The 71743-nt window shown below is 47.5% G+C and overlaps 2 protein-coding genes and 1 long non-coding RNA gene across 5 annotated transcripts; 2 read left to right on the plus strand and 1 right to left on the minus strand.

Annotated features, from left to right (window-relative positions):
* Window positions 1-36381: 36381 nt before the first annotated feature.
* On the plus strand, window positions 36382-43919 carry LOC103639799 (U-box domain-containing protein 35). 3 transcript variants are annotated; one of them, XM_020544028.3, is made up of 9 exons: window positions 36382-37389; window positions 37904-38025; window positions 38149-38270; window positions 39112-39308; window positions 41287-41606; window positions 41716-41817; window positions 41905-42321; window positions 42500-43276; window positions 43364-43919. In XM_020544028.3, the coding sequence occupies exons 2-9, from the start codon at window positions 37987-37989 to the stop codon at window positions 43544-43546; spliced, it is 2157 nt and encodes a 718-aa protein (XP_020399617.1). In that variant the 5' UTR covers window positions 36382-37389; window positions 37904-37986; the 3' UTR covers window positions 43547-43919. The 3 variants fall into 3 exon arrangements, with proteins under 3 accessions (XP_020399617.1, XP_020399615.1, XP_020399616.1); XM_020544026.1 differs by having other exon boundaries at window positions 36382-37043; XM_020544027.2 differs by having other exon boundaries at window positions 36382-37043; window positions 41287-41585; window positions 43364-43907.
* A 1421-nt stretch (window positions 43920-45340) lies between these two features.
* LOC103638100 (homeobox-leucine zipper protein HOX2) lies at window positions 45341-47114 on the minus strand. The gene is made up of 2 exons (XM_008661089.3): window positions 46429-47114; window positions 45341-46310 (listed from the first exon to the last, which is right to left on the minus strand). Exons 1-2 carry the CDS (start codon window positions 46837-46839, stop codon window positions 45840-45842), a joined length of 882 nt encoding a protein of 293 aa, XP_008659311.1. The 5' UTR covers window positions 46840-47114; the 3' UTR covers window positions 45341-45839.
* Window positions 47115-55271: 8157 nt separating this feature from the next.
* On the plus strand, window positions 55272-56026 carry LOC103638102 (uncharacterized). Its single transcript, XR_558564.3, has 2 exons — window positions 55272-55651; window positions 55735-56026. It is a non-coding gene; the product is annotated as an uncharacterized lncRNA (long non-coding RNA).
* Window positions 56027-71743: the final 15717 nt, after the last annotated feature.

The following is a 71743-nucleotide window of genomic DNA, read 5'->3' on the forward strand; positions in this document are numbered from 1 at the left end:
TGCCCGTGAGAGGCTGGATTAACAGAGCTATTGCCATCTTGCGCGAGAACCCTGTTAACGTCACTGTTCACCCCCGTTGGATCCCCTTGCAACAGAGAGCAAGTTCCAACATTTGGCGCCCACCGTTCGTGCGACGAAAAAACCACCCGCGATGGCACCCAAGAAAGTTAACTCGAAGGCTGACGAGGCTGCGAAGGCAGCACTGCTGGCCGCAAAAAAAGGCAAGGCCCTCGCCCTCACCCACTCCACTCACCACGAGGCTACTGAAGACGACGTTCTCCGCACCTGCGAAGACGATGCTCTCCGCACCTGCGGCCCTGAAGGACAATCGCAACCCCCCCAAGGCTTCGCCCCACCGAAGGGCGTGGACCTCACCGAGGACGGCGAGGTCCTCGGCGTCTCGGCGGAAGAACAGCTACAGCTGCGCGCCCTACGCCTCAAGAACCACAATCTCCAGAGGTAGAAAGAGATACTGGAGGCCAAGCGCCAGCACGTGTCCGCACTAGCCAAGGTGCGGCAAATGATACGCGACGAAGAGCAGAAGGCCCAGGACCTCGAGCGGGAGATCGCGCTGATGCAGCGTGAAGGCCACCTCGGCCTGCAGCACGGGCCACCCCTGCAACAGCGCGCACAACTGGAGGACACGCGCGAAGGCCACCTCGGCCTGCAGCATGGGCCACCCCTGCAACAGCACGCACAACCAGAAGACCCGCGTTTCCCCCAGCGCGACCACACCTTCCCGCACGCCGCGCCATTCCAAGGGGTCAACTACCTCGACGAGCGAAGTCCCCTGGCGCCACATCTGCAAGTGATGCCTTGGCCCGCCAACTTCCGGGCAGGGACCTATCCCAAGTACAACGGCAGCACTGACCCGGCACAATACATAATGAGTTATCAGGTCGCCGTTGCATCTTCCGGAGGGGACGACGCCACAATGGCCAAGTCTTTCATCATCGCCCTCGAAGGCCCAGCTCTCACCTGGTTCACCAGGTTGCCTCCGCTGTCCATTGATTCCTGGAGAAGCCTCCGGGACAAGTTCCTGCTCAACTTCCAAGGGTACCGCCCAGACACCGACGCCTTGGCCGAACTCTCGCTCTGCAAGCAGCTGGAAAAGGAGACTCTGCGGGAGTATTACCGCAAATTTCTAACACTCAAGTCACAGCTGCCCTCAGTCGATGACCAGATTGCCATCCACTACGCCATCAGTGGCCTTCGCGCCGGCGTCCTCTATAGCCACTGCATCAGAGATCCGCCCAAGAACCTCCAGGAATTATATCAGCTGTTTGAAAAATACGCCAAATCTGAAGAGCTCCACCAGCGCAAGGTTGAGTCTCAAAGGAAGCCCAAAGATGCTCCACAGTCCAGCCGCACGTGGACGAGGACTCCGCAGCAAGACTCCGGTCGAGACGGCCGCAATCAACAGCAAGTGCACAACATCGCCAACCAGCACCCCGCTACTGACGCCCCTCGCCGCCAGGAATATCCCCCCTAGGGCCGCGGAAATGGAACTCGCGGTAGGGGTCGGGGGCGTGCGCAGCCTGTGACACCCCAGTGTCACCTAGGGTTTCTCTTGAAAAGCCAAACCAAGAACCATTATTTTATGTGAATCAAAGTAAGCATGAGCATCAAAATAACTTAAGTAAGAAAGAGTTCACCAAGTATATATACTTAAATGTGTCATGATCAAAACAATTGAGTCTTTGAAAAGATAAGAATGTGCAACCTTAATTAAGAACTCTAAGTGAACCCCATGAACAAAATTCAAGAAAATAAGCAAAAGGGAATGAAAAGTTTAAAATTTTGAGTTGAGCCAATTATATAAGTTAAAGTATATTTGATAAGCAACAAGATAGATTGAGGAAGCTTAGCCAAAATAATCCAAATAAAACCCCAAATCAAGCTTCTTTTGTTGGGACTCATTGGGAATTCTGAATTTCAGAATTCTGAAATTCAGACCTTGAGCCAAAGATCAGGGATGTTCACCTTGATCCCTAACTCGAATCCTAATGGCCCCATTGACAAAAATGTGTCTAACTAACCCCTCTGTCGTGTGCCAGAAGATGGCATTGGGACGCGAGCCCTAGACACGACAAAACCCTGGATTTGCCTCGGGTTTGGGCAGGGAGACAGACCAGATTTCCTGGCTCCATATCTCTGCAACCAGTAGGCAAAATCCTATGGCACCCACACAAGAATGGTAGCTTGTAGGGAGGAGAAGAGGTTTCGTGCACTGACCAAGGCGAGAGCAGGCTCGGATGAGCGACCACACGCGCCAGAGCTTGGGCAGAACGCACGGGCACACGTGTTCGACCCTGGTCGGCACGCCAGAGCTCGCCCAACCCGCGCGCGCGCTCACCCCGGCGTCCGGTCAAGTCCGCCGCGCGCCTACGCCCTCGGTCGTGCCCGCCCGCGCCTATAAAGCCTCCCCGGGCGCACCTCTCTTCGCCCCGCACTCACCCTCACCGGCCAGCCACCGTTCCTTAGCTCCGGCGAGCGTATTTCCGCCCGCCATTGCCGCCAGAGCTACGGCCGCCGTGGCCAGCCCACTCCAGCCACCCTCCAGCCCAACCAGTGCTTCGGCTAGCTCCGCCAGTAGCCCGTGAAGCTTGCCAAGCCCTCGGACCCGACCGGACTTCACCGGAGGCCCGAGATCAACCTCACCGGACTTCGGTCTTCCGCCGCCGCGCGTGGACCGAGCTATCCAGTGAGTCTCCGCCCAATTCCTTTCGCTCATGTCTTCTCTGGTATCCCGTGGACCTCCCTGACCTATTTAATTGAACTACCTCGCCGTGACCAGGCCGGTCTCCTCGCCGCCGACGAGCATCCCCGCCTGCGCGCGTGGACCGACCAACTCCGGCCATCTCCGACGGCGTTCCGCACACCGTTGTGATCCCCGCGACCTCCCCTTCACCCTCGACCACTTCACCGGAACAGTCTCGCCGCCGGTAAGCCCCTCCGCCCTTTTCTTCGCCGCGGCTACTGTTTGAGGTAGAAGAAGGACCTCGGGTTAGGTTTTGTAGAACCCGAGGGGTTTTCTGTAATGTCAGCGACTCATGTGAATAGTAACCTAAGGGCTGATTCGCGAGGAAAACTTAGAAAAAACCGCCAGGGACCCCAGTGCAAAGTGGATTTCCATTTAATCAATTCTGTTATTCTTTTAAAATAACCAGAGAACTTAGAAAATCCATAACTTGATGAAATCTTAATGAAAAGCTGTCAAACCAATTTTGCTAGCTCTGGAATATTATGACCCTTCATTTAAAAATAGTGAACCATATGCTTTCTGTTCTAAATTTTAGAGTTTAAAATTAAAAACAGAAACCCCCTAAACCTTGTTTAATTAAGGAAAATTTGTTTTTCTTTTGTGCTGAGCTTAAGAAAATTTGTAGATGCTTATACCTTAATTAGACACTGTTTAAAAATAGTAGGAGCCCCAGCATTAGAGATTATGATGTAGTTATTCATTTAAAGCCATTTTGTCCAAAACTTAGAGAAAATCGGAAAAGCATTAGAAAATGTTGAACAGTGATTAGTAATATTTTTCCTAGTTTACTTATGCAACAAAGAACCTAGGAAAAATGCAGAGACCATTAATTAGGACCAGTTTCTAATTAAGATGCTTTAATTAGCCTTATGTAGACTGAAAATCAATTATTAGAATTGCAAAACTATAACCAAAGTGGTTAACAAAAATCCAGTGAACTTATAACCACCAGAGCCCCACTACAAAAATACAGAGCACCCCAGCCTAACTTTTTAAGTAAGGAAAATAAATACAAAGTGGTAATAAGGCATTTTCCCAATAAATCATAAACAACCTCAAATAATGTGACTTTGGGCAACCAAAAATTTGCTAAGTCCATGATGAGATAAACCACCAGAGAAAAATACAAACCCATGAAAAAGAAGTGAACCCATGCCTTTTGCTAGTAATTTGTGAGAAAGGCCATTTAGCTCAAATAATGCAAACCACCCCTCCCCTTAAGCAAAAAGAAGCCAAACTTCAGAATGATTGCTCTTGCACAAAATACTAGCTAAGAAAAATAAGAACTCTGTTGTTTGATGTTTTTCAAGTATAGTGGTAGTAGAAAGCACCCCTTTGGCTAGAAACCTTAAGAAAATCTTAGGGAAAGAATTAAAGGGTAGTAATGACTAGAAAATTGTATCAAGTCATGTTATGACACCTAAAAGCCAGCAAAAATAAGTTTTAAAGAATTACCCACTGTTAAATAATAGTTGTAGTTCAAAGTACCCCTTCTGCCCTAAAATTTGGTAATTTTGTCCAGAGAAAACCATTCACTTTCTGAACCCCAAATTTTGAGACAGAGAATCATACACCAGTAACAAGCCACTGTAATTTTTGCAGAATTTTTGGAATTTTATAAAGGCAACTTGTAGTTCAAACCTACTCCAAAACATTAAAAAGAATAAAAGAAAAGAGAAGAAGGAATAAACCTCATCCCATTAAAACTAACCCAATTTACCAAGTATACCACTAAAGGGTTTTACATAAGCAAGGTTAACTTGTTTAAATTCAAAAAGACCATACACCTGTAAAGTTATAATTTCTAAAAGCACATATCATATTATGCATATATCTTACGCATTGCATTCATTAGATTGTAATCTTGTCGACGGAGAGTACGTGCTCATCCCCGAGCAAGGACCTGTCCAAGAGGAGGACCAGGAGCAGGCTTCAGAGGCTGCTATTGAGGATCTCCCCGCAGCCCCAGCAATTGAAGGCAAGCCCCGGTTTTATGCATAACCATGTTATTATATGCTACTTTACTACACTTAATGCTTGTAGGATTGCAATGTGCACTTAAGTGTAGGAGTTGGTTGAAACCTCTAGTTGCATGAACTTAGGATTCCTTTTTGAGATGAATACTAGTATGCCAGGTCGAGTAGCTGCTTGCTAATCAGGATCTCGGTAGAAGTCGAGTGATTTTTCTAGCACTCGCGCGAGGTCAGGAATTGATTGTATTCATCTTGATAATGGGATATATATTGGTCTATGGACTTGGATCCAGGGAGGATGCCTTGTCCATGAGACGGGAAAAATGAATTAAGGATTAATGTGTGGATACCTGAGTCAAGCTTTTGAATGTACTAAGCACATGCCGGGAAAAATGGTAACCGGTAAACCTAGTACCTGAGTGAAGCCGGGCGCGGACTTTATCCCTCATGCGACCTGAGACAGGGTCTCCCATGCTAGCTATGGTGGGTACAAGTGCGGTCACTGCACGGCGGCATCCGGGGTCAGTGGAGCATTGTATGCCAAGGCGGTGAGGCCTGGACGCGAACGGGGAATCGATGGGGACGGTTGTCATGTGTGGGGTCGGAGTACCCTGACATGCCGTGTGTTTAGGTTTACCTTGCAAGGTTAAAACTCGATTCGAATCGTCTGCTTCTCGCAGCTAATGAGACTGCTTGATTCCTTGTACTGCATCGAGTAAGAAGTGAAATGTGGATTACATGAGATAACTTGTTGATTGAGCTAATTGCTTGTTACCATGTATGCTTAGAAGAAGCAAATCTAGCTAAGTTAATGATGGTAGAATTTGAAAAGCTAAAAGTTGATTTTAGAAACAGCTAGTGCTTTTGGCAAACCAAACCCCTCAGCCAAACAGCTGCATAGTCTAGAGGTAGAGGAGTAGACTCCTCACACCGGTTAAGTCTAGCTGAGTATTAGTATACTCAGCCTTGCTTGTGGCACCATTTTTGCAGGTACCATGCAGGATATAGTTGATGGTGTGACTTGGCCTACCACCCTGCCACTGGGTTGGACGGTCGAGTGGGATGTTGCTCCGGCAGGAGAGGAGCATGAGGAGTAGTGGGCTAGGCCTTGCCCATTTCCTCATTACCGACGTCATCGATTATCCGCTGCACTTTATTTTGTGAACTTTATGGCTACTCCAGAACTCCGATTTATGTAATAACTCAGTACTTAATTTGAGGTTTCCTGTTTTATTGTATTTTCTTCTGTGACTCACCTTCGAGTGAGATTGTGGAATTTGATCCTGGTTAAGTGGCTCTATCAGACTAGATCTGAGGGACCGACGGGTTATTCCGATTTAAGTGTGTTACGGCCCCTGAGGCGTGACATAGGCACTTAAGCTGGAATAATTCGGGTGGTTCTGCCACAGCTGGTATCGGAGCAAATTCCACCACAGAGAAGGGCAATAAACCATGAATACCAATTTTCAAAACCTAAAACCTGCCTAGAAACTACTACGGATCGTCAGGACTAGACCGCTAGACCTAGGACGAAAGGCCTTAGGCATAGAGGGAGAAATAGGTGGCTAATTAATTAGGCCCTGTGGGCCAATACTTATATTTTAGGATGCCCTAAAAAGGCACCCTATTTTCCTTTTGAGAGGCAACGTTTCTTCCAGCATGCATGCATTATAAAACACAAAGAGGAATTAAAATTTGAGCTAACCCCCTTTTTCTTCGAAATCATCCGGGCTCTCTTTTTCTTTTTCCTTCCACCATAATCTTTATCTTTGATTCCCTTCCGCAGATGAATTCACCCACCCCCGCCAGTGGAGGAGACTCTCGTTTCAGTTCTGACTTCCTTTCTCGCGATGGCTTTCCTTCCATCTTGTGGGAAGTGCTTAACTCCGCCGGTTACCCTACGCCCCCTTTGTACACAGTGCAGTTGTATGAGGAGCATCGGGTACCTCGTTGTCGGGTCTGGCTAACTTTGGAGGCTCATCCCCTTCAGCCGGGTTGGCGTTCTCTTGACTCTGAGACGATTGGACTCAGGACGGACGACACCGTTGAGGCAGCAGCCATGAAGACTCTGACGACTTTTTGTGGCTACCATCCCCTGGAGATGGTGATGCACCCCTTGGGACTCTTCCCTGCTGAGAAGAAGGATGATCCCATGTGGTGTAACCGCGTGAGCCATGTGAAGGATGTGTGGGCAATGTATCCTGACTTGGTTGGGAGGGTCACTGTTCAGTGCATGAGTGCGTTGTACCGCCTTCAGGCCCTTCAGAGCGATGCTATGACACTTCTTGCTAACACCGCTCAGGCTGCCAAGCTCACTCTCGACAGTCGGGAAGATTTTGTGGTCGACCTATCCACAGAGTTGGTGGAGAAGGATCTGCAGGTGGAGAGGCTGAACCAGCGTATCACCACCCTGGAGCAGCAAGTGGAGATCCGAGATAACACTATTGATGTCTTGGAGAACCAGCTTCACGACGTGCAGAGGGAACTTGAGGAAGCCAATGACCACTTGGACATGCACCACCTGGAGATGGAGGCCAATGAAGCCGGAAGCGAGGGAGAAGAGGCTCCCGAGGAGCTAGGACCAGCCCCTGGTGCCAATGGGACTACCTCCGCGATGCCTCCTTCACCCGTATCCAGTGTCGCTTCCACCGCTCAGGGTTAAGCAGTCGCTTTGACATTTTTAGGCGGATAGAAACCTATACGAGCTTAGTAGTATCACATTTTGGACTAGGCTTGTGGGTACTTCCCCTGATTAATGTAACCCAGTGAACTTTTGATGTCTGTGGGACCCTTGTCACCATGTTATCTTCATTTCGAACCTAATATTATGATTATGGCATTTTCCTTCCATATGAGATGATATCTTGTCGTTCGGAAATATGAATTGGGATAACAATGGCGACAATCTCTGTTTTCAGATGGCAGCGAGGCAGCGTCGCGGGCAAAATGAGCAAGCTCCCCCGCCACCTCCTCTAGCTCCCACAGTGCAGGAGCTGATGGCCCAGCAGAACGAAATTCTGCGACAGCTCTTGCAGCACCAGCCCCACCCTCAGCATCATGGTGGAGGCCAGCATCAGCGACCTCCGGCTATGGCAACGTACCAGGAGTTTCTAAGCACGCAGCCTCCCTTGTTCACCAAGGCAGAGGATCCGTTGGACGCCGACGTGTGGCTTCGCGTCGTCGAGTCCAAGTTTCCCCTCCTCACAGGAGACTGCCCTGATGAGGCCAAGGCTCGCTTCGCCGCACAGCAGCTTCGCGGGCCTGCTCGGACTTGGTGGGACCACTTCCGTGCTATGCTCCCCGCTGATCGTGAGGTATCTTGGGAGGAATTCAAGACTGCCTTCAGAGGACACCACATTCCAGCTGGCATTCTTGATCGGAAGTTGAATGAATTCCTGGCCCTCAATCAAGGAACCCGCACGGTACTGCAGTATGCGCAAGCCTTCAACGACTTATGCCAGTATGCAGGGTATCATGCTGATTCTGATGAAAAGAAGAGGGATCGCTTCCGCAGGGGTCTCAATACCAAGCTGCGGGAACGACTCAACACTGTCCGGGCTGATAGCTTCAATGAATTGGTCAACATGGCCATCTCTCAGGAGGATTGCATTGTTGCTCACCGGGCAGAGAAGAAGAGGAAGGCACCAATGGCAGCACCATCCGCTCAGGCTCAGAGGTTCCGGATTGTTTCTCACAATCAGAGCAGGGGTTTTCAGCAGCAGGCAGGCAGATGGGTGATCAGGCCACCTCAGCAGCAGCAGCAGCCGGCACCCAACCGCTATCCAACTCCCGCCCCAAGAAACAATCAGCCTCCGCAGCAGCAGCAGTTCCGCCAGGGCAATGGGAACAAGTGTTTCACTTGTGGCAATGTGGGCCACTATGCCAAGAATTGTCCCAGGAACCAGCAGAGGCAGATGCCAGCACCAAATCAAGACAAGGGAAGAAAGCAGAAGGTGCAAGTCAGGCAAGGGAAGCTCAACTTCACTGCTCTAGAGGAAGTGCCAGAAGGAGCTCCTATCATGACCGGTACCTTTTCAGTTTATAATCAACCTGCTTTAATTCTGTTTGATTCTGGTGCATCTCATAGTTTCATTAGCAAAAAGTTCAGTGCTAATTGCAAACTGCCATTCTCTCACTCAAAAGGGTCATTCATGATAGTCACACCTGGGGGTAAAATTGCAACTAATCAATTAAACCAAAGTGTGCCTATTCAACTGGGAAGCCACATTGTCAAAACCACTCTTCTTGTGTTGGGATTGGAAAATGTGGACATTATTCTAGGAGCAAATTGGATGACCTTGCACCAAGTTGTGCTTGATATAGCCAGTCGTACCGTGGAAGTTAATTCTCCTTTTTGCGGAAATTTCACTTTGATTCTGCCTAGTCAGGGTTCTTCTCAGTCATGTGCTTTCTCTATGACGGAGTTACCCCTGAAGAAGATCCCAGTGGTCTGTGAGTATGCAGATGTCTTTCCTGATGAATTGCCAGAAATGCCACCGGACCGGGATGTTGAATTCGCCATCGAGTTGCAACCGGGAACGGCCCCAATTTCCAAGAGGCCCTACCGAATGCCACCCGCTGAGTTGGCAGAGTTGAAGAAGCAGTTGCAAGAGTTGCTGGATAAGGGTTTCATTCGCCCAAGCACTTCGCCTTGGGGATGTCCAGCACTGTTTGTGAAGAAGAAGGATGAAAGCTTGAGGCTGTGTATAGATTACCGCCCTCTTAATGCGGTAACTATCAAGAACAAGTATCCTTTGCCTCGTATTGATGTTCTCTTTGACCAGTTGGTCGGGGCCAAGGTGTTTTCCAAGATAGACCTTCGCTCTGGCTACCATCAGATCAAAATACGAGCAAGTGATATTCCGAAGACGGCATTCTCAACCAGATATGGGTCATATGAATTCTTGGTGATGTCATTCGGGCTGACAAATGCACCCGCATATTTCATGTATCTGATGAATTCTGTTTTCATGCCGGAATTGGACAAGTTCGTGGTGGTTTTCATCGATGATATTCTGGTGTACTCAAGGAACGAAGAAGAACATGCCGGGCATTTGCATGTAGTACTTCAACGTCTGCGAGAGCACCACCTTTATGCCAAGTTATCCAAGTGTGATTTTTGGCTAAAGGAAATCAAATTCTTGGGTCACACTATCTCTCAGGTTGGAATAGCTGTTGATCCTGATAAAGTGCAAGAGGTGATGAACTGGAGGCCACCAACGACTGTTCGCCAGATTCGGAGTTTTCTGGGATTGGCTGGTTATTACCGAAGATTTATTCCGGACTTCTCTCGAATTGCGAAGCCTATTACTGAGTTGCTGAAGAAAGAAGTCAAGTTTGTGTCGAGTCAGAAGTGCGAAGATGCCTTCCATGCGTTAAGGCAGCATCTGACCACAGCACCAGTATTGGCGCAACCCGACAGCAGCAAGCCTTTTGATGTGTATTGCGATGCCTCTGGCACCGGGCTAGGTTGTGTCTTGATGCAAGACAACCGAGTCATTGCTTATGCCTCAAGATCACTCAGGCCTCATGAGCAAAATTATCCCACTCATGACCTTGAGTTAGCAGCAGTGGTTCATGCATTGAAGATGTGGAGGCACTATCTAATGGGAACCCACTGCAACATCTTCACTGATCATAAGAGCCTTAAGTACATTTTTACTCAGGCTAATCTCAACATGAGGCAGAGAAGATGGCTAGAGCTGATCAAGGATTATGACCTGGAGGTACATTATCACCCAGGAAAAGCTAATGTGGTAGCAGATGCCTTGAGTCGGAAGTTGCAATGCAACTGTATTCTGATGGATTCTCATGTTAACACCTTGTGTGATGAGTTGAGCAAGATGCAGATTGAAGTGATTCCTTCTGGTTCTTTGTCTCAAATGGCTGTTGAGCCAGCTTTGCAAGACCAGATTATCATGGCCCAGCTCAGTGACAAGGGAGTGCAGATTATCAAGAAGAATCTCCATCAGAAGGTCGAGAAGTATAATTGTTTCCGCCAGGATGAGAAGGGTGTGTTATGGTTCAAAAGCAGATTGGTAATTCCTAAGGACCGGGATCTCAAGAAGAAAATTTTGGATGAGGCTCATCTCTCCAAATTCTCTATGCATCCGGGAAGCACCAAGATGTACCATGATTTGAAGCTTTTGTACTGGTGGACCAGAATGAAGAGGGAGATAGCCCAATATGTATCAGAGTGTGACACCTGTCAGAGGGTTAAGGCAAGCCACTTGAAGTCCGCTGGAGCTTTGCGACCACTGTCCGTACCTTCGTGGAAGTGGGACGACATCAGCATGGATTTCATTGTGGGTCTACCCAACACCTCTCGTCATCATGATTCAATTTGGGTTATTGTGGACCGATTGACGAAAGTGGCACATTTTCTTCCTGTGCACACCACTGATAAGGCTCAGAAGTATGCAGAATTGTATATCGACCGGATCGTGTGTTTGCATGGATTACCTCGGACCATTGTTTCTGACCGAGGAGCCCAATTTGTTGCCAGATTTTGGGAACAATTGCAAGAGTCTTTGGGAACCAAGCTAATCAGGAGTTCAGCTTACCACCCACAGACTGATGGTCAGACGGAAAGGGTAAACCAGATTCTGGAGGATATGCTGAGAGCTTGTGCGATCGATTGTGGCAAGAACTGGGATAAGCACCTCTCCTTGGCAGAGTTTGCTTATAACAATAGTTATCAATCCAGCCTAAAGATGGCACCTTTTGAAGCTCTCTATGGAAGAAGGTGCAGGACACCACTCAATTGGTCTCAGCCTGGTGAAAGAGAAGTTTTTGGACCTGATTTGGTGACTGAAGCCGAAAGGAAGGTCAAGCTAATCAGGAAGAATCTAGAAGCTGCTCAGGCCAGGCAGAAGAGCTATCATGATAGAAGAAGGAAACCTCTCCAGTTCGAGGTGGGAAGTTTTGTATACCTCAAGGTATCACCCACCAAGGGAGTGCAGAGGTTTGGGATCAAAGGCAAGCTAGCCCCTCGTTACATTGGACCTTATGAGATCATTGAAGCATGTGGACCCGTGGCATACAAGCTGAGGTTACCTTCAAAGATGTCTGCCATTCACAGTGTATTCCATGTATCTCAGCTGAAGAAGTGTGTTCGATTGCCGACTGAGATCATAGCAGAGCCAGAATTGGAGATAGAGCCAGATCTCTCGTACCAGGAGTACCCCTCCAAGATTCTGGATTGCAAGGAAAGATCAACTCGGGCTAAATCGATTAAGAAGTTCAAGGTCCAGTGGAGTAATCACTCAGAGGAGGAAGCTACTTGGGAAACCGAGGAATTCTTAAGATCCAACTTCCCCGATTGCCTACCTAAGGAAGCTGGTATGTAATCACCCCCAACCCCTCCTCCTGCCTTTCGAATCTAATTTCCAAAAATATGATCTTAATTCAGAATGAAGTAACTATAAAGTAAAACTTAAAAGGACTCCCTTCTGAAGTTGCAAAGAGAATGACATTCGAAGAGCAGTTTTGCCCTAATAATAACAATCCCCACCCTTTTCCTATCAGTCTCACCCTTCGCTTCACCTCGGAAGGACTCTGGCCCGAATCTCGGGACGAGATTCCTTTAAGGGGGGAAGGCTGTGACACCCCAGTGTCACCTAGGGTTTCTCTTGAAAAGCCAAACCAAGAACCATTATTTTATGTGAATCAAAGTAAGCATGAGCATCAAAATAACTTAAGTAAGAAAGAGTTCACCAAGTATATATACTTAAATGTGTCATGATCAAAACAATTGAGTCTTTGAAAAGATAAGAATGTGCAACCTTAATTAAGAACTCTAAGTGAACCCCATGAAAAAAATTCAAGAAAATAAGCAAAAGGGAATGAAAATTTTAAAATTTTGAGTTGAGCCAATTATATAAGTTAAAGTATATTTGATAAGCAACAAGATAGATTGAGGAAGCTTAGCCAAAATAATCCAAATAAAACCCCAAATCAAGCTTCTTTTGTTGGGACTCATTGGGAATTCTGAATTTCAGAATTCTGAAATTCAGACCTTGAGCCAAAGATCAGGGATGTTCACCTTGATCCCTAACTCGAATCCTAATGGCCCCATTGACAAAATTGTGTCTAACTAACCCCTCTGTCGTGTGCCAGAAGATGGCATTGGGACGCGAGCCCTAGACACGACAAAACCCTGGATTTGCCTCGGGTTTGGGCAGGGAGACAGACCAGATTTCCTGGCTCCATATCTCTGCAACCAGTAGGCAAAATCCTATGGCACCCACACAAGAATGGTAGCTTGTAGGGAGGAGAAGAGGTTTCGTGCACTGACCAAGGCGAGAGCAGGCTCGGATGAGCGACCACACGCGCCAGAGCTTGGGCAGAACGCACGGGCACACGTGTTCGACCCTGGTCGGCACGCCAGAGCTCGCCCAACCCGCGCGCGCGCTCACCCCGGCGTCCGGCCAAGTCCGCCGCGCGCCCACGCCCTCGGCCGTGCCCGCCCGCGCCTATAAAGCCTCCCCGGGCGCACCTCTCTTCGCCCCGCACTCACCCTCACCGGCCAGCCACCGTTCCTTAGCTCCGGCGAGCGTATTTCCGCCCGCCATTGCCGCCAGAGCTACGGCCGCCGTGGCCAGCCCACTCCAGCCACCCTCCAGCCCAACCAGTGCTTCGGCTAGCTCCGCCAGTAGCCCGTGAAGCTTGCCAAGCCCTCGGACCCGACCGGACTTCACCGGAGGCCCGAGATCAACCTCACCGGACTTCGGTCTTCCGCCGCCGCGCGTGGACCGAGCTATCCAGTGAGTCTCCGCCCAATTCCTTTTGCTCATGTCTTCTCTGGTATCCCGTGGACCTCCCTGACCTATTTAATTGAACTACCTCGCCGTGACCAGGCCGGTCTCCTCGCCGCCGACGAGCATCCCCGCCTGCGCGCGTGGACCGACCAACTCCGGCCATCTCCGACGGCGTTCCGCACACCGTTGTGATCCCCGCGACCTCCCCTTCACCCTCGACCACTTCACCGGAACAGTCTCGCCGCCGGTAAGCCCCTCCGCCCTTTTCTTCACCGCGGCTACTGTTTGAGGTAGAAGAAGGACCTCGGGTTAGGTTTTGTAGAACCCGAGGGGTTTTCTGTAATGTCAGCGACTCATGTGAATAGTAACCTAAGGGCTGATTCGCGAGGAAAACTTAGAAAAAACCGCCAGGGACCCCAGTGCAAAGTGGATTTCCATTTAATCAATTATGTTATTCTTTTAAAATAACCAGAGAACTTAGAAAATCCATAACTTGATGAAATCTTAATGAAAAGCTGTCAAACCAATTTTGCTAGCTCTGGAATATTATGACCCTTCATTTAAAAATAGTGAACCATATGTTTTCTGTTCTAAATTTTAGAGTTTAAAATTAAAAACAGAAACCCCCTAAACCTTGTTTAATTAAGGAAAATTTGTTTTTCTTTTGTGCTGAGCTTAAGAAAATTTGTAGATGCTTATACCTTAATTAGACACTGTTTAAAAATAGTAGGAGCCCCAGCATTAGAGATTATGATGTAGTTATTCATTTAAAGCCATTTTGTCCAAAACTTAGAGAAAATCGGAAAAGCATTAGAAAATGTTGAACAGTGATTAGTAATATTTTTCCTAGTTTACTTATGCAACAAAGAACCTAGGAAAAATGCAGAGACCATTAATTAGGACCAGTTTCTAATTAAGATGCTTTAATTAGCCTTATGTAGACTGAAAATCAATTATTAGAATTGCAAAACTATAACCAAAGTGGTTAACAAAAATCCAGTGAACTTATAACCACCAGAGCCCCACTACAAAAATACAGAGCACCCCAGCCTAACTTTTTAATTAAGGAAAATAAATACAAAGTGGTAATAAGGCATTTTCCCAATAAATCATAAACAACCTCAAATAATGTGACTTTGGGCAACCAAAAATTTGCTAAGTCCATGATGAGATAAACCACCAGAGAAAAATACAAACCCATGAAAAAGAAGTGAACCCATGCCTTTTGCTAGTAATTTGTGAGAAAGGCCATTTAGCTCAAATAATGCAAACCACCCCTCCCCTTAAGCAAAAAGAAGCCAAACTTCAGAATGATTGCTCTTGCACAAAATACTAGCTAAGAAAAATAAGAACTCTGTTGTTTGATGTTTTTCAAGTATAGTGGTAGTAGAAAGCACCCCTTTGGCTAGAAACCTTAAGAAAATCTTAGGGAAAGAATTAAAGGGTAGTAATGACTAGAAAATTGTATCAAGTCATGTTATGACACCTAAAAGCCAGCAAAAATAAGTTTTAAAGAATTACCCACTGTTAAATAATAGTTGTAGTTCAAAGTACCCCTTCTGCCCTAAAATTTGGTAATTTTGTCCAGAGAAAACCATTCACTTTCTGAACCCCAAATTTTGAGACAGAGAATCATACACCAGTAACAAGCCACTGTAATTTTTGCAGAATTTTTGGAATTTTATAAAGGCAACTTGTAGTTCAAACCTACTCCAAAACATTAAAAAGAATAAAAGAAAAGAGAAGAAGGAATAAACCTCATCCCATTAAAACTAACCCAATTTACCAAGTATACCACTAAAGGGTTTTACATAAGCAAGGTTAACTTGTTTAAATTCAAAAAGACCATACACCTGTAAAGTTATAATTTCTAAAAGCACATATCATATTATGCATATATCTTACGCATTGCATTCATTAGATTGTAATCTTGCCGACGGAGAGTACGTGCTCATCCCCGAGCAAGGACCTGTCCAAGAGGAGGACCAGGAGCAGGCTTCAGAGGCTGCTATTGAGGATCTCCCCGCAGCCCCAGCAATTGAAGGCAAGCCCCGGTTTTATGCATAACCATGTTATTATATGCTACTTTACTACACTTAATGCTTGTAGGATTGCAATGTGCACTTAAGTGTAGGAGTTGGTTGAAACCTCTAGTTGCATGAACTTAGGATTCCTTTTTGAGATGAATACTAGTATGCTAGGTCGAGTAGCTGCTTGCTAATCAGGATCTCGGTAGAAGTCGAGTGATTTTTCTAGCACTCGCGCGAGGTCAGGAATTGATTGTATTCATCTTGATAATGGGATATATATTGGTCTATGGACTTGGATCCAGGGAGGATGCCTTGTCCATGAGACGGGAAAAATGAATTAAGGATTAATGTGTGGATACCTGAGTCAAGCTTTTGAATGTACTAAGCACATGCCGGGAAAAATGGTAACCGGTAAACCTAGTACCTGAGTGAAGCCGGGCGCGGACTTTATCCCTCATGCGACCTGAGACAGGGTCTCCCATGCTAGCTATGGTGGGTACAAGTGCGGTCACTGCACGGCGGCAGCCGGGGTCAGTGGAGCATTGTATGCCAAGGCGGTGAGGCCTGGACGCGAACGGGGAATCGATGGGGACGGTTGTCATGTGTGGGGTCGGAGTACCCTGACATGCCGTGTGTTTAGGTTTACCTTGCAAGGTTAAAACTCGATTCGATTCGTCTGCTTCTCGCAGCTAATGAGACTGCTTGATTCCTTGTACTGCATCGAGTAAGAAGTGAAATGTGGATTACATGAGATAACTTGTTGATTGAGCTAATTGCTTGTTACCATGTATGCTTAGAAGGAGCAAATCTAGCTAAGTTAATGATGGTAGAATTTGAAAAGCTAAAAGTTGATTTTAGAAACAGCTAGTGCTTTTGGCAAACCAAACCCCTCAGCCAAACAGCTGCATAGTCTAGAGGTAGAGGAGTAGACTCCTCACACCGGTTAAGTCTAGCTGAGTATTAGTATACTCAGCCTTGCTTGTGGCACCATTTTTGCAGGTACCATGCAGGATATAGTTGATGGTGTGACTTGGCCTACCACCCTGCCACCGGGTTGGACGGTCGAGTGGGATGTTGCTCCGGCAGGAGAGGAGCATGAGGAGTAGTGGGCTAGGCCTTGCCCATTTCCTCATTACCGACGACATCGATTATCCGCTGCACTTTATTTTGTGAACTTTATGGCTACTCCAGAACTCCGATTTATGTAATATCTCAGTACTTAATTTGAGGTTTCCTGTTTTATTGTATTTTCTTCTGTGACTCACCTTCGAGTGAGATTGTGGAATTTGATCCTGGTTAAGTGGCTCTATCAGACTAGATCTGAGGGACCGACGGGTTATTCCGATTTAAGTGTGTTACGGCCCCTGAGGCGTGACATAGGCACTTAAGCTGGAATAATTCGGGTGGTTCTGCCACACAGCCGCCGCGCCGATTCTACTGCCTCTTCCATGGCGAAGACTGCGCCCACCAAACCAAAGACTGCCCAGAAACGAAGGCCACCAAAGACAGGATGGCACGGGCGCAGCCAGCCGACAACCCCAGAGTTGTCGCGCACACTTACCAGCAACCCCCTCCACCATATATCCACGCCCTCGCCCCGCATCCACCGCACCACGCTTACCAACACCATCAGGAAGTACAAATCGTACCTCCCCCACCCCCACCACCACACCAGCAACATCAAAACATCCCCCATGCCCCAAAGCAGGAAGACTTCGCCGATCAGCCGTATCGCGGAGTCATTCACATGATCACTGGGGGGTCCAGCACCGACTTCGACACAAAGCGGCAGAAGCGGGACCACTACCGCAGCATCAACCACGTCGCCATCACTGGCCCAGTCGTGCAGACAAAGTGGTCCCACGTACCGCTAACCTTCGACGCACGAGACGTCGACCTGCGCAGCGCCCCCCACAGCGACGCCATGGTTATCAACTGCAGCGTGGCAGGCTGGGACCTGCACAAAGTCCTAGTCGACAATGGCAGTCAGGCGGACATCATTTTCCTCCACGCCTTCGACCGCATGGGCATAAGCCACAGCCTGCTCAAGCCTTCGGACAACCCGTTGTATGGCTTCGGCGGCAAGAGCACCTTTCCTGTCGACAAAATAGAGCTGCCTCTCTCCTTCGGTGTAGCACCCAATGCCCGAAGTGAGCAAGTGACCTTCGATATTGTGGATATGGTATATCCGTACAACGCCATCATGGGTCGGGGCTCCATCAATAAGTTTGAGGCAGCCATTCACGGACTGTACCTATGCATGAAGATACCAGGTCCGTTCGGCGTCATTACGGTCTACGGCAATCAACAGACTGCGCGCAACATAGAGCGGGACTTCGTCCCCGGACAAAGAAACGTGCACTGCCTCACGGCCCAGCGCGAGGTCCCAGCGTCCGTCAGCCCAACCGACAAAGAGCACGACAAGGCACAGCTGCAGAGCAACGACGGGACCAAGACTGTTCCCCTCGACCAGGCCACGCCCAAGCAGACAGTCACTATCAGCGAAGACCTCACTTCGCATGAAGAGGAGAAGCTCCTCTGCTGCCTGTCCAAGAACAAAGATGTCTTCGCCTGGTCAGCCCTCGACCTGGTCGGGGTCAGCCGATCCATAATTGAGCACAACTTAGGAATCGACCCTTCGGTGCGACCGAAAAAACAGCGACTTCGCAAAATGTCCGACGAGAAGACAGAGGCCGCCAAGGCAGAGGTGCACCGCCTCCTGGAAGCCAAATTCATCGAGCCGGTGGCTTACCCCACGTGGCTCTCCAATGTTGTGATGGTGCAGAAAAAGAGCGGCAAGTGGCGAATGTGCATCGACTTCACCAGTCTCAACAAGGCCTGCCCAAAGGACAACTTCCCGTTGCCGCGGATCTACAAAATAGTCGATAGCGCGGCCGGGTGCGAAGTCATGTCACTCCTCGACTGCTTCTCCGGTTACCACCAGATATACATGAAGGAGGAAGACAAGGCTAGCACCAGCTTTATAACACCCTTCGGCACATATTGCTTCATCAGAATGCCGGAGGGACTCAAGAACGTCGGGTCCACCTTCTCCAGGCTTACCAAAACAGTGCTCGAAGGGCAAGTTGGCAGAAATATATTCACATATGTGGACGACATCGTCGTCGCCAGCAAGAGCAAGGAGGACCATCTCGCTGACCTCGCTGAGACATTCGCGAACATGCGAGACGCACGACTCCGCCTAAACCCGGAAAATTGCGTCTTCGGCGTTCGCCAAGGCAAAATATTGGGCTACCTGGTATCACACCGCGGCATCAAGGCCAACCCAACCAAAATTCAGGCCATCATAAACATGACGACTCCGCAGTCCGCCAGAGACGTCCAGCGCCTGACGGGCAGATTGGTCGCCCTCAACAGATTCATCTCCAGATCCGCTGAGCGAAGTCTCCCTTTCCTCAAAACTCTCCATGGCGCAAAAGACTTCGCTTGGGGACCAGAGCAGGCAGCGGCCTTCGCCTCTTTAAAACAGTATCTGTCGGAGTTGGCAGTCCTTACAAGCCCCGACTCTTCGCTACCCCTGTTGCTCTATGTTGCGGCTTCGCCGCATGCGGTCAGCGCAGCACTGGTGCAGGAGCAGACATTTGAGGGCGTGATCAGGCAGTGCCCAGTCTATTACGTCTCCAAAGTGCTGACACCGTCCAAATGTAACATGACAGAACTGGAGAAGATTGCCTACGCAGTTGTTATGTCTTCGCGCAAATTGCGCCATTATTTTGAAGCATTCAAGGTCCGAGTCACCTCAGACAGGGGATTCGGTGAATTGTTCAGAAACCCAGAAGCATCGGTGAGGATTGCCAAGTGGGCGGCCGAACTCTCCGGCTACCATATCAATTTCGAGCCCAGGACAGCCATCAAGTCACAAGTCCTGGCAGACTTCGTCGTCGACTGGACTGGGCCAATAACACAGCCGGACCCGTCCGCAGAGAAGGTTTGGACGATCCACTGCGACGGCGCATGGTGCCATGCGGGGGCAGGCGCCGCCGCAGTCATCACCTCGCCCGCCGGGGTCAAGCACAGATATGCAGCGTGCCTCAGCTTCGCTCTGGAATCTGACAGATGCACAAATAACATAGCAGAATACGAAGCAGTCATCCTCGGCCTCCGCAAGCTGAGGGCCCTTGTGGTCACCACCTGCATCATCAGAACAGACTCCAAGGTAGTTGCCGGCCAAGTCGAGAAAGACTACACAGCAAAGGACCCCGCACTTATGCAATACCTCGCGGCCATCCGAAGTCTCGAGAGACAATTCAAGGGATTCACCTTGCAGCATGTGGACCGGGCCAAGAATGAAGAGGCCGACGCACTGGCCAAGGCTGCCGCTAGAGGCGAGTCTCTGCCCTCCGACGTGTTCTACCATGTCATCGGCACGCCAGCCGTCCGGAGCCCCGAAGGGCTCCAAATAACCAATGACAGCGAGGGCCACCGCATAGTCAACCTTATTATGACCGAAGATTGGCGGGCACCAATAACCCTGTTCCTACAAGGGTACTACCACCCAACTGACATCAACGAGGCCAAGCGCCTCAAACATCAAAGCTGGGACTTCGCGCTGATTGAGGGCCAACTCTACAAGAAAGGGGTCAGTCAGCCAATGCTTAAATGTGTCACCGAGACCGAAGGCGTCCAAATCATGCGCGAGGTCCACAGTGGTACTTGCGGCTCTCACGCAGGGCCAAGGGCCCTAGCCGCAAAAGTGATCCGCCAAGGCTTCTATTGGCCCGCAATGATCTGCGCTGCAAATCGGGTTGCAAGGTCCTGCGAAGCCTGCCATAAATTTTCTCCTCGATCAGGCAGCCCCTCGCAATTCACAAAACTGATCGCCCACACATGGCCTCTCCAGCGATGGGGCCTGGACATCGTCGGGCCCTTGCCCACGGCTCAGGGGAACCTTAAGTTCGCCTTCGTCGCTGTCGAATACTTTACCAAATGGATCGAAGCGAAGGTTGTTTCCACAATAACATCAAAGACTGCACAAAAATTCTTTTGGCAAAACATCGTTTGCCGCTTCGGAGTACCGTCCGAACTAACAGTCGACAACGGCAAGCAGTTTGACAGCCAAGACTTCAAAGACTTCTGCTTCTCCATTGGCACCAAGCTTGCCTTCGCCTCAGTATATCACCCGCAATCCAACGGAGTTGTGGAACGAGCCAATGGAAAAATTTTCACAACTGTCAAAAAGATGCTCCTCGACGAAAAAAGGGCAAGTGGGCCGATTTGCTACCTGAGGCGGTCTGGGCGCTAAACACGACTGAGTGCAGGGCGACCGGGTTCACCCCTTTCCGCCTTCTATATGGATCGGAGGCCATGACCCCACAAGAAATAAAACATGGCTCCCCGCGAACAGTTCCGTCAGCCGTCCCCGACGTGGACGAGCCCACTTCGAAGGATCTCATCGATGGAGACCGAATCTTCGCTCTACAGGCCCTGAACAAATACCAAGCCTAGACAAAAGCATGGCGCGACCTCGCAGTCATCCCGAGAGAATTCAGCGAAGGGGACCTCGTACTCGTCCAAACAGCTCGGACAGAGTCCAGGGGCAAGCTGGAGCCCAAGTGAGAGGGCCCTTTCATTGTCAAGACGAAGGCTTCCCCCAGCGCTTACAGGCTCACAACGCCAAACGGCGAAGACCTGGAGCACTCCTGGAACATCGACAATCTCCGCAAATTTTTTGTTTGACTCATCAGGGCCGGTTCGCCCTTGTAATCCGCAAAAACAATTTTATTCTGGCCCGCACTCTTTTCCTCCCGGGGGTGAGGTTTTTAACGAGGCGGAGCCATGTAATATACAAGTGAAAAATCCCCCGCAAAAACATGCGTCGAAAAAAGACCGCGACGACGGTCTTCGACATTCGACCAATACAAAGTCACCGCGAGGCTCAGCGCTGGCCACCCTCGCGTGCGACAACTCCGTGCAGAAGTCGCCTAAGGGTGCAGCCGGACTAGCACAACAAGTGCGAAAAACTGAAGTCTACCGTGGAGACTATCCGTGCAGAAGTCGCCTAAGGGTGCAGCCGGACTAGCACAACAAGTGCGAAAAACCGAAGTCTACCGCAGAGACTATCCGTGCAGAAGTCGCCTAAGGGTGCAGTCGGACTAGCACAACAAGTGCGAAAAACCGAAGTCTACCGCGGAGACTATCCGTGCAGAAGTTGCCTAAGGGTGCAGCCGGACTAGCACAACAAGTGTGAAAAACCGAAGTCTACCGCGGAGACTATCCGTGCAGAAGTCGCCTAAGGGTGCAGCCGGACTAGCACAACAAGTGCGAAAAACCGAAGTCTACCGCGGAGACTATCCGTGCAGAAGTCGCCTAAGGGTGCAGCCGGACTAGCACAATAAGTGCGAAAAACCGAAGTCTACCGCGGAGACTATCCGTGCAGAAGTCACCTAAGGGTGCAGCCGGACTAGCACAATAAGTGCGAAAAACCAAAGTCTACCGCGGAGACTATCCGTGCAGAAGTCGCCTAAGGGTGCAGCCGGACTAGCACAATAAGTGCGAAAAACCGAAGTCTACCGCGGAGACTATCCGTGCAGAAGTCACCTAAGGGTGCAGCCGGACTAGCACAATAAGTGCGAAAAACCGAAGTCTACCGCGGAGACTATCCGTGCAGAAGTCGCCTAAGGGTGCAGCCGGACTAGCACAACAAGTGCGAAAAACTGAAGTCCTCCGCGAAGACTATCCGTGCAGAAGTCGCCTACGGGTGCAGCCGGGCTAGCGCAATAAGTGCGAAAAATCGAAGTCCTCCGCGAAGACTATCCGTGCAACAGTCGCCCAAGGGCGCAGCCGGACGAAGCGTAACAAAAGCGAAAACGGCTACACCAAATTGTTCGCGCAAAGACCGACTACATGCACACCAGTCCAGCATAACAATTACACCTGACCAAGCACGTAACGCCTTCACGAGCATGGCCGAATGTGCGAGGGCACACAACTTCATCATACAAGCCATTACACATGTACAAGCGAGGGCATCACACTCTACATCGGCTCAACCTTCAGAATAATCCCCATCTCCCTATAGTTAAATAACATTATCCTAAGCTCCTCACCCGCAAAAAGACTTCGCAATTCCCCCTCACCTGTACTCACGGCGGCCGGCAAGGACAACAGTTCCTGCCGGCCAGCCCTACCCACCCGAAGCCGACCGCCGTCCGCCCCACTCACTCTACGCTTTGCAACAGCCCTTCGCCGCCTACGCCCAGTACTCGGACCAGGCACATCTTCAGCATCCGCAGCGTGAGGTGAAGCCTCCGCCGCTGCCACATCCAAGGCCGCAAAGTAGTCCAAGTCCTCATCCGACGACTCCTCAGTCCACTCAACCGAGCTCCCAGTGTCACCAAAATCAGAAAACTTAGATGCAGACCCATCCGATTTATTACCATCGTCCACGGTCGAAGCCGCCAAAAAATTAGTAGTGGCGGTTGCGTGCGCAGGCCCAAAATCTTGAACCTGCGCAGCAACCAAGATTCAGCAACATATCCAAAATTCCCTAACTACCCACACCTACTACGCCACCTGCGAAGACCCAGCCGTCGCGGGAGCCTCTGCTGTCGCCTCCGCCGCCGCCGTCACAGGATCCTCAGCCCTCGGCGTAGCAGTTGGCGGCGGGCCTCCGCCGGCCGCAGCGGCTGCGGGGGCATCAGGAACGCCTTCGGCGGTCTCCGGGGGCGGGCCTCCGCCGGCCGCAGCGGCTGCGGGGGCATCAGGGGCGCCTTCGGCGGTTTCCGGGGGCGGCTCTAGGGCGGCCTCGGACACAGCCGCCGCCGGGTTCGACTCCGAGTCAGGCAGCGCGCTGTTCAAAGCACCAAAGTCATCCACCCTCTCGCCACGCGCCGCCTGAGACACAGCACACAAATTCAGCAAACCCATACATAGCCCACATCCAACAAACACCAAACAAAAGCCAAGCATTACCTGACCCCTCGCCGTCTCGGCCCGCTCCCTGACCACCTCTCGACCGTGGGGGCCCCACATCCGGTCGTAGAGGGCTCCGGCGGATTCCTTCACTACAGGGTCCTCAACCTTGTAGATATCACGCTCGAAATCCTCATCAGCTTGGTCAAAGACCTCATAGTGCCGGCATCCTTCGCGAGAGAGCGCGTTCATCGCCCCCTCGCAGGTGACCAGGGAGGCATAAGACATAAACCCCTCCACGATGGTGGGGAGCGCCTGCAACTCCTCATGTACCCACTCAAGGCAACGAAGTCCGGGCTCTCGGTCCGGCACTTTGAATTCAGCGGTCCGCGCGCCCAGCTCATGGTATGAATCCATAAGCTGTTTGCGTGTCCGCTCAGCCTCCGCGCGCGTCGAGGCCTCGGCCCTCTCCACACGAGCCCGCAGAGCGCTGAGCCGCTCCTCCAACTGCTCGGCGCGCTGCTTGGCAAGGCTGCCCTCCGCCCGCGCCAAATTGGCCTCCGCCTGCGCAGACTGCGCCTTGGCGAGGGCCTCATTGGCCTCCTTCCTCTCCTTCGCCAGTTGGCGCCGGAGGACAGCCTTCTCGCCCTCCAGCACGGCCACCTTATCCGCCAGCTTGCGGCACTTACTGTCGGCGGCCGACTTCTCCCGGACGGCGTCCGCATGTTGCGTCCGAAGTCTCTCGACTTCGGCAGACACAACTGCCGTGAGGGCCCCCGACGCCGCGCGGTCCGCGAAGTCAGCCGCATGCAAAACACACATAAGACCACATCCCAAACGAAGCCAATAAAAAAACCCGAAGTCTAGCTCAACGTACCTGACTTAGCGCCTCCTTCATCTCCTTCAGCCGGCGGGATACAGCACCCGCCTCGTCCCTCACAGCAGTGAGTGCCGGCATCTCGCCACCGGCACTAAGAGCACCGCCCTTCGCCTTTGGCACTACGGCAGCCGCCGTGGTCGCCGCGGCAGGCGGAACAACGATAAGTTGGCCTTCGTTCGAGCCTGCGACGTATCAACAAATTACAAAAAAAAACGAGCCAACGGCTTACCAACAAGATAGTCGTCCACACTAATGTCGGTGGCGAAGTCGGCGACACGCTTGCCCGGCGGTGGCAACTCTCGGGCCGCTTTCGCGGCCTCCGGCACCCTGCCGGACGCCGGTGCAGCCTTCGCAGACTTGGAACCACCGGCGGTAGCCGCAGCCTCCGGCGCCCTGCTGGATGCAGGGACGGCCGACTTCGCCGCCAGCGGCGGCTGGCCTCCGCCGGGGGCAGCAGCCTTCGTAGCCCCCCGCTGCCTCTTCGGCCTGGCTTCATGAAGCCTGACGACCGCTTGGCGCTTCTATGCAGCTCCCTGGCGATCCTTGTCCATCACTGCTGACACAACATCAGCAATATTCCGCCCATAAGGAAACACTTTCCATTTTCACGAACCATGCGAGATGTAAAAAAGTCTTCGCCGGCCGCGCGGGGGATAGGAACATTCCTAGGCCACCAACCCCCGGTAACCCTCAGCATCCGCGCCGAAGACTCCCGGAGCTCGGGCGAAGACATCCTTCCCCCCGGGGCCGCGCATGTCCTCATCAATTCTCTAGCAAAACCATCAGAAACCCCAAGTCCTCCCATAGCAGTACCTAGTTTCCTCTTCTTAGAGGACGGGGCGGCCGCCGGCGCGGGGTCGTCTCCAGACTCTACCACCGGTTTCTTCCCGCGACGATCCACATCGTCTTGGCCGGGGTAACCGCCATACGGCAGTCGATTCAATTCAAAAACCCTGTTCAAACGGTCATTCGACCTGCGGATATCCCAGCTACGCTGGCCCTCTGTCCTCGGCACGTACCGACCAACGATCTGCACCGCCCCATCCTCCGCCTCACGCACAAAGGCAGCCGGATCGCGGCTATGCAGATCCAGCGTGAAGGCAGGACTTCGCACCAGCTTCCCACCATGGGAAGGCATCTGGCGAGGGCACACTTCGCCCAACGCCCAGCCATGCGCCAAAGGCCATACCCCTTACGCCACAAATTCCTCAACCAAATCGCGCCCACTGCTCAGGCCAGCGGCGTACCGAAGGGCCCCTTCGTCAGCATCCTCCTCCGCCACTTCAAAAGGCGGGTATGCTGAGTAAAAATGCGAGCACATCTCGGACACGGGGAGCCCCGGATGGTCTTCGACTGTACCCTCCGCGACGTAGAACCAAAACTCATGCCAATTGCCCCACTTGTTGCGGGCGCAAGGAACCAACTCAACTACCTCCATCGTGGTCTTGCCGGTCTTCGGCGTAAATGTATAGGACCCAAACTGGGCAACTTCATCTCCAATCATCCTCTTCTGCCAGTGCAGGCAATAGTACTTCGCGAAGACTTCGACTGATGGCTGTCCGCCGTACGAAGTCGTCGCCCAGACATACTTCGACAGAGCCACCACGGCATTCGGAGTCAGCTGATGGATCTGAACGTTAAATCTGCGCAGGACTTCTCCAACAAATCGGTGCGCAGGCAGGCGGAGACCAGCGGCGAAGAACGCCTCGAACACAACCAACTCGCCTTCAGGCTCGGGGACTTCCTCCGTCCCCGGCACACGAGCGACTCCGCCGCCAAAGTAACCCAGCTGCTGCATATCTTGCACGCGGACCGACGACATCCGCGACACACCAAAATCCACCGTATCGCCGGCGCGCAACTCCTCCGCCGCCACAGTACTCAGCGTTTCCTCAGATGACGCGTCGGCCGGCGGCGTAGCGGCAACAGAAGAAGAAGAGGTCGGCATCGCTACGTACCGTCGGCGGCGGCGGGCGGTCTGCTTCACTCGAGCCAGATCTCCGGCGAACAAGAGCAAGGAGGGCAGATGAGCAGCAAGACGGTGGAAAAGGAGGCTAGGGTTTTCACGGAACGCGGAAGGATAAAGTTCAAAACGCCCCCCGCCCCCTTTTATACACAGGGCGCGGCGCTTCGGGAAACCCGCAGTCCAACAGTACGATGTCAATCAACGGTCATGTCAAAAACCCCCGCGGAACCACTTCGAGCGAGGGCAGCGTCTCCGCCATCTAGCGACGTCTTCGGCACTAGATGACTTGGTCGAACTGGTCCCTCGGAGGGCAAATGTTGGGGCGAAGCCGAAGACGCCACCCTTCGCTCTAGGCCTTCGTCGTAGTCGTTGGTCCAACGAAGACAAGACAACGGGTAGGGACACCCTTCGCCCCATACGACATCGGCCAAGACCTGGGACGAGGTCATCCCACCGTGCGGCCCCGTCCAGCATAGAGGCCCACGTGTGATCCGGCCCATTATAACGGGCCCTGCATGGCCGCTGCGTGTTACAGGCCTAATTTGTAAAGGCACCCCTGTAATTACAGTCTGTAACCCTGCTTTATGGGAATATTCTGGGGATAACCTAGGTGTTTGAGGGCACATGCGTCCTTAACACAAGACGCTGGGCACTCAGATACCTATAAATACCCCCGCACAGTGCCCGTGAGAGGCTAGATTAACAGAGCTATTGCCATCTTGCGCGAGAACCCTGTTAACGTCACTGTTCACCCCCGTTGGATCCCCTTGCAACAGAGAGCAAGTTCCAACAGACGTACACCTGCAGGAACTCTGACGGGTTTGATGTTCCATCGTATTTTTTCGGCAGGTGCGGCCGGAACTTGGGCGGCCATGACGCCGTGCGAAGATGGTCCGCGAGGGCGGCGCAGCCCACGCCGGCCAAGGGGACACCCGTTTGGGACCGGGTGCCCATTGGTGTCTGCAGTGCTATCGTAGCAAAATCTTGATCGAGGTTGCGGCCCTTGATGTTTTGGTGGCGTTCGCGCGCCTTTTCCAGAGAGATCTGGGCGTCCTCTCCTGTACGCCTGCGGTTGAGTTTTGCCCGGAGGTCGTCAGTCTGTGCACCCCTTACGGAGGGTGAGTGTACAGACGCCGCCGCCTCGCGTTGGCGTCGGGATGACCGAGGCCTGGACCTGGTTGAGGTAGAATGCGCCATGCCGAGTAACCGGTCAACGTCGTCATGCCACTGCTTCATGGCCCCTGATGAAGCCGTGGAGCTAGGGGGTGGCGTAGCAACTCCCTGTCCGCAGACAATGTCGTAGGCGCTGCCCTCGATGGAGTCCGGGACACCTGTGCTGGCGTGTGCTGCTGCACGGCGTGTACAAGAGCAGCCCCAGACTCAGGGCAGTCGGGTACCCGCGGTGCGGAGGATGCAACTTCTTGCTCCATCACCAAATCTTCCGAAGTTTCGGCGTGGTGCTCGATGATCCGCACCATCAAGCTGAGCGAGAAAACAAGCAAAAACTTCAAGCCTAGCCTCTACCTGGCGCGCCAAATGTCGGAGAGGAAATCTCTCCGGTCGAGTGGCGGATTGCACCCACCCTAAATCCTAAGAAGAGGAGGGGCCTAAGCGTTTTGCTTGTTACGAGATTGCTGGATGAACACACGAGAGCACACGAGGGTTTATAGTGGTTCGGGCCGCCGGAGCGTAATACCCTACTCCACTATGTGATGTATTGCTTGAGAGCTTGTATGAACTTGTGAGTGTCTGAGTGAGCCTAAGATTGGATCTCCTTTGTAGCGCCGCATGCCTCCCCTTTTATAGCTGAAGGGGGGCATGCACAAAGGTACTGAGCCCGGACATGCGGGCCCAGGGACATAACGATTATAGCACTTGGAGCCACAAATGTTTGCTGCTGGGGCGATCTTCTAGTGCTCTGACACCCGAGATTTGTGTATCCTTGGCGTGCAGGGAAAGCTTCTTGTAGAAGGGATGATGAGCACAGTGCGCCGCTCGGCACGGGCGCACTGTTCGCCAACAGACCGGTCAGGCGCGTCGCCTGCTGGATGACCCTGACGCTGTCTGCCAGCGGATTGGACAGAACGCATTAAATGCTGGGAGGGCACGTCGCCCGTTAGCATGGTGGCAGGCGACACGTCCTCTTCGCAATAAATGCAGAGGCTGCACGGCTTTATGGGCTTTACGTCAGGCTCGACCCGTTGGCTTATGTCACGGGCCATAAGCCACGCGGCAGCAGCAGGGAGCGCAGGGCAAGGCCTGGACATGTGCCAGCACCGGACCCCTACTCATGTCAGGGTCCTTCTCGTCCCGGGACCTTGCTAAGGCTCGGACCTTACTCGGAGGGGGACTGGGGCCCTCCCAAGGGACCCGACGTGCCTTCTTGGGGGCTCTGGACTTGTACGTATAGGGGTCTGATGTCCTTCTATGGAGGTCCGGACCTGTGACAGAACCGTCCGAATTATTCCAACTTAAGTGCCTAAGTCCTGCCTTAGAGGCTAGACCACACTTAAATAGGAATAACACGTCAGTCCCTCGGATCTAGTCCGACGAGGCCACTAACAGGATCAAGTACCACGTACTCACTCGATGGTGAGGCACAGAGCAAATACAATAAAGCATAAAACCATACATTAAGGAGTATCAAATTGTTACATCAACATCGGAGTTTTAGCAAAAGTGTAGATCATTGTTCGGAATGCAGAGGAATAAAACTAACGATAAGTAAACGGAGAGATGGGGAAGCCTGTCCCATCACTCCTCACGCTCCTCCTCAGCCAAGGTAGGGTCCCACTCGACTGTCCACCCCGGTGGCAAGATGGACAACCAAGTCACTCTAGCAACCATGTCCTCCAGAGAACCTGTAAAATTATGCCACAAGCAAGGCTGAGTATACTAATACTCAGCTAGACTTACCCGGTGTGAGGAGTCTACTCCTCTACATCTAGACATGCAGCTGTTTGGTTGAGGGGTTTGGTTGCCAAAAGCACTAGCTGAGTCTAAAAATCAAGTTTTAGTTTTTTCAAATTTTAGTGTGACTGTCTTAAGACTAAATGTATACCTATCTAACCATACATGGTATCAAACATTTAGCAATCAACAACTTTTGCCAAGTCATCACATTTCCACTTGTTACTCAATGTAGCAGCATGGATCAAGCAGTCTCATTAGCTGCGAGAAGCAGACGATTCGAATCAAGTTTTTAAACCTTGCAAGGTAAACCTAAACACACGACATGGCGAGGCACTTTGTCCCCACACACATCAACCATCCCCATCGATTCCCCGTCAGCAGATCAGGGCTCACCGCATTGGCGTACAATGCCTCACTGACTCCGACTGCCGTCGTGCAGTGACCGCACTTGTACCCACCATAACCGGAATGGGAGACCACGTCTCAGGTTGAGTGAGGGATAAAGTCTGCTGCCAGGTTCAATCAGGTACTAGGCTTACCGATTTACCATATTTCTCGGCATGTGCTTAGTACGTTCAAACGCTTGACACACGGTACCACACCTTAATCCTTATTCCAATTTTCGTCTTGTAGACAACGCATCCCCATGGATCGTTGTCCACAGACCATCATCATTCCGATATAAAAATGGATACAACCAATTCCTGACCTCGCGCGAGTGCTAGAAAAATCACTCGACTTCTACCGAGATCCCTAATTAGTAAAGCAGCTACTCGACCTAGCATACTAGTATCCATCTCAAAAGGAATCCTGAGTTCATGCAACTAGGGTTTCAGTCAACTCCTACACTTAAGTGCACAATACAAGCCTACAAACATTAAGTGTAGTAAAATAGCATATATAAACGGTTATGCATAAAAACCGGGCTTGCCTTCCAAAGCTGGGGCTGGCAGATCCTCGATGGCAGGCTCTGGTGCTGGATCCGGGGCTACCTTCTGAGCAACTCCTTGCTCCGGCACGAGTATGTATTCTCCGTCCGCGAGGTTACAATCTATCGAATGCAATGAATGAGACATATGTATGCTATGATATGTAGAATTTTAGTAACAATTATGCCTAGTGAAGAAAAACTAAGTCAGTTAATAACTTAGGGTTTCCTTGTTATAAGAGGCTCTTAGTGGTTTATGCTTACCAATTTAGGTTTGAGATTTTGCCTAAGCATAATGGATTAAGACTTGGATTGCCCCTTAGATGTTTTAGTAGGCACTCAAGGGGTTTTGTTGGTTTGGTTAGGGTAACATTAGTTTCCACTATTAATTCCCCTTTTTATTTTCTATTTATGATTTTAGGGTGGGTTTGAACTACAACAGTGATTTAAATTTTTCCAAAAATTCTGAAAAAATTACAGTGGCTTACTATTGGTCTCTGTAGTCTGTCCTATAAATTTGAGGTCCAGAATAATTAGAATATTCCCTGCACAAAAATAACAACAGTTGGGGCAAAAGGGTCACTTTGCACTACAAATCTTATCTAGGGGTGGGTTCTGTACTAAGAGTCATTTTTGCTGGTATCTATAGGTAATAACATGCTTCTGTGCCAAAAATCATAGAGGGCTACTTAGTGGTTATTTTAGTTAGGATTTTCTAAAGTTTAATGCTAAAAAGACACTTACAACTAACTTGTTATTTGAAAAATGTCAAACAACAAAACTCATAATTTTTCTATGTTTAGAATAATAAAGCATTTGTTATCCCAAGGTTTGGGGTGTTTTCTCCTCAGGGTTATTGTTTAGGGTTTTTTCTAAGTTTTCCTTGTTTTCCTAAAATAAAAGGTATCTCATGTTTTTTTGTACTAAACAAAGGTCTAACAAAATTTTCTAGTGAACTATACTGAATAAGGGAGCTAACAAAAATGTGGGTGCTCCCTGGTTCTTATTTTAAACTACCTATTATATTTTCTTTAACTTTAAGCTGAAAATGATTTAAATGGCAAACTCTACCTTAATTTGGTGTACAGAGGGGTTTATTATTTTTAAACAGGTTAGGAAGGGATTAAGTACTTCTCTGAATTTTCTTAACCCCAGTCTAATAGTGTAGCTATTTTTCCCTATTTCTTTTAGCTTTTGACCAGATAATCATTTAAATCAAAACTTTGAAGTCTTTTGCAACACTTAGGGGTTTTATATTTTTCCTGAGTAGTTTACATTATTTAGAATCTGGCAAAATTGGTTTGACTTGATTTGGGTGAACAAAACTGAAGTTATGAATTTTTCAAGTTCTGTTTGTATTTAAATCAGAATTATTAAAAAGGTTTTCTGGAAAACCACTTTGCATCGAAGACCCTGGGTTCTTTCTAAAACAATCCCTTCATTTATACCCCTGCGCCACTATTCCTTTGAGTCGCTGACACTTCAAAAATCCCCCTAGCCTTTATCTCTTCTCCCCCGAGGTCCCTCCCCTTATTTAAATAGTATCCGCGGGAGTAAACAGGGCGACGCGGCTTACCGGCGGTGAGGGAGGTCCGGTGAAGGGCGGGGTTGGCTCCGGGAGGTTCTTGCGGTCACAGCGAGGTACGGCTCGACGGCGGTGGTGGCTAGAATCGGCCGGTCCACGTGCGCAGGCGGGTGAACTCGTCGTCGGCGAGTGCTCTGGCCTAACCACGGCGATACCAGTCAATCCAAGGGCACGAGGAGCTACGGGATGTCAAGCAATCGACTCATGCAAGGAATCGGAGAATGACTTACCGTGGTGCTCGGTCTACGCTTGCCGGCGGTCGGGTGAAGTCCGGCGACCGTGAACTGGCTTCTCCGGCGAGGCAAAGTTCGATTCCTCGCTCGGGGAGCTTCACCGAGGCACGCAGGGTCTACTCCGAGGGTCGGACGGGGTTGGGAGAGGCTCTGCTGGCCGGTCTACGGTGGCGGGGGATCAGGTGGCCGCGGGCACGCCGCGTGCGGGGCAATGCCGGTGATCTAGTGCTCCGGTGAGGTCGAGCGTGTGTGGGGGAGTACGGTCGAAGTCTCTGGTGGCTTTATAGGTGCGGGCGCGGGCAACGGTGCCGGGTCGGCTTTGTGCGACGCGGAGCACGCGGGGGTGGGCGTCGGGCGTGCTCTGGCGAGCTCAGTGCACGTCGAACACGTGGAGGTTTGTTTCTGCTCTTATTCTATCCACTGCTGAGCAGCCAAACATGCGAATCTTTCCCTAAGACCTTTGAGAGATCTCTTCCCTGCACCTAGGGCTACCTAGTTCATGTGAGTTCCAAGGGGATATATGGTCGGGTTTGGGAGATATGAAGGTGGAAAGTTGGTTGTGTCCTAGCTGTCCACACCGAGACAAAACTCATGCCAAGTCGTGTCAAACGACTTAGGGTTGGGTTCAAACTTTTCCAGGGTGTTCTAGAGGTCTTTAGGCGCCACTTTGTCAATTGGGTCAAGTGGTTTGAAGTTTGAAAAAAGGTGAACATGCTTGATCTTTGGAAGAGGGTTGGTTTTGGACTTAGAAAAATTCTGATTTTTCTCTTAGGTTTTTCCCTTTGGTGAACCGTTTGGGGTTTTTCTGAAATCTTTTTGGGGTCACTTTCTTACTATTTTTTATAGGGTATTAAGTGTACTACATCTTTTATAATTGGCCTAAGTCATGATCATGTGGTTTTCATAGCCTTTTGGTCATACCCACTTCTAGGGCTCCAATTGTCCAAAGGGGTTTGAATTAGGGTTTTGGGAGATTCTCCCCACTATATGTGCATGATAAGCCAAGTTTGGGTTGCACTTACTTAGGATCTTGATTTCCAAGTTTGGTGTAATTTGCTCAAATTAAACCACATGTGATGATGGGCTTTACTTGTGTAGTCTTGAGTGAAAACCCTAAGTAACACCTAGGGTGTTACAGGACCCAACGATGAATACTGGGATGTACTACCTTTCCTTGCCACGTGGCGCCCTTAGACCTGCCCATGTGGTGGGGTTGGGCGCCATTCTCCGTGTGGCCTTGAGGTGTTTCACGGGTGCGGCGTCTTCATGCTGTAGAAGAGGGTACCCCTGATCCAGGGTACCGACAGACTTATTTTTTTTACACAAAGGACGTCCTAAAATTGATTTGCTAATTTAATTGAGGATGAGTACATTATCATTTAAAAAATTGTATCTAGCTTTTTTAATACGTATAATATTCATTTTGTATTAAGCCCAACAAATTATCTGGCTAAATATGACCGGATAGTAATTTCACACTAAAATGAATACATATTATATAGCGTATTTACGTTTCGTGACATACCAACGATATGTTTTAGAAACGTTCGGTTAAAAAAACAATGTATACTGTGAAATCAGATAATACTGTAGATATAGATGACTGAATTTAAATGATGTCTATAGAGATAATGAGGATATAGAAGACAAAATAGTTTCGAGTGTTTTGTTAAAGACAAAAAAATATTATTTTAGAGGATGAAATATACTAAACCTTGCTGACGAAGTAAACTAGCCTCTACACCTTATATACATGGCCATCCTCTGCTAGCTGGTTCCACCACGAAGATCGGAGGAGGGTTTGCAAGCGAAATCTTTGGCCTCTCAAATGTCACATTCACCTCGACGATCCATTAAAACTTCCATGATTTCTCAAGAAGCGAGATTTGTTTAGAGAGATAGAGTAGAAAATGTAAAATTCTCATGCCAAAACAGTACAAGTACATCGCGAATAATCCTGTGAGAGACCTGCACAGCAGTCAACGTTTCTCTGTCCTCGCGACGACGATGATGAATGGGAGCGCTTGGACAAGGACGACGGCAATGAAACCACTGCTCACGGCGGCGACGACCTCCCGGTCCCGGAGTCGCGATCAAACCATCAGGGCTAGCTTGCTTGCCGAATTTTCAAAGCAACCACACAGCGGGGAGCTAGCGAGTGGACACGAAACTCTGATGCCTCTGAATCTTCCCCCCAGGGGCTTTCGCTTGGATATGTAATATGAATGGTATCTTTCCTGGAATATCCGCTGCTTACTAGTCAAGGGTCAAGACAGCTACTTCGTTTTAATAAAATTTGAGCAAAATAAATCTGCCAACCAACCATGTTTATCAATTGCCGTGGTCACGCAGCAGTCCTGAAACAGTAAACAAATGCCACCAGCGCCCATAAGAGACGACGATATATTGACTTGTGATTATGCGGAGAATCCTTCGGGATCAAAATCTCCAACAGTGTTTCTATATTCAGTTTCTATAAACTAGTTTATAAAAAAAACTGGTTAATGATGTTTGGAACCATCTCAGTTTTTATAATCTACCTTTGGCTAGTTGAGGCTGACTTATTGGTTTTTAAGAAACTGAGAATTCAGTTTCTATAAACTAAGACACAAATTAGTATGTTTAGAACCACTTCAGTTTTTATAAACTAGTTTCTTAAAAATTAGGTGTTTTCAAACATACCTAAATTACTTATCTCCGCACCCTCCGTCTCTTAGTTCGGTTTTAACACAACACATACAAAGATATTTTGTAATTTCAATCCCTTTATTTGACAACTTTGCATCTTTCTCCATTCATACCTGTAGTTTTTCTCCATCTTCGTAGCACTCTATGTGTCTTCCATATGTTTCTAGTTGAAATCTTAGATAATGGTGGGGTTTTGACTTTTTCAAATTACGTGCTGCAAATCTTGTTAAGTTGAAACAGTTGGTGTTATAAGTTTTTTTTTATCTTTCTCTATCTCTTATAATCCTAAACCCTACTACCAATGCAACTCAGCAAACGAAATCTTAAACACCGCTAGCGATGTTCAATATGCAAGATGTCCACCTCAACAATAATGCACTATCACATGCAATTAAAATCCACTAGCATATGTAATTGTGATGTCCACATCAGCAAGACACACACGCATTTTGTTTTTCATATGTCATTACGTCAACTTGCCAAGCAATTCACTATAGCATTAATTTGTAATAGCTTATTCCTTCATATAAGTAGTTGTGTGGTCTAATTTCATTTTTAATCATCTGTGACAATTCTCGCAGCAATGCACAAGGTATGTTTCTAGTCCATCAATTACTGAAAACTATTTTTAGTAAAATGATAAGTTTATGTCTACTTTGATTACATACATCAATTATAACCTTCACCATAACTCTTAAGATTAGTTGTGGAACTTTAAGTGACACCAAGGATCTATTTGGCACACCTCCAACTCTAGCTCCGGTAGCAACAACTTTTGTGTACCAAATACTTCAGAAGAAGTTTTTTTGGTAACCATAGAGAAATCAGAGCCATTTTTTATCTAAAAGAGAAACTAGAATTTGTGGCTCCTCTAGAGGAGCACTTTAGGAGTCATGCAAAACAAGTCCTAAGAAGGGTCTAATGACACTAAATGCAAGAAGATATTGGTATCTAAGACTAGCAAACACCTCAAAAGGATGCTAGAAAATCATGGGTCCATGGTCATCTTTAATTTGTTCTGTATTAACTTCCTTCACTACTCAAGGCGTTGAATTTTATCTATCAAGGAATTATACATGCAGTAAAACTATTGAAAACATGTTATCATTGTCGGTTCTAAATTGTTGGGAGTTAGCGGTGCACGCCAATGATATCTATTGTAGTTAATTTGTTTCATGCGAATAAGTGGATTTCACCATTGGTTGTAGCAATAAACTGATAGTGATTGGAAATAACTGTAAATGAAAATCTATCTGTCATTACCTATTGTACCAACAAACCGTCAATGATAATAGCGACAATGATATTTGTTTTCAGTAGAGTAGTATTGCTAATATAAAGTGCTTATAATTATAATGACAATTTAGATATAGAATACTTTCCATGATTGTTGAAACATAGAAATGTAAATTTATCGATATATGCATGCATTTATATTCCATTTGTATGGGTGCACACCATGTAAGGTTGCTTTAAGTTAGCTTTTCTACGTTAATAATCATTATAAACACACCCACACATAATTTATATTATTTTGAATTTTATGATAGATAGGTTTGTATTTTGGACGATAATTTAAAGGGGTATTTTAACTCAACATAGGTGTTTGTACTGTCATGGTAATGCAGTAATGCTATTGCTTAACTAGAAGACGTTCACGTGTGAGCCTAGCAAAAAAAAACAGTTTTTTTTTCGTCTTTACGAATGACCTTCATTTTGCGTGTAAATTATTCACCAACTAACTTAACTGCAGAGCTGGCTTTAGCCGCCTATCCGTCCGTCCCCACCCCCCCGCCATCTCCCATTCCCCCTCATCCGTCAGTCTCCTGGTTCCACGCCGCCTCCTCTTGACTGACTCCGCCCGCCGCAGGTTTCCCTCGCCATGCCTCCGAATCTCTCCCCTCCTTGGCCTCAACATCCTCTCTTTTAGTGTAGTACTAAATCCGAGGCAACCAAGTTCGCCGCAAGCGCAAAGCCGCCGCCTTTTTGTGTGCCCCGACCGAGCCTCTGTTTCTTGGTTCCCGTTCCGTTACCGCACAGGTCGTCCTCTTCAGTCTTCGCCTCGGAGGTGTCCTCGTTTTCCTAGGATTTTTTCCCGGAGTTCTACGCGCATTTTGTTCTGGGTTTGCTTTCCGGTTGGGAGAGGAATCGGGTGCGGCGCAGGAAGACACTGGTTTTATCCCACATGTCCAATCAGTAGCAGCTAGGAACAGTAGGCGTGCGCCAGTGCGTGTGATGCGAAGCGAGGAGAGGATGAAAGTGGAGGAAGCCGGCGGCGGCGAGATTGGAGAAATGGAGCCCCCCGCGGTCAGCACGGTGGCGGTGGCGGTCAGCGGGGGCAGGAGTAGCAGGCACGCGCTCAAGTGGGCCCTCGACAAGTTCGTCCCCGAAGGGAGGGTCCTCTTCCGGATCCTGCACGTCCGCCCGGCGATCACCATGGTCCCTACTCCAAGTGAGTAATCGGCTTCCCCCTTCTCTCTCTCTCTCTCTCTCTCTCTGAATGGCCTTAATTCTATTTACGCCTGTTTGCGTATGCAGTAGCACTTCTAGTAGTCTTCAGATAAACTTCCTCGTGTTTACTGTACTAGTCTGAAATCTGAAACGCCTAGTTTCTGATGATTTCTCTTTTTCTGGCCTAAAAAGTGGGAGCAATTGAGAGAATATATGTAGTTCATTACTTTATTGTTAAGGAGGTTCTAACAGGAGGAGGTGGAGGTTAGCGATCTGATGCATCCAAGATGTGAATTAACTGAAATGCTTTACAAGGTCCTTGCACATTAGTGACATTACACTGAATGGTGAGTTCTGCTCCCCAGTGTTAGATAAAGCAGCAGTATAAACCAGATTTGGTATCACTGACTCTATGAAATGACACTTTGCAAATTGGGATGTCAGAAACCCAGAATTTTAGTTCTGGAGGACAGCCTTTTGAAGCTAGCAATTTGTCAACGATACTCTTATGAACCTCAAAAGTATCTTTTTGTTTCTGCCATTTTCTGTTAGGACTTAGGACTCTTCCCAAGTTATCTGCCAGCTATCTTTTCATGCATGGTACTAGATACTACTCCTTAAGTCATAACTTAGAATAAAACAGTAGTGCTAGACCTAACACTTTGTTCGTGACCAAGATGCCACACCAAATGTGTACCCAGCTACTGAATTCAGTGTACTAAGCTTATTAGATCGTAAGAATTCTGGGACCTCTGGTGTAGGTGCAAATTTTTTTGAAATTATTAGTGTACCTGCTACTTGCAAGTTGCAACAACACCAAATCATTTGAGCACCAACCGGTTCTTTTTTCTCTTTTGTTAGTGGGAAATTTTATACCAATCTCACAAGTACGCGAGGACGTGGCATCTGCCTACAGAAAAGAAGAAGAATGGCGAGCGAGTAATATGCTAGTTCCTTTCCAGAAGATGTGTGCTCAGAGAAAGGTTAGGATTAGCCTGCATAATTGTCTAATCGTTCCACCTGCAGTTAGTCTTTTGTTTTCAGAACCATTTGAACTTAGTATGGCTGACGAACCATAGCGTCTTTACCCTACATCTTATTAACAGGTAGAGGCCGAAGCTGTTTTACTTGAATCAGATGATGTTGCTTCTGCTATAAGCGAAGAGATAGGGAAATTCAATATTTGCAAGTTAGTTTTAGGTTCTTCATCAAAGAGCATATTTCGAAGGTAATTTCTTAATTACCAGTATTTGTTTGAACAAATTTTTATATTACTGCATATCATTGACTAGTCTGTGCATGAGCATATGTATGCTGACCAGTCCTATAGTCATACTACATTATTTTGATTAAGTGAACTAGAAGAGATTGCAAGTATGAATAAGATCAATATTGTGAGGCCAGTACTAAAATTAGCCACGTTATACTCTACCCATACTAATTTGTAGTCTATAAAACAGAACTGGTCATAGTCTGTTACATTAATTTACCCCTGGGACCTTCTTGCTTACTACGTCCTAACCATTTATGAAGTTTAAACAGTACTTCATGTGTATTAATGTACCCTCTAGTGCTGATTTCTTAAGTTTGAACAAACTCTATGCAAATATGGATGAACTAATTAAGAAAACCTAGCATAAAGGCTACAAACTTTTGCTGGTAGTTGTTCTAGTATAATTAAGAAGTCATGATAAAAGCATAGAAGTTTTGCTGGTACTTCAAATAAGAAGGCATTTCTTATTTGATGCCCCATCCACTGGCCTAAGCATCTAGAGGGTGCTGTACAAGTGCCTTGTACATGGCATTTATAAAAAATGGTAAAGAAAGTAATGCAACGCGAACAAATAATTAGCTAAAAGAGCATCAGTACTGTAGGACAGATATGTAAGGACTAAGGACTGTACTAATGACATGTTTCATAGCCAACCAAAAAGACTGGTGCAATAAAATCGAATCGTCGATGATGGATCCTTATGTAAATAACACTAAGAACTCGATGCAATTAGACAGCAGTTTGAAAATTATCATTATGGTTAACCGAAGTATTTATAACATGCATCACTTTTCAGGAAACTCAAAGGAAGTAAGACTGCAACCAAAATATCTGAGTGCATTCCAAGCTTTTGTACAGCATATGTTATTTCAAAAGGCAAACTATCATTTGTGCGCTCAGCTACATCTGATATTGTTGAAACGCCTCGATCTATATCCTCTTCAACTATTTCTTCACCTAGCACTAGAAGTCTTTCCTCCTGTGCACCTTCAGGTAACATACAAGCACATATATCAACACTAATGTGTAATGTATATGGTTTTAACGTCATTTTGCACAATAATTTTGGTTTTAACAGTTATTGAACTGAATATGATGAGTTCAATGCTAGTGTAAGACAAAAAAAAACACTAGCAACTTTTGTTGAGATAGTCGGTGAAAAAAATGCTACTTTTGTTTTTGCCTGCATAGTTGAGGTTCCGTATGTTTGGTTTCTACAGCCTGGTGCATATGCTCACGCTTGCACGGGTCTGGGGAACGGTCGGACCCATTTGAGTCTATAGTATGCAGTCTTTCCTTGCATTTGCAAGAGGCTGTTTCCAAGACTCTCCGCGATCTCCTAATCACAAGGCAGCAGCCTTACCACTGAGCCAAGACTCCCTTTTATTTTGGTGTCTGCAAATAAAAAAAAGATTTTTTTACTAGTGTATAAGTAATTTATTCTAAACATAAAGGCGGCAAAAATGCCTCAACATTAGTAGTTTTTTTTCTCGAACACGCAGGAGCTGCGTCGCGGGCTGGCGGGCGTCGCTCTCTCTCTCGAGCCACATGGGGCTCGGCGAGGCAGCATGGCCGTCTGCGACGGTGCCGGCCAGGGGTCCAGGCAGGCACAGTGGGGTTGGCAACGACGGCGGATTTCTCTCCTGCTTCTTCTCCCCTGTCCTCTTCACTCCCTTGCATGGCAGCACCGGTAGGGTAGGCCTGGGCTGCTCTCGGACCTAGGATGGCGGATCCGGTGACCTGGTGGCTGGATCTGGCGCCCCCAGGTCTGGGGGCGACTATGGGAGGCGGCTGCGCTGGTTTGGGGCACCAGGTTCTCCGTCTTCGTGGCCGGATCCGAGGCCCTTTGAGCTGGGAGCTTCACCCGGTGGCGGGGCTCTCGTGCCCGGCAGCAACTGGCGAGGGTGCCGCATGTGCCGGGGTCGACGGCGGCAACCGGAAACGGCTTTGGCGCGCGGCAATGTGTCACACGCGGCAAGGTGATGTCCAGTTCCATGTGCCCAACCGGAGTGGTTGATAGGGCATCGACGATGGCGTGGAGGGCATTTTGGGCTAAAGCCTCGGTGACGGTGACGCCCGTGGGCGCCACTTCCCCTGTTGCGGGTGTCGCATTGCTCTGTCTTCCATGGGCGAAAACCTGGTTCATCTTGGACATGTGACGGTGGTGTCCTAGACGTCACTCCCTGAAGGTGTCACGTTTGAGTTCGTCTTGGCCTCGACGTTGCCTCCGGCTGATGTTTTCGCTTCTCGGCGTCTGGATTGCGGGTGGAGGTGGGGTTTGCAACGTGAAGTCGAAGCTGCCATGTTAGGGGATGTGGCTCGGCAATGATGACATGAGGTGAACCCCATTCCTCGTGGTCTGGATTGTTTTGGAGGTCGGACAAAAAATCGGAGTTGAGTGTTGGATCAAGATTGTTTTGGAGGTCGAGCAAAAAACCGGAGGCAACCTCCCTTTCGGTTCTCTTTTTGTTCCCCTCTATTCTTATTTATTATTAATAAAATTCATGATGTAGGGGTTTTCCCTACAGCCTTCTCCCTTCGAAAAAAAGAATCGGTGCTGCCTCGAGTGTGGGTGTGTTGAGGCTTGGCAACGATGGCGTATCGCGGTCTTCCTCCTTCTGTGCTAGGTTTTAGGTGTAGGTGTCGTCGTGGTTCTTTTGGCCATGTGCGGCCCGTCTGGTGAAGTCGGGCCTGCTCGTACCTTGTGTTGAGCTCGGCAACGATGCCTCTGGATGGTCTTTGTGTGTTGAGTTTCCGCTGCTTGTGTTGTTTGGGCACTCTGTGTATGTTTCAGACCCGGTTTTCTTTAAAAATAGGTTAATTCTAATCTTCTTCTTAATGGAAAGGTAGAGCTCCTGCTATTACGTTCAAAAAAAACTTAAAGTGGGACATTTGTTCTTTACATTACTCATATTACCGTAGTAATGCAGTGTGCTAAAAGTTAGTGTATTAATGATTCTTCCAATTACAGAATGGGGAGACATATATGCAACAACAAATGTACCATTGCATCAACCTTCCTTGCCATTGCAGCGTGATCAAGCGTTGGCAATCATAAACAAGTTGTCAAACAGGAGAGTTAGCTCTTCGAGCAGTGTTGTGAGCGAGATCTCTTACAATGATGAGCCGGCCCTGACAAGGTCACACTCCATGATATCTGAGATGCAGTTCAGCAGTGGTAGCAGTGGAAATTCTGTTTACAAGAGCTTCCAAAGGGATAATTTGCCTAACAACTCTGATGAGGCATCAGTTTCAGAAATTTCAGAAAATGTAAATCATCTGAGTGGTCAGGTATCCCACTCTTTCAAGGAATACAATAAATAGTTTCCTTCGAAAGAGTATAGTAAAATATAAATTTAAAAGAAACTAACGTGTTTTATGAACAACTCGTGCTAAGCAGGATGACCTCAGGCTTGAAATTGAAAGGTTGAGGGTCAAATTGCAACATCTTCATAAGCTTCACGAAGGTGCTCTGCATGAGTCATTAGACACCACCCAAAAAGTAATGTCTGTCTTTTCATCCTGAGTAGCATCCGAAAGTATATGCAATGAATGTTCTAATTGTTTCCTGTTCCATCTTTCCTCTTAGCTGCATAAATCGGGCGCTCGGCACATTGAGGATGAAATCAAGGTGAAAGAAATCCAACTGGCAGAGGACACGGTAAGGAGACTAGTAAGAAAACAGGAGATGGAAGAACGCGAAGCAGCGACAGAAGCTGAGTTTTATCAACGCTCCGATGAAATGGAAGCAAAACAGAGTTATGATGGTGCGCAAGAAGCTGGTGAGAACGAAATGGGAAAGAAGATTGCTGGTCGCGGTTTTGGCGAGTATAATAGGTACACGTGGGAGGAGATTCAGGCGTCGACTTCATCGTTCTCTTCTGCTCTTATGATCGGTAAGGGATCGTATGGCACAGTTTACAGGGCGAAGCTTCGTCATACAGTAGCAGCTGTCAAAGTACTGAACTCCCCTGAAGGCTGTGGAACTCAGCAACTACAGCAGGAGGTATTCCATTTTGTTTAACAAAGTGAGAATCCGATGTTTCTATCGCACAATTTATGAACATTCTTTTAATGCAACAAGTTTATGAACAAATTTACTTTCTTGAAGCAGTCACTGTTTTGTATGTTAATTAGTGTCCGCATCGTTTACGCTGTGCTCATCACCATTCATGTTGTTTCAGCTCGAGGTCCTCGGCAAAATCCGGCACCCTCACCTGCTGATGATGCTGGGAGCATGCCCTGAACACGGCTGCCTGGTCTACGAGTACATGGAAAACGGCAGCCTAGACGACATGCTGCAACGAAGGAAGCAGAACTCGTCGCCGCTGGCCTGGTTCGACCGGTTCAGGGTGGCCTGGGAGGTGGCGGCGGCTCTGATGTTCCTCCACAGCTCAAAGCCAGAGCCCATCATCCACCGCGACCTGAAGCCCGCGAACATACTGCTGGACGGGAACCTGGTGAGCAAGATAGGCGACGTAGGCCTGTCGACCCTGCTCCCAGTCCCAGGCACGGGCGGCGGCGGTCAGGACGTGCCGTCGACGATGGTCAAGGACACCGCCCCCGTCGGCACGTTCTGCTACATCGACCCGGAGTACCAGAGGACCGGTGTCCTGTCCATGAAGTCCGACGTCTACGCGCTGGGCATCGTGCTCCTGCAGCTGCTGACGGCGAGGCCGCCGGTGGGGCTCGCGCACGCCGTGGAGACCGCGCTGGAGGAGGGCCGATTCGCTGACGTCCTGGACGCGGCCGCCGGGCAGTGGCCTCTGGGCGAGGCGCAGGAGCTGGCCGTTCTCGCGCTGCGGTGCTCCGAGATGCGGCGCAAGGACCGGCCCGACTTGAACGGCCGTGTTCTCCCGGCGCTAGAGCGGCTCAAGGATGTCGCGGCCAAGGCCAGAGAAGGCGCCTTTCAGGGTCACGCGGCGGCACCTCCGAGCCATTTCATCTGCCCCATACTTCAGGTCTGGAAACTCTGGGAACCATCGTTCTCTCGTTGCGAACTGTCCATGTATGCTGAGCTCTCTCTCTCTCTCAAATTGATGTTTCAGGAAGTGATGGTCGATCCATACGTCGCGTCAGATGGCTACACCTACGACGGCAAGGCCATTGAGCTGTGGCTGAGCACGAACGAGACGTCCCCGATGACCAACCTGCGTTTGCCCAACAAGAGCCTGATACCGAATCACTCCCTTCGTTCTGCGATCATGGACTGGAGGTCGAGAAGCAAGTGACTTGTGATTCGTTCAGCCCTCGGGATTGCATGCTTCTTGATGCCGCAGCGATGACCGATTTGTCTTGCACAACGAAGCTGCCAGGGTTTTTTTTTTATTTTGTTCTAAGAAATGTATGCGAGTAGTATTCAGATAGGGTTTTAGAGGTTGTGCAGCAGCTCAAGCAAAAATGTAAAAAAAAAAACGTCATCTGATAGCATTACCTCGCTGTCTCAGCGAAGCCATTCCTTCTCCTCTCTCTCGTATGCAAACAATGCATTTGCATAAGCCTGTAGTCAATGTCAATTGTTATGATCTAGCATCTGATTCCGAGACGAAATGAACTGTGCATATTAGAACAGTGCCCTAAATATATGTAGTATCTTACATTGTAGGGCATATTTTTCAGAAAATAGATCCAACAATTGTCCTATTTTATATTTTTCGTCAAATTAAATAGGGCGATATTTCCTCTGTCCTAGATATATTGCACCTCTCGGTCTGCCCTATCTCATCAACTATATTTTGGTATAGGGCTTCACTGTTGGGGCTTAATTTGTTTTGTGTGTCCCAAATACTTTAAATCAAGCCTCTTTTTAATTTTTAAGGCACACTCTTGGAGATGCTCTTACTGGTGCTGTTTTAAGCGGTTCTTTTCGTTCTCTCTGTAACGGAAGTGCTGTGATGTGTTTATTTAGACTGTCCATCTTTAGTCTTTAGCAATGGTACCGGTTCCTGAGAAGGAGCACAGCAGAAAAATGTGAAAGCAAACCGTCAATCAGCTAGGATCGAGTAGATATTGACAGTGTTTCTGGGGGGAGCAGGTGAGCCTTTGATGACAGTACGTGCTAGTTCCCATACGTACGCGCTGTGTTAAAGCAACGGGTGAGTGGTTAAAGTAAACAGCTTTCTCAGAAGACAGTAAAAGTAAACAAAGCATGGGCATGGTTTAAAGGCAGAAAGAACATGAAAACTGCTAGGGTTGGTCACTTGATCCAGTTCTAAAGGCACAAGGGACATCAACATCTTGATCACTTCATCTGGAACGCGGGAGCTTAAGCCAAACTACTACTACTCAGTTCAAGAGAGGATCTTTCGGGCAAACTGTTCCTAAGCACTCTCGCCGTCCTGCCCTGAACACAGTAGTAGCCGTGTTAGGTTAGATCAGGTCAGGTCAGGTCAGCCCTTTCTCCTGCGCTGATTGGCAACACAAGCTGTCAAGCTGTTCATGCGAGGACTGGAAAGCTGGGAAGCAAGCAAGCTTTCGATTAAATCTGATCCCTGCAGATCGCGTAAAGATACAACTGTCGGCTCGGCTGAAAAGAACTCGCGCCGGGCCCAAACCCCCAATGCAATCAGGCAGGATTTCATAGTCTAATCGTACTGGCCACTCCTAAAGCTCTGACGACCGTGACTTTAGGTCTTTAACCCGCTGTCACTGCTCTTCAGATTTGCTTTCGATTAAAGAACATGAGCAAAAAGCTCACCTTGCGCATGTTTATTTTATTTATATATCAGCAGTACGTCTCAGTCTCAGTCTCCCTCTCCCCCCTTGTTCATGATGAATCGTTCGTGCGCATCGCCGTCAAATAATCTCAGTATCTCGGCTGTCACTGTCTGTAATAAAGGTTCTGTCGAGACTGATGAAGAAGAGCAGCTGAGCAAGCAAGGCTGGTTGCATCGCATTGGTCTTGGTCAGGTGCAAATCACACGGCAGCGGGAAGGAGAAATCATTGGTCCGATCGGATCCACAGACATGGATGGATGGATGGCCGCAGATAATGATAGCGCTGTCGGGCGACCGAGAAATAATACTGCTGCTTGTAGTAGAGATTTCATTCCCATTAACTTTCTTCACCAATCAATTAGTAGTAGTACAAACAATCACTCACGCTGTTATTTCTCACCAACCCAGCAGCAGCAGAGGTTAGGTGCGAGCTGGTTTTACATGACACTAACACGGCGTCCATCAGGGAAAAAAAAAGCAGACAGCCATCTTTTGGTTTGTTTGTTTGTTTGTTGCTCGTTCGTCGTTTTCAGAAACCCACCCAACTGATGAATGAATTCATCGAAGAAGGAAAGAACAGAAGAAAAAAAAAACAAATCTCCTCTCGTCTCCTGATTGATTAATTGTAATTAATTAATTGATTAATTACCCCAACCGCCAGTCCACCACCTGCGAGATCCTCTCCTAATCGTCGTCAATCACCATCTTCTTCGATCTAACCTTTTTTCCACTTGCCATGGCAAGATCGACCGAGCAGCGAGCAATGCATGGATCGGTCGACGGACATGGACGTGTGTCACGGCGGCATCAGAAGAGTTCTCTGGTGACGAGCGGCGGCGCGGCGGTGTTCCACGTGCCCTGGCTCGTCCGGTCAACGGCGGCGGCCGGGAAGAACTGGCAGTGGCTGGGCCTGGGCACGACGCTGCCGCCACCGGCGGCGACGGTAGGCTTGGGGTGGCATTGCGGCGGGGGCGGCTGGTGGTGGTGGCTAGCGGCGGCCGCGACGCGGCGGCAGGACGGGCACATTGTGAGGGTGGCGGCGGCCGAGGCGGGCTGCGCGGCGGCCGACGACGGCGGCGCGGCCTTGAGCGCCCTGAGGTCGGCCAGCTCCTTCTCGAGGCGCTTGTTCTCGTCGGCGAGGCGGTCGCACCAGCGCTTGAGGTACTCGCAGTCCACCTCCGTCTGCTTCAGCTTGGTCCGCGCGCGGCGGTTCTGGAACCACACCTCCACCTGCCGCGGCCGGAGGCCCAGGCGGTTGGCCAGCTGCACCTTCTGCTTCTGCAACACCCGAGACCACACGACAAAAAAATTATCAGACACACCGCCGGGACAAGATCGCATCGAACCTGCCGCGACCGACGGCGAGGAGGAAAGGGTGGGAGGGATGCTAGCTTACGGGGTTGAGCGTGCTGTGCGTCTTGAAGCACTCCTCGAGGACGGCGGCCTGGTCCTTGGAGAGCCTGAGCTTCTTGCGCCCGCCGGCGCCGCCGTCCGCGCCGTCCTCCTCGTCGCTGCGGACGCCTCCGGAGCCGGTGCGCTCGAGCTCCCCCTCCCTCTCCCTCTTGGCGGTGGTGGTGTCGCCGCTGTCGGGCGACGTGGACGCGCGCATCGTCATCGCGGCGCCGGCGTGGTGCTGCGCGTACGCGTCACCCCGCGCCCTGGCGACGTCGGCCACGACGGAGCTCAGCGCGGCTGCCCAGGGGGAGGAGCCGGCGGTGGTGGTGGAGGAGGAGAGGCTGCCCTGGGAGGTGAGGGTGAGGCCCAGGCTGAGGCCGAGGTCGAGGCTAGCGCTGGCCTGGGGCATCATCCTGAGACGACTGTGAGGGTGAGGCGAGGGCTCGGCAACGGTGGTGGTGGTGGCGGTGGCGGCGACGGCGGAGGGGGCAAGGGAAGTGGTGGTGTTATAAATAGGCGGGGTGGCGGGGGATTGGAGCCAGCCAGCTGCTTCCTTGCGCTAGCAGCTGGGCGGGGACGGACGAGGGTGGCTGTGCAAATCATGAGCTGTGCGGTGCGGGTGAAGTGGATCTCCGCTCCTGTGCACCGCAATTATTAATGGAAGGGAAGGGACGAAGGGACTGCCTCGTGGGGCGCTCATCATCGCGGCCATGAGCGATCTACTCCTGCCTTTTTGACCCTCTCCCCTCGGCTCTCGGCTCCAATCCATCGGCTCAGCCGGTCTCATGCGTGCATGTCTCGGGCTTTGTCGCGGGGAGTTTGGTTTGGATTGGCTCGATTGTTCGTGTGGGTAGGAATAGGCAATTAGGTAGGCATAGGACATCATACGGTAGGCTCAATCTAAAAAACTTGGTGCGTGCGTGCGTTCGGCTATTGGTCGGCCAATCTTACGTTTTGATTAATTCGATGACGACTCTTGCGGAAAACGGATGATTGATCTAAAAAGTAGTATTGGGAATTAGGCCATGTATGCGGTGTCTATCATGCTTCGGATCAAATAGGTTCTGACCGAAAAGGCCTAAGGGCATGTACAACCTAGATACTGCTGCACGGTACTCCAAGTATAAGACACAACTAAAACACAACATAATACAGTGGTCATGTCTAAAACATGTTTCTTACAATATTCATTGTACCAATCAGAGCATTTAATAAATTAAAGTGACCAATCAGCTAGTCTCTTGTCTCAAACATAGAACCAAGATATTGTGTCTTCGTCAAGATACATGTCTTAAGTTTTTTTACATTCACCCCTCTAGACACACTCTAAGACACAACTTAAGATACCCATTGCACATGCCCTAAAAACTTTTGATCGTGTCGTGTCATTCTAAAATATAAAAACAGTGGTTTAGCCTAACTCTAAAGCACACCAAACTTTTATCGGGTCGTACCGGCCTAAGTCTGCTCCACATATTTGAACCACAAAAGTTCCAAACAGTATAACCACATAAATCTATATCTTACCAAATTAAAGAAAATTAAACATTGTGTGCTTCATTGTGTCAAGCCGGCCTAAGCTTGCGCCATGTTGAGGGTACGATAGACCAAAAATTAAGGCCCGGTCAGCCGTGCCTTCAGGTCATGCTAGCTCAACCCATAGACTTTGGGTTGGGCCATGCTTTGGGCTCCTGATTTTGGGTCGTGCTCGTGCTGGACAAAAAGCACGACCCATGTTGCTAGCACGGCTTACACATCAAATGCATACAAATTAGATTGTTTTTACTATTGTCTACAGGTGAATATAGTTTAATAATCCATCGAGCTAGTATGCCATATAACACATACACCTTAGTTTAATTTCTTTATATAGTATTGCTAGAATATAATAAAAAACTTGGAAAACCCAAACGAAAGACTTGACTCTAAGACCATTCTGCCCACCATCAAATAACATAGTGTAAGCAACAACGAGCTCCACCCTCCCACATACATCACACACACCACTCTCGGTCCTCAATTCCTTTCACTCTCAATATACCCTCATCTCTTGATTTCCTCCAATTTGTCTCATGGAAATATCCAATTCCATCACAATCCACTCCATCTAGATCCAACTCCCATGCCTCCATGATTGCTACATGGGAATAATAATACCGGGAGGGTTGTTTCTCCCTCCCCAGTCTGTTTTTTACACTTACACTAGTGTTGGGAATAGGGTTCGGTTGGGCCTATCGTGTTTTGGGCCAAATAGGCTCGGGCCGAGAAGGCCTAAAAAACTTTTAGGCGGGTCAACCCAAAAGGTAGAAACAGTGGCCCACATCTCTAAAGAACGCCAAACTTTCATAGGTTGTGCCAGCCTAAGCATGGCCCACATATTTGAACCACAAAAGGTCCTGACATTACAACCACATAAAGTATGCAGCTTACTAAATTAAAGAAAACTAAACACTACATGCTTCATTGGGTCAGGTCGGCCTAAGCCCGTGCCATGACAAGGGCACGGCGTGCCGAAAATTAAGGCTCACTCCAACCCTGCCTTCGGGTCATACTAGCTTGACTAGAGATGCAATGGGTAAATACCCACCGAGTATTACTATCCTATACCCATACCCACGACAAAAAAAATAGCCCCGTCGGATCACTCATATCCACAGTGGGTATGAATTTACCTCCATACTCATACACATGTGGGTATGGCTCACCCGTCGGGTCAACCGTACCCACAAAGATTAAACATTTATATTATACAAATGTCAAGTATATCCATCTAAATACCATTACAAAACTTGGTGCGTGCATAGGAATAGGCAATTAGGTAGGCATAGGACATCATACGGTAGGCTCAATCTAAAAAACTTGGTGCGTGCGTGCGTGCGTTCGGCTGTTGGTCGGCCAATCTGAAGTTTTGATTAATTCGACGACGACTCTCGCGGAAAACGGATGATTGGTCTAAAAAGTAGTACTGGGAATTAGGCCAGGTCAGGTCTATCGTGCTTCGGATCATAGTTTCGGACCGAGAAGGCCTAAAAAATATTTGAACCATTCAAAAATATAAAAACGGTGACTCGATCTGACTCGAAAGTACGCCGAACCTTCATCGACTCGTGTCAGCCTAAGTCTTGCCCACATATTTGAACCATAAGAGGTCCAAACATTATAACCATATAAAGTTCATATCTTACCAAATTAAAGAAAGATGGAAAGTGCATCTTCTCACTGCCACCACCGTCGGTATGGTAGCCTCTTCTACACTTCGTGCCCTTTGTAGACCTAATAGAAAAAACACTTAACTTGGAGGTTATTTCGATATAGCCTTCCGAAAAAGAAGATGCACCTTGTTGGTATGAGTACTCTATTCTATTAAGCCTTGGCCAGGATATCACCATCCATTAGGGACAAGATATCACACATGCAAACAACAATGACTTATTGTCCCTTTATATATATTTGCTTCGTGTTGTTGCTCTACTAGCCAATAACTAGTTAGCCATCAATATTATTTGTGTTTGTATTAAATTACGAGTTTCCGCTTAATATTCCCATCCTCGTTCGTTTTCGCACAACCGTTTATCCCGCTCCCGTTTTCGTCCCGGCTATTCTGGACCGGACTCGTTTCCGGTGGTAAATTGTGTGAACGTAAATGAGCAATGGTTTTTTTCGTCTGTTTTCATCACTAGAGTGGCTTACTGAAAATGAAGGTGATATATATATACTAGTTTGTTGTCCGTGCGTTGCGACGACTCACAACAATACCCACGTAAACTATCCAGCAAAAAACCTCAAGATTTTTTAATGATTGTCTCCGCTCTCCGCATAATATTTTTTTATTAGACTAAACTGATGTTATGGTTTACTCCATCCAATATGTCTTGGTACAACAGGACCAATAAAGGGAGCGATTAGAAGAGAGTTCACAATGACTGACTGAACGATAGAGATTATAGAATAACATAATTCTACCATACAGAGACCAAATAAGAGGAAGTTTGTGAGCTCATGTTTCTAAAATAAGTCACATGAACTCAAACTTACAAAAAAGATAAATCAAAATATGGAGTGATTGCTAAAGTGAGTCATCAATAAAAACTGGATGCACTCCATACAAATTATGGTACTCCATAGCAATTACTAATGTTTGAAACCAACAACTAACCTTTCCTTTTACTGTTAGCGTGACAAATCATTGCTGCTCCATCCAATTCAGCAACCTCAAACACCATGGAGTCCATTGCGCCAATGTGGTCTCAGAAACGACCTTATGCATGTAAGAGCCAAGAACATAAAGGACGTGCACCCCGTGATAGTGCTCGCATGGACCTCTAAATCTTAACACATATTTTGCAGGATCCATGAGTCATCATTAGAAGAACACAAACCACGTGTAGACAATAAATAAAGTATTAACATACCCAAATTATGTTCAATCCTTAGCACAACAAAAAACTAACACACAAAACAACAGAGGAACAACACAATAATTTTTGCAATGACTAAAGAATGTGTGATATGTACATAGAAGTGGTAGAAGCATACTAAGTCGACACCATGGTAAGGGAAATGCCATATAGACAGACGATGACGAGCCATCGAACGGGTACCATAGTGAAAGGGAAATGTGCCCTTGGGCCATTTCTATAAGATTTTGGTGATTAAGTGCCCAACACACATTAAGGAAATGAGTATATACCAAAGGGTGGACAAAGTGCAAATCAATACAAAAGTATGATTCTAGACTTAGTACATTGGTTTTTGCGTGCTAACATATTTGTCTAAGTGCTAGAATCAGAGAAAAGACAATTGGAAAAGACTTGGCTCGAGCAGCCAAGACTCTGCTCAGTCTGGGTGCACCGGACTGTCCGGTGGTGCAACGGACAGTGTCCGGTGCGCCAGGCTGGCTCTGGTGAAAAGGCTGCTCTCGGGAATTCGTCGGCGGTGTACGGCTAAAATTCACCGGACTGTCCGGTGTGCACCGGACTGTCCAGTGTGCACCGGACTGTCCAGTGAGCCAACAGTCGGCCGCGCAATCCACGCGTGACGCGTGGCCAGGCCAATGGTCTGAAGGGGGCACCGGACTGTCCGGTGTGCACCGGACTGTCCGGTGTGCACCGGACAGTGTCCGGTGCGCCAACGGCTCCAAACCTTCAACGGTCGGCTGCGCCAGAACAGGAAAGAAATCCGCACCGGACAGTGTCCGGTGGTGCACCGGGCTGTCCGGTGTGCCAGTCGACAGAAGGCAAGAATTGCCTTCCTAGAATGCTCTCAACGGCTCCTAGCTGCCTTGGGGCTATAAAAGAAACCCCTAGGCGCATGGAGGAAGATACCAAGCACATTTTGAGCATTCTTGATCATTCACACTTTGTTCTTGCGCACTCATTTGACATTCTTAGTGATTTGAGCTCTGTTCTAGTGAGAACCTTGAGATATTCATTTGAGCTCAAGTCTTGGTCGTGTGTGTGTGCGTATTGCTGTGGACTTGTGTGTGTTGCTCATCTCATCCTTACTTCCGTGTTCATTTGTGATCATCTTTTGTAAGGGCGAGAGACTCCAAGTTGTGGAGATTCCTCGCAAACGGGATATGGTGAAAGGAAAAGAAATACCGTGGTATTCAAGTGGATCTTTGGATCACTTGAGAGGGGTTGATTGCAACCCTCGTCCATTGGGACACCACAACGTGGAGTAGGCAAGTGTTGAACTTGGCCGAACCACGGGATAAACCATTGTGCCTCTCTGTGTTGATATCCTTGTGGTTATTGTGTTTGCAAGAACTCCTTCTAGCCACTTGGCTTTATTGTTCTAACACTTAATCAAGTTTGTGGCATTAAGTTTTAAGTTTTTACAGGATCACCTATTCACCCCCCCTCTAGGTGCTCTCAATTGGTATCAGAGTCATTCTCTTCAAGAAAGGGACTAATCGTCCGAAGAAATGGATCCTAAGGGAAAGGGGATGGTGGTCAACGACAATGAGAAGGAGTCTATCTTCAACGAGCCAAGGGACGACAAAGTCAATGACTCCGGCTCAAGTCAAAAGAAGAAAGATGGAAAGAAGAAGAGGCGCATCAGGAAGGTTGTCTACTACGACAGCGACGAATCTTCCTCTTCTCAAAAGGACGACGAATACTAGGAGAAAAAGAAAACGGTTAACTCAAACCACTACTAGAAAACCCCCCTTGTATGTACGTTTTAGTTGTAGCGCACACAAAAGCGTCTCTACGGTGGTACATAAAGACGTTATTTGAAACAATTTTAAGAACGCATCAAAATGTTACGGTATTTGACACGCTTTCAACGTGAAGAGATACCTAAACACAATTTTTAACACGCTATTAAAATCGTATTAGAATGACACGAAATTAGACACGCTTTCAATCGTCAGTAACCTATAGACACGTTGCAAAACACGTATTAAAATCGTCTATAGAAACCTTAAGACGCTTTTTGATATGCAATTAAAAACGTATAAAAATGACATAATTAGACATGCTTTCAATACGTGACTAACATGAAGATACGTCATAAAGCGCATCGAATAACCGTTCTTAGCCACATAGAGATGTTTTTTATGTGATAACAAAATATCTCTAGTTGATATGAAATTAGATACGCTTTTAACCGTTACTACTTGAAGACACGTTTTAATGTGTATTAGCAATTTATCCTTAACCATGTACAGATGTTTTTGGTGTAAAATTTAAAACATGTAACCTACCGAGGTATATTAGTCACCATAGTTGTTGTGTGGTATATCTTCCACTAGAGCTAACGTGGCATATATTATAGGAGGCTAACACTACAAGAAACTGATAAATATTCGTGGGTAAAAGTAAGAACGTGTACTTGAGTTAAGTTTATGAGTTATGTTAAAAACGTGGGTACTCACGTTTTTAATTTAAATTCGTGGGCCCTAGATAAAACCGTCGAACTTAACGAGTTATGAACGTGGGTACCCACATTTTTAAGTTAAGTTTGTCGGGCTTGTGGACACCGTTAAACTAATCCTGAAAACCTAAATGCAAATCCCACGTGCGCGACTCTCTCTCTCTCGAGACTCCTCTCTCTCACCCTGTCTCATCCCGCCCACACGCGCTTCTCTCTCACCAACGGCAGCCCGCGCCGCCGCCGCGCCACCGCCGGCAGCCCGCGACCCCGCCGCGCCACCTCGAGCGGCCGTGCCGCCGCCGCGCCACCGCAACCGCGATCGGGCCGCGCCGCCACCGCCACATCACCTCCCTCGCGGTGCTCCGCTCCCACCGCAAGCTCAGGCTCGCCACCAAGCTCATGTCCGCCGCGCAGGCAGCCATGGACCAGGTCTTTGGCGCCGAGTACGTCTCCCTCCACGTCCGCCGATCCAACCGCGCCGCCTTCAACCTCTACACCTCCACTCTCGGGTACCAGATCCACCGCGCAGGCAGCCATGCAGTATTTTGGTTATTATAATCTTGTATTGTGGAAGCACTATTGTCCTTACTATATCTATCTATTTCCGCACTTGTTTAACCCACGGGCTGTTTTATATGTGTTCCTTTTGAATTGCTCGATCCCTTTTGCTGCTCTTCGTCTTCTTCATGGGAATATATGTTTCCTTTGCTCGGCCTTGCTCTCTGCTGTGCTCTGCTCTAACGTACGCAGCCTCTGGTTGTAGCACACCACACCCCTTCTGTTATTTTGGAGAAACTGGAAGCGTTTCGGGTATGGAATTTGGCACCTAGCTTGAATGCCACCGAAACCATTTTGGAGCTGAGTAGGGCTCATTAAGTGATCTCTGGCAAATGATTGAGCAAGCAATGCAGAACTTGTACTTAGCAAAGTAGGTTTTATGCTTCAAGGTTACGATTGCAGCTACAGCCTGATGTTTTTATGCCTAATTTGTTCTTTTGTTCTAAGCAAGTGTTTGTTCCCAGATATGCTAGACCATTCATGACTTTTTATCCACTTGTACATACTTTTTTTCTGTGGCCTCACAGTGGCATGCTTTTCATTTGCTAGTTTTTAGCAAGTATTGGAGATACAGATACATGCTGCTTTTTTTCGTGGAAGAGTGGTGATTTTTTGTCTTCCGAAGGTCAGTAGGATTATTATGCATTCTCAAGTGCTGCTCTGTATATTTTTGCAGATAGTAAATTGCCAAGGCTGTTGTAATGGGGGCCAATGGTCATCATGAACTTCACAGAGGTTTTAATGGCACCGTCTGCAATGGTAGTATAAGACCACTCGATTACTTTGGTGATGTAGATCCATGGACGGCTTGGGCATACAAGCCTCGAATGATCTCGCTCTTGCTGACGGTTTATGTGTTACATAAAGCTTGTTTGCTTCTTAAGAGGATGTAAAATACTCATTTTCAGGAAAAAGTCATGTGGTTTTTTCCCACTCTTGCTTCATTGCTTGTTCTTGGATTTGAGCCCATGTCAAGGGCTTGAACGCCCAATTTCCATAACTATGAATAGTGCATCTTTTCCAATCTACCTCTGATTACTCATGCTTGCTGAATTTAGTTTCTTTTAATGTATAGGCATTCAAGGCTGGAGGCACATAACTATGAATAGTGCATCTTCTAAAATCTCTCACTAAATCAGCTAGCTGTTCTCACTAAATCAGCCAGCTCTTCTACTTGTCCCATTGTCATCCAGGTACTTATTTGGGATGTATGTTCAGATCTTGTGATGTTGTTTAATTCTTGTGAGGCATAATGTGTCACAGGTGATTGTGGATGTGGTGATAGTGGAAGTGATCCACCACCCCCAGAATTTTCACTCACATCACCTGTACCCGCTGGAATACCCATTTGCTGACCAGGTACAGTAAACTGAAACGGTGTGATTGAAATATCTGTGTTTATTTCAGTCGACTGAAAACAACTGTCACTGTTCCAGTTCCATGCCACATCCTCTTCAAACTTCACATCTCTACTTATGTATAATCTCTCAGTTGTAGGATCAACCATTCTGTAACCCTGTGTGCCTGATTCATATCCTAGCAGAACCATTTTAGTAGACCTGTCTGACAGCTTGTCGACTCCAGGACCTACCTTCTTGACATGACCTATGCATCCAAAAGTTCTGAGATGACCCACTTGTGGTTTACTGCCATGCCATGCCTCATATGGAGTTTTCCCTTGCACACTTCTTGGCAATATTATATATGAGGAGGTACCTAGACCATCTAATCAGATTCGTACACTAATTAATGCTATTGGCTATGTTATTCCTTGGCCAATTACACATGTAAGTTTTTTTTTATTTGAAATAGTACATGTGTCCCCATAACAACTTCAAATTGAGTTATTGATCTAACACATGCTTCATAGGTGAAGCAAGCTAGAAGCTCATCTTGTACCCGCAACAAGTTGGTACCTGCAGCACGTGGACAAAGCTAGATGGCGTGGACAAAGCTAGATGGGAAGCCTAGTATAATTGCAAAGTGAATCAGTTAGATTCTAGTAGTTACTAAAATTTTTAAGTGATATTTGTATGATATTGCCACTTTGGCTTTGCTTCTTTGTGAACACAATTGGCAGTTACTGAACATGTTTGCTATCGAGTTAGTTAGCTTCTTGATATTTTGCCAAGGCCAAAAGCAATATTATTGAGGGTTTATAATTTGATTTTTTTAACATTCATCTCGATGCACATTTATATATATAAATATATAAATGAAAACATCTTTTTTGGCACGTAATAAAGTGTTACAGTATAACGTATCTATATTATTACAAACAAATATAGATGTATGTATAAAATCGTTTCTACAGGTCTTAATACACACTTTGACGTTACTATATAACGTATTGATATGCGTAGGCACACAATACAAACGTGGCTATATTATTGTTTCTACTTTTGTTAACACGCGTTTTGGCATTACTATAAAATGTGTCACTCGCCAGTTCAGCTGACACGTCACCTTTCCACATCACCTGCCACGTCATTTTTCCACATCACCTGCCATGTCACCTATCCACATCACCTGCCATGTCATCATTCGTGTCACCTACTATATCGTCTCTATACTCCTTAATGCGCAATAAAGCGTCACTATAAAACGTGACTATAGTAATACACATGAATTATGAATGTATCTATAATATCGTATCTATATTTTTTCACACATAATAAAACGTTACTATATGACGTAACAACAATAATAGACACATGTTATATGCGCATCTATAAAAGCGTATCAATGTGTCTAAACATGCATCTAACGTGTCTATGAAACGTCTATTCATCTAATATATACGCTTACGATAATCGTTTCTACAAAGTCTGATACGGTCCATACGAAGACGCTTCTAACACGTTTTTGGAAAGCGTGCGTACATTCATATAGAGACGAATTAAAGCGTGCCTATTGTCCAAAAAAAAGCATAGCTACAAGGGGGGTTTTCTAGTAGTGAACTTTTCTTTTGATTACTCTCGTATTCCGCATAATTTCAATGCTCACTTGCTTTCTATTCCACTTGGTAAACCTCCTCACTTTGATGGAGAGGACTACGGATTTTGGAGTCACAAAATGCGTAGTCATTTGTTCTCTCTTCATCCAAGTATATATATGGGAGATAGTAGAAAATGGAATGCAATTTGATAGTTTGGATAATTCTATGTTTATCAATGAACAAATCCATAAGAATGCACAAGCTACTACTGTTCTTCTAGCATCCTTGTGCAGGGAAGAATACAATAAGGTGAGCGGCTTGGACAATGCCAAGCAGATCCGGGACACCCTCAAGATCTCACATGAGGGGAACGACGTCACCATGCTCACCAAGATGGAGTTGGTGGAAGGCGAACTAGGAAGGTTCGCAATGATCAGGGGGGAGGAGCCAACCAAAACGTACAACAGGCTCAAGACCCTCATCAACAAAATAAGGAGCTATGGAAGCACGCGATGGACTGACCACGATGTCGTCCAACTTATGCTAAGGTCTTTTACCGTCCTTGATCCTCATCTTGTTAACTCTATTCGTGAGAATCCTAGGTACACCAAGATGACGCCCGAGGAAATACTTGGAAAGTTTGTAAGCGGGCGAATGATGATCAAGGAGGCAAGATACTTTGATGATGCGTTGAATGGCCCAATCCACGAGCCTCAAACTGTTGCTCTCAAAGCAACAAGGAGCAGGGAGGCGCTACCTAGCAAGGTGAAGCAAGTTGAGGCGGTCGGGCTTAACGAGGAAGAAATGGCCCTCATCATCAAGCGTTTCAAGACGGCGCTCAAAGGTCGTAAGGAGCATCCCAACAAGAGCAAGACGAAGGGAAAGCGCTCCTGCTTCAAGTGTGGTAAGGTTGGTCACTTTATCGCTAATTGTCCCGATAATGATAGTGACCAGGAACAAGGGAAGAGCGGAAAGTGGGAAAAGAAGAAGACCTACAAAAAGGCGAAGGGGGAGGCATACCTTGGAAAGGAGTGGGATTCGGATTGCTCCTCGTCCGACTCCGACAATGAAGGACTCGCTGCCTTAACCTTCAACAAGTCGGTTCTCTTCCCCAATGAGCATCACACATGCCTCATGGCAAAGGAGAAGAAGGTAAATACTAGAAGTAATATCAGATATGCTTCTTCAAGTGATGATGAATCTAGTGATGATGAAATAGACTATGCATGTTTATTCAAAGGATTAGATAGAATTAAAATTGATAAGATCAATGAGTTGATTGATGCTTTGAATGAGAAAAATAGACTTTTAGAAAAGCAAGAAGATCTTTTATATGAAGAGCATGATAAATTTGTAAGCGCACAAAATTCTCTTGCTCTAGAAGTTAAAAGAAATGAAATGCTTTCACATGAATTATCTACATGCCATGAATCCATTTCTAGCTTAAAGAGTATCAATGATGACTTGAATGCTAAGTTAGAAATAGCTAATAAATCAACCTCTTGGGAAGAACATGTTGTGATTTGCAATAGGTGTAAGGATTTTAATGTTGATGCTTGTAGTGAACACCTAGTTGCCATTTCTAAATTAAATGATGAAGTGACTAGTCTTAATGCTCAACTTAATACTAGCAAAAGTGAATTCGATAAATTAAAATTTGCAAGGGATGCCTACACGATTGGTAGACACCCCTCAATTAAGGATGGGCTTGACTTTAAGAGGGAAGCCAAGAACATAACAAGTCATAAGGCTCCCATCTCCACCAAGGAGAAAGGGAAGGCCCCTATGGCTAATAGTGCTCAAAAGAATCATGCATTTATTTATGATAGGAAATTTTCTAGAAATGTTCATCGTGATAGAAGTTGTAATGCTTATGATTCAAATGCAATGTTTGCTTCAAGTTCTTCCTATGTGCATGGTAGATATATGCATAAGAAAAATGTCATTCATCATATGCCTAGGAGAAATGTTGCTCGTGTTCCTAGGAAAATAGTTAATGAACCTTCTACAATTTATCATGGCTGCAATGCTTCGTTTGCAATTTGTAGAAAGGATAAAAAGGTGATTGCTAGGAAATTAGGGGCAAAAAGCAAGGGAGATAAAACTTGCATTTGGGTCCCTAAGGATATTGTCACTAACCTTGTAGCAGGACCCAACAAGAGTTGGGTACCTAAGACCCAAGCCTAAATTTGCCTTGCAGGTTTATGCATCCGGGGGCTCAAGCTGGATTATCGACAGCGGATGCACAAACCACATGACGGGGGAGAAGAAGATGTTCACCTCCTACGTCAAGAACAAAGATTCCCAAGATTCAATCATATTCGGTGACGGGAATCAAGGCAAGGTTAAAGGACTAGGAAAGATTGCAATTTCATCCGGGCATTCCATTTCTAATGTGTTTTTAGTAGAATCGCTCGGATATAATCTGTTGTCTGTTAGTCAACTTTGTAATATGGGTTATAATTGCTTATTCACAAATGTAGATGTGTCTGTCTTTAGAAGAAGTGATGGTTCATTAGCTTTTAAGGGTGTACTAGATGGCAAACTTTATTTAGTTGATTTTGCAAAAGAGGAAGCCGGTCTAGATGCATGCTTAATTGCTAAGACTAGCATGGGCTGGTTGTGGCATCACCGTTTAGCACATGTGGGGATGAAGAACCTTCACAAACTTCTAAAGGGAGAACATGTGTTAGGTCTAACAAATGTAAATTTCGAAAAAGATAGACCTTGTGCAGCTTGTCAAGCAGGTAAACAGGTGGGAAGCTCTCATCATATCAAAAATGTGATGACCACGTCAAGACCTTTGGAGTTACTTCATATGGACCTCTTTGGACCCGTCGCCTACCTAAGCATAGGAGGAAGTAAGTATGGTCTTGTTATAGTTGATGATTTTTCCCGCTTCACTTGGGTATTCTTTTTGCAGGATAAATCTGAAACCCAAGGGACCCTCAAGCGCTTCCTAAGGAGAGCTCAAAATGAGTTTGAGCTCAAGGTGAAGAAGATAAGGAGCGACAACGGGTCTGAGTTCAAGAACCTTCAAGTGGAGGAGTATCTTGAGGAGGAAGGAATCAAGCATGAGTTCTCCGCTCCATACACACCACAACAAAACGGTGTGGTAGAGAGGAAGAACAGGACGCTCATAGACATGGCGAGGACGATGCTTGGAGAGTTCAAGATGCCCGAGCGGTTTTGGTCGGAAGCCGTGAACATGACTTGCCATGCCATAAACCGGGTCTACCTTCATCGCCTCCTCAAGAAGACTTCATATGAGCTACTAACCGGTAACAAACCCAATGTGTCATACTTTCGTGTTTTTGGGAGAAAATGTTATATTCTAGTGAAGAAAGGTAGAAATTCTAAGTTTGCTCCCAAAGCTGTAGAAGGGTTTTTGTTAGGTTATGACTCAAATACAAAGGCGTATAGGGTCTTCAACAAATCATCGGGTTTGGTTGAAGTCTCTAGCGACGTTGTATTTGATGAGACTAATGGCTCTCCAAGAGAGCAAGTTGATCCTAATGATGTAGATGAATATGATATTCCAACGGACGCAATTCGCATCATGGCGATTGGAGATGTGCGACCACAGGAACACCAAGAGCAAGATCAACCTTCTTCCTCAACAATGGTGCAACCCCCAACTCAAGACGATGAACACGTTCATCAAGAAGAGGCGTGTGATCAAGGGGGAGCACAAGATGATCATGTTATGGAGGAAGAAGCACCTCAAGCCCCTCCGACTCAAGTTCGAGCGACGATTCAAAGGAATCATCCCGTCGATCAGATATTGGGTGATATAAGCAAGGGAGTAACTACTTGAGAGCACCTAGAGGGGGGGTGAATAGGTGATCCTGGGAAACTTAAAACTTAAGCCACAAAACTTGGTTAAGTGTTAGCACAATAATCGCCAAGTGGCTAGAGAGGAGTCTCAACAAGACACAATAACCACAAAGATATCAATCACAGAGATGGCACGGTGGTTATCCCGTGGTTCGGCCAAGACCAACGCTTGCCTACTCCACGTTGTGGCGTCCCAATGGACGAGGGTTGCAATCAACCCCTCTCAAGCGGTCCAAAGACCCACTTGAATACCATGGTGTTTTGCTTTGCTTTTCTTAATCCCGTTTGCGAGGAATCTCCACAACTTGGAGCCTCTCGCCCTTACACTTGAAGTTCACAAAGAAGCACGGAGCAAGGGAGGGATTAGCAACTTACACAAGACACAAAGATCACAGCAAATACGCACACACAAGACCCAGACTTGAGCTCAAGAGACTAGCACACTAGAACGGAGCTCAATTCACTAGAATGTCAAACAAGTGCGTAGAAACGGAGAGTGAGTGATCAAGAGTGCTCAAGGAATGCTTGGTATTCTCCTCCATGCGCCTAGGGGTACCTTTTATAGCACCAAGGCAGCTAGGAGCCGTTGAGAGCAATCTGGGAAGGCAATTCTTGCCTTCTGTCGTCTGGCGCACCGGACAGTCCGGTGCACACCGGACAGTCCGGTGCACACCGGACAGTGTCCGGTGCCCGATTTCTTTCCTTCTACGGCAAAGCCGACCGTTGGCAGCCAGAGAGCCGTTGGCGCATCGGACATGTCCGGTGCACACCGGACAGTCCGGTGCCGCCTTCTAACCGTTGGCTCGGCCACGTGTCCCGCGCAGATCGCGCGGCCGACCGTTGGCCCGACCGACCGTTGGCTCACCGGACAGTCCGGTGCACACCGGACAGTCCGGTGCACACCGGACAGTCCGGTGAATTATAGCCGTACGTCGCCGGTGAATTCCCGAGAGTGGCCAGTTCGCTCGAGCCAGCCTGGCGCACCGGACACTGTCCGGTGCTCCCAGACTGAGCAGACTTTGGCTGAACTAGGCCATCTCATTTCCAATTCGATTTTTCCTGTTTCCAACACTTAGACACAATACATTAGTCTCTAAAACAATGTACTAAGTCTGAGAAACATACCTTTATCCTTGATTTGTACTTTGTTCACCATTTTACACTTAGGCACTTGTGTTGGACACTAAATCACCAAAATACTTAGAAATGGCCCAAGGGCACATTTCCCTTTCAATCTCCCCCTTTTGGTGATTTATGCCAACACAATATGAAGCAAGTAGAACAAATACAAAATCAATTCAAATAAGAACTCAAATTGTTTTGATTCAAATTTGACATATATATGGATCACTCTTTGCCACCACTTGGTTTGTTTTTGCAAATCAAACTCAAATTTCTATCTCTAAGTCAAATACACATGTTAAGACATAAAGAGAGTCATTCCAAGAGAAATTGATTCAAGATTTCAAAAACTCTCAAAAACTCCCCTTTTTCCCATAATCAACATTTCTCCCCACAAGAAGCCAATTTTGACAAGAGAGACAATAAGAGTTTTGACAAACCAAAAGCTCTATTCTACTATTTTCAAAATCTCTCAAGTGGTAGCTGATCCATTTATCTCTTTGGCCTTTATTTTCTCCCCCTTTGGCATCAATCACCAAAACGGGATTAATCTTGGCCCTTTAACCCCATTGCCTCACCAAAATCTTCAACGAAGAGCAAATAGGCAATAAGAGTATAAAGATGAACTTGGAAAAGTTACTCTTTTCATCGGAGTGCAGTGGAAGTCTTGCATGGTCCAAGTCCACCTTTTCCCTTTCAATTCACCTTCGAGACTAAATTAAGCAGACTCACACACATGGTTAGTCTCAAAGGGTCAAGTTGTAACACACCTCCCCCTAAATATGTGCATCACATGCATAAGGACTTGTGAGGTCCGGGGAGTGCTTGTACAACTTGAGCACCACAATAAGCAACAAAATGCAGAATGAACATGATCAAGGGCATAAACACATGTATGCTATAATTCAATCCAAGTTCCGCGAATCTAAGACATTTAGCTCACTACGCAACCTGCAAAAGGTCTTCTCATCTAGAGGCTTGGTAAAGATATCGGCTAGCTGGTTCTCGGTGTTAACATGAAACACTTCGATATCTCCCTTTTGCTGGTGGTCTCTCAAAAAGTGATGCCGGATGTCAATGTGCTTTGTGCGGCTGTGTTCAACAGGATTTTCCGCCATGCGGATAGCACTCTCATTATCACATAGGAGTGGGACTTTGCTCAGATTGTAGCCAAAGTCCCTGAGGGTTTGCCTCATCCAAAGTAGTTGCGCACAACACTGTCCTGCGACAACATACTCGGCCTCAGCGGTGGATAGGGCAACAGAAGTTTGTTTCTTAGAGTTCCATGACACCAGGGACCTTCCTAAGAATTGGCACGTCCCCGATGTACTCTTCCTATCAACCTTACATCCAGCATAGTCGGAATCTGAATATCCAATTAAGTCAAAGGTAGACCCCTTTGGATACCAGATCCCGAAGCAAGGCGTAGCAACTAAATATCTAAGAATTCGCTTCACTGCCACTAAGTGACACTCCTTAGGATCGGATTGAAATCTAGCACACATGCATACGCTCAGCATAATATCCGGTCTACTAGCACATAAATAAAGTAAAGACCCTATCATTGACCGGTATGCCTTTTGATCAATGGACTTACCTCCTTTGTTGAGGTCGGTGTGTCCGTCGGTCCCCATCGGAGTCTTTGCGGGCTTGGCGTCCTTCATCCCAAACCGCTTCAGCAAGTCTTGCGTGTACTTCGTTTGAGAGATGAAGGTGCCATCCATGAGTTGCTTCACTTGGAACCCAAGGAAGTAGTTCAACTCGCCCATCATCGACATCTCGAATTTCTGCGTCATCACCCTGCTAAACTCTTCACAAGACTTTTTATTAGTAGAACCAAATATTATGTCATCGACATAAATTTGGCACACAAAAAGATCACCGTCACAAGTCTTAGTGAAAAGAGTTGGATCGGCTTTCCCAACCTTGAAAGCATTAGCAATTAAGAAATCTCTAAGGCATTCATACCATGCTCTTGGGGCTTGCTTAAGTCCATAGAGCGCCTTAGAGAGCTTACACACGTGGTCGGGGTACCGTTCATCCTCGAAGCCAGGGGGTTGTTCCACGTACACCTCCTCCTTGATTGGCCCGTTGAGGAAAGCGCTCTTCACATCCATTTGGAACAACCTGAAAGAATGGTGAGCGGCATATGCTAGCAAAATACGAATGGACTCTAGCCTAGCCACAGGAGCAAAAGTCTCCTCAAAGTCCAAACCTGCGACTTGGGCATAACCTTTTGCCACAAGTCGAGCCTTATTCCTTGTCACCACTCCGTGCTCGTCTTGTTTGTTGCGGAACACCCACTTGGTTCCCACAACATTTTGCTTAGGACGAGGCACCAGCGTCCAAACTTCATTTCTCTTGAAGTTGTTGAGCTCCTCTTGCATGGCCAACACCCAGTCCGGATCTAGCAAGGCCTCTTCTACCCTAAAAGGCTCAATAGAAGAGACAAAGGAGTAATGCTCACAAAAATTAACTAATCGAGATCGAGTAGTTACTCCCTTGCTAATATCACCCAGAATTTGGTCGACGGGATGATCCCTTTGAATCATCGCTCGAACTTGGGTTGGAGGTGCCGGTTGCGCTTCTTCCTCCATCACATGATCATCTTGTGCTCCCCCTTGATCATACGCCTCCTGTTGATGAACCTGTTCATCGTCTTGAGTTGGGGGATGCACCATAGTTGAGGAAGAAGGTTGATCTCGCTCATTTTGTTCCTGTGGCCGCACCTCTCCAATCGCCATGGTGCGTATTGCGGCCGTTGGAATGTCTTCTTCATCTACATCATCAAGATCAACAACTTGCTCTCTTGGAGAGCCATTAGTCTCATCAAATACAACGTCGCTAGAGACTTCAACCAAACCCGATGATTTTTTGAAGACTCTATACGCCTTTGTATTTGAGTCATAACCTAACAAAAACCCTTCTACGGCTTTGGGAGCAAATTTAGAATTCCTACCCTTCTTTACTAGAATGTAGCATTTGCTCCCAAATACACGAAAGTACGATACATTGGGTTTGTTACCGGTTAGCAGCTCATACGACGTCTTCTTGAGGAGGCGATGAAGGTAGACCCTGTTGATGGCGTGGCAAGCCGTGTTCACGGCTTTCGACCAAAAGCACTCGGGGGTCTTGAACTCTCCAAGCATCGTCCTCGCCATATCGATTAGCGTCCTGTTCTTCCTCTCTACCACACCATTTTGCTGTGGTGTGTAGGGAGCAGAGAACTCGTGCTTGATCCCTTCCTCCTCAAGGTACTCCTCCACTTGAAGGTTCTTGAACTCGGACCCATTGTCGCTCTTTATCTTTTTCACCTTGAGCTCAAACTCGTTTTGAGCTCTCCTTAGGAAGCGCTTGAGGGTCCCTTGGGTTTCAGACTTATCCTGCAAAAAGAATACCCAAGTGAAGCGGGAAAAGTCATCCACAATAACCAAACCATACTTACTTCCCCCTGTGCTTAGATAGGCGACGGGTCCGAAGAGGTCCATATGTAGCAGCTCCAGGGGTCTTGATGTGGTCATCACATTCTTGCTGTGATGCGCTCCTCCCACTTGTTTACCTGCTTGACAAGCTGCACAAGGTCTATCTTTTTCGAATTGCACGTTAGTCAACCCTATCACGTGTTCTCCCTTTAGAAGCTTGTGAAGGTTCTTCATCCCCACATGTGCTAAGCGGCGATGCCACAGCCAACCCATGCTAGTCTTAGCAATTAAGCATGCATCTAGACCGGCCTCTTCTTTTGCAAAATCAACTAAGTAAAGTTTGCCGTCTAGTACACCCTTAAAAGCTAGTGAACCATCACATCTTCTAAAGACAGACACATCTATATTAGTGAATAGACAGTTATATCCCATATTGCATAATTGACTAACAGATAGTAAATTATATCCCAGAGACTCAACTAAAAACACATTAGAGATAGAGTGCTCATTTGAAATTGCAATCTTGCCTAAACCTTTCACCTTGCCTTGGTTCCCATCACCAAATATTATTGAATCTTGGGAATCCTTATTCTTGACGTAGGAGGTGAACATCTTCTTCTCCCCCGTCATATGGTTTGTGCATCTGCTGTCGATAATCCAGCTTGAACCCCCGGATGCATAAACCTGCAAGGCAAATTTAGGCTTGGGACTTAGGTACCCAACTCTTGTTGGGTCCTACGAGGTTAGTCATGATTGTCTTAGGGACCCAAATGCAAGTTTTATCACCTTTGCATTTTGCTCCTAATTTCCTAGCAACTATCTTCCTATCCTTTCTACAAATAGCAAAGGAAGCATTTAAAGCATGATATATTGTAGAAGGACCATCCATAATTTTCCTAGAAACATGAACAATATTCTTTCTAGGCACATGGTGAACATATCTCCTAGATATATCTCTATCATGCATATAAGAAGAACTAGAAGCAAACATAGCATATGAATCATAAGCATGTGAATCATAACTTCTATAGTCATTTCTAGAATGTCTCTTATTATGATACATAAAAGCATGGTTCTTTTTAGTACTACTCGCCATAGGAGCCTTCCCTTTCTCCTTGGTGGGGATGGGAACCTTATGGCTTGTTAAGTTCTTGGCTTCCCTCTTGAAGCCAAGTCCATCCTTAATTGAGGGGTATCTACCAATCGTGTAGGCATCCCTCGCAAATTTTAGCTTATCAAATTCGCTCTTGCTAGTCTTAAGTTGAGCATTAAGACTAGCCAATTCATCATTAAGTTTAGAAATTGAAACTTGGTGTTCACTACAAGCATTAATGTCAAAATCTTTACACCTATTACAAGTTGAAACAATTTCTACACAAGATGTTGATTTACTAACTATTTCTAACTTAGCATTCAAATCATCATTAATGCTCCTTAAGTTAGAGATTGTCTCATGGCAAGAAGATAATTCACAAGAAAGCATTTCATTTCTTTTAACTTCTAGAGCATGAGATTTTTGTGCTTCTACAAATTTGTCATGTTCTTCATACAACAAATCATCTTGCTTTTCTAAAAGCCTATTCTTATCATTCAAGGCATCAATCAATTCATTAATTTTATCTACCTTGGTTCTATCTAGGCCCTTAAATAAACATGAATAATCTATTTCATCCTCATCACTAGATTCGTCCTCACTTGAAGAAGCATAAGTAGAGTTTCGAGTACATACCTTCTTCTCCCTTGCCATAAGGCATGTGTGACGCTCGTTGGGGAAGAGGGATGACTTGTTGAAGGCGGTGGCGGCGAGTCCTTCATTGTCGGAGTCGGAAGAGGAGCAATCCGAATCCCACTCCTTGCCTAGATGTGCCTCGCCCTTTGCCTTCTTATAGTTCTTCTTCTTCTCCCTCTTGTTTCCTTGATCCTGATCACTATCATTGTCGGGACAGTTAGCAATAAAATGACCAAGCTTACCACATTTGAAGCATGAGCGCTTCCCCTTTGTTTTGGTCTTGCTTGGCTGCCCCTTGCGACCTTTTAGCGTCGTCTTGAATCTCTTGATGATGAGAGCCATCTCTTCATCATTAAGTCCGGCCGCCTCAATTTGTGCCACCTTGCTAGGTAGCGTCTCCTTGCTTCTTGTTGCCTTGAGAGCAAGAGGTTGAGGCTCATTGATTGGACCATTCAATGCGTCGTCCACATATCTTGCTTCCTTGATCATCATTCGCCCGCTCACGAACTTTCCAAGTATCTCCTCGGGCGTCATCTTGGTGTACCTAGGATTCTCACGAATATTGTTTACAAGATGAGGATCAAGGACAGTAAAAGACCTTAGCATTAGGCGGACGACGTCGTGGTCCGTCCATCGCGTGCTTCCATAGCTTCTTATCTTGTTGACAAGGGTCTTGAGCCGGTTGTACGTTTGGGTTGGATCTTCTCCCCTTATCATAGCGAATCTCCCGAGTTCACCCTCCACCAACTCCATCTTGGTGAGCATTGTGACATCATTCCCCTCATGAGAGATCTTGAGGGTGTCCCAAATCTGCTTGGCGTTGTCCAAACCGCTCACTTTGTGGTATTCATCCCTGCACAATGAAGCTAGAAGAACAGTAGTAGCTTGTGCATTTTTATGAATTTGCTCATTAATGAACATGGGACTATCCGTACTATCAAAGTGCATTCCACTCTCTACAATCTCCCATATACTAGGATGGAGAGAGAACAAGTGACTACGCATTTTGTGACTCCAAAATCCGTAGTCCTCTCCATCAAAATGAGGAGGTTTACCAAGTGGAATAGATAATAAATGAGCATTTGTACTTTGAGGAATATGAGAGTAATCAAAAGAAAAGTTCGAATTGACCGTTTTCTTTTTCTCGTAGTCGTCGTCGTCCTTTTGGGAAGAGGAAGATTCGTCGCTGTCGTAGTAGACGATCTCCTTGATGCGCCTTGTCTTCTTCTTCTTCCCGTCTTTGCGCTTGTGGCTCGAGCCCGAGTCGGTAGGCTTGTCATCCTTCGGCTCGTTGAAGATAGACTCCTTCTCGTTGTTGTTGACCACCATCCCCTTTCCCTTAGGATCCATCTCTTCGGGCGATTAGTCCCTTCTTGAAGAGAACGGCTCTGATACCAATTGAGAGCATCTAGAGGGGGGGTGAATAGGTGATCCTGGGAAACTTAAAACTTAAGCCACAAAACTTGGTTAAGTGTTAGCACAATAATCGCCAAGTGGCTAGAGAGGAGTCTCAACAAGACACAATAACCACAAAGATATCAATCACAGAGATGGCACGGTGGTTATCCCGTGGTTCGGCCAAGACCAACGCTTGCCTACTCCACGTTGTGGCGTCCCAACGGACGAGGGTTGCAATCAACCCCTCTCAAGCGGTCCAAAGACCCACTTGAATACCACGGTGTTTTGCTTTGCTTTTCTTAATCCCGTTTGCGAGGAATCTCCACAACTTGGAGCCTCTCGCCCTTACACTTGAAGTTCACAAAGAAGCACAGAGCAAGGGAGGGATTAGCAACTCACACAAGACACAAAGATCACAGCAAATACGCACACACAAGACCCAGACTTGAGCTCAAGAGACTAGCACACTAGAACGGAGCTCAATTCACTAGAATGTCAAACAAGTGCATAGAAACGGAGAGTGAGTGATCAAGAGTGCTCAAGGAATGCTTGGTATTCTCCTCCATGCGCCTAGGGGTCCCTTTTATAGCCCCAAGGCAGCTAGGAGCCGTTGAGAGCAATATGGGAAGGCAATTCTTGCCTTCTGTCGTCTGGCGCACCGGACAGTGTCCGGTGCCCGATTTTTTTCCTTCTACGGCAAAGCCGACCGTTGGCAGCCAGAGAGTCGTTGGCGCACTGGACATGTCCAGTGCACACCGGACAGTCGGTGCCCCCTTCTAGCCGTTGGCTCGGCCACGTGTACCACGCAGATCGCGCGGCCGACCGTTGGCCCGGCCGACCGTTGGCTCACCGGACAGTCCGGTGCACACCGGACAGTCCGGTGAATTATAGCCGTACGTCGCCGGTGAATTCCCGAGAGCGGCCAGTTCGCTCGAGCCAGCCTGGCGCACCGGACAGTGGTGCTCCCAGACTGAGCAGACTTTGGCTGAACTAGGCCATCTCATTTCCAATTCGATTTTTCCTGTTTTCAACACTTAGACACAATACATTAGTCTCTAAAACAATGTACTAAGTCTGAGAAACATACCTTTATCCTTGATTTGTACTTTGTTCACCATTTTACACTTAGGCACTTGTGTTGGACACTAAATCACCAAAATACTTAGAAATGGCCCAAGGGCACATTTCCCTTTCACTACTCGCTCTAGATTAGTTAATTTTTGTGAGCATTACTCTTTTGTCTCTTCTATTGAGCCTTTCAGGGTAGAAGAGGCCTTGCTAGATCCGGACTGGGTGTTGGCCATGCAGGAGGAGCTCAACAATTTCAAGAGAAATGAAGTTTGGACGCTGGTGCCACGTCCCAAGCAAAACATTGTGGGAACCAAGTGGGTGTTCCGCAACAAACATGACGAGCACGGGGTGGTGACAAGGAACAAGGCTCGACTTGTGGCAAAAGGTTATGCCCAAGTCGCAGGTTTGGACTTTGAGGAGACTTTCACTCCTGTGGCTAGGCTAGAGTCGATTCGTATTTTGTTAGCCTATGCCGCTCACCATTCTTTCAGGTTGTTCCAAATGGACATGAAGAGCGCTTTCCTCAACGGGACAATCAAGGAGGAGGTGTACGTGGAGCAACCCCCTGGCTTTGAGGATGAACAGTACCCCAACCACGTGTGTAAGCTCTCTAAGGCGCTCTATGGACTTAAGCAAGCCCCAAGAGCATGGTATGAATGCCTTAGAGACTTTTAAATTGCTAATGCTTTCAAGGTTGGGAAAGCCAATCCAACTCTTTTCACTAAGACATGTGATGGTGACCTATTTGTGTGCCAAATTTATGTCGATGACATAATATTTGGTTCTACTAACCAAAAGTCTTGTGAAGAGTTTAGCAGGGTGATGACACAAAAATTCGAGATGTCGATGATGGGCGAGTTGAACTACTTCCTTGGGTTCCAAGTAAAGCAACTCAAGGATGGCTCCTTCATCTCTCAAACAAAGTATACGCAAGACTTGCTCAAGCGGTTTGGGATGAAGGACGCCAAGCCTGCAAAGACTCCAATGGGAACCGACGGACATGTCGACCTCAACAAAGGAGGTAAGTCCGTTGATCAAAAGGCATACTGGTCTATGATAGGGTCTTTACTTTATTTATGTGCTAGTAGACCGGATATTATGCTTAGCGTATGCATGTGTGCTAGATTTCAATCTGATCCAAGGGAGTGTCACCTTGTGGCCGTCAAGCAAATTCTTCGATATTTAGTCGCTACGCCTTGCTTCGGGATCTGGTATCCAAAGGGGTCTACCTTTGACTTAATTGGATATTCAGACTCTGATTATGCTGGATGTAAGGTCGATAGGAAGAGTACATCAGGGACGTGCCAATTCCTAGGAAGGTCCATGGTGTCGTGGAGTTCTAAGAAACAAACTTCCGTTGCCCTATCCAGCGCTGAGGCCGAGTATGTTGCCGCAGGACAGTGTTGCGCGCAACTACTTTGGATGAGGCAAACGCTCGGGGACTTTGGCTACAATCTGAGCAAAGTCCCACTCCTATGTGATAATGAGAGTGCTATCCGCATGTCGGATAATCCTGTTGAACACAGACGCACAAAGCACATAGACATCCGACGTCACTTTTTGAGAGACCACCAGCAAAAGGGAGATATCGAAGTGTTTTATGTTAGCACCGAGAACCAGCTAGCTGATATCTTTACCAAGCCTCTAGATGAGAAGACCTTTTGCAGGCTGCGCAGTGAGCTAAATGTCTTAGATTCGCGGAACTTGGATTGATTATAGCATACATGTGTTTTATGCCTTGATCATGTTCCCTATGCATTTTGTTGTTTATTTATTGTGCTCAAGTTGTACAAGCACTCCCCGGACCTCACAAGTCCACTTGCAAGTGATGCATATATTTAGGGGGAGATGTGCTGCAACTTGACTCTGTGGGACTAACCATGTGTTTGAGTGTTCTTAAATTAGTCTCAAAGGTGGATTGAAAGGGAAAGGTGGACTTGGACCAGGAAAGACTTCCACTGCACTCCGATAAGAGGGTAACTTACTCCAAGTTCATCTCCATGTCTCTTATTGCCTTTTGCTCTTAATTGACAATTTTGGTGAGGCAATGGGGTTTAAGGGCCAAAAATGATCCCGTTTTGGTGCTTGATGCCAAAGGGGGAGAAATTAAGGGCCAAAGCAACAAATGGATCAGCTACCACTTGAGAAATTTTGAAAATAGTAGAGTTAGGACTTTTGATTTGTCAAAATGTCTCTTTTTGTCAAAAGTTGGTCTCTTGTGGGGACAATGTTTGATTATGGGAAATAGGGGGAGTTTTTGAATCAGTGATCAATGTCTCTTGGAATACCTTTCTCTATGCCTCAACAAGTGAATTTGACTTAGAGATAGGAAATTGAGTTTGATTTGCAAAAACAAACCAAG

This window comes from Zea mays, chromosome 9, assembly GCF_902167145.1.
Source record: "Zea mays cultivar B73 chromosome 9, Zm-B73-REFERENCE-NAM-5.0, whole genome shotgun sequence".
Taxonomy (NCBI): domain Eukaryota; kingdom Viridiplantae; phylum Streptophyta; class Magnoliopsida; order Poales; family Poaceae; genus Zea; species Zea mays.

Coding starts and splice junctions, on each gene's coding strand:
- LOC103639799 (XM_020544026.1), top strand. CDS start 36,827: ATGCGAAGCGAGGAGAGGATGAAAGTGGAGGAAGCCGGCGGCGGCGAG. Junction 38,271..39,111: donor TCAAAGAGCATATTTCGAAG/GTAATTTCTTAA, acceptor ATCACTTTTCAG/GAAACTCAAAGGAAGTAAGA. Junction 42,322..42,499: donor CTCAGCAACTACAGCAGGAG/GTATTCCATTTT, acceptor ATGTTGTTTCAG/CTCGAGGTCCTCGGCAAAAT.
- LOC103638100 (XM_008661089.3), bottom strand. CDS start 46,839: ATGATGCCCCAGGCCAGCGCTAGCCTCGACCTCGGCCTCAGCCTGGGC. Junction 46,311..46,428: donor CGCACAGCACGCTCAACCCC/GTAAGCTAGCAT, acceptor CGGGTGTTGCAG/AAGCAGAAGGTGCAGCTGGC.